General features: G+C 38.9%; 2 protein-coding genes across 3 annotated transcripts; both read left to right on the top strand.

Moving 5' to 3' along the window:
- Nucleotides 1–7,264: 7,264 nt before the first annotated feature.
- On the top strand, nt 7,265–21,423 carry LOC106089929 (uncharacterized). Of its 2 annotated transcripts, none has more exons than XM_059362036.1 (4): nt 7,265–7,362; nt 7,852–7,910; nt 20,600–20,997; nt 21,065–21,423. In XM_059362036.1, exons 1-4 carry the CDS (start codon nt 7,360–7,362, stop codon nt 21,304–21,306), a joined length of 702 nt encoding a protein of 233 aa, XP_059218019.1. In that variant the 5' UTR covers nt 7,265–7,359; the 3' UTR covers nt 21,307–21,423. The 2 variants fall into 2 exon arrangements, with proteins under 2 accessions (XP_059218019.1, XP_013111375.1); XM_013255921.2 differs by lacking the exon at nt 7,265–7,362 and adding an exon at nt 7,378–7,576.
- A 6,631-nt stretch (nt 21,424–28,054) lies between these two features.
- On the top strand, nt 28,055–48,777 carry LOC106089932 (endochitinase). The gene is made up of 6 exons (XM_013255928.2): nt 28,055–28,122; nt 37,741–38,371; nt 38,431–39,046; nt 39,288–39,434; nt 43,440–43,619; nt 48,377–48,777. Exons 1-6 carry the CDS (start codon nt 28,119–28,121, stop codon nt 48,527–48,529), a joined length of 1,731 nt encoding a protein of 576 aa, XP_013111382.2. The 5' UTR covers nt 28,055–28,118; the 3' UTR covers nt 48,530–48,777.
- The last annotated feature ends 12,427 nt before the right edge of the window (nt 48,778–61,204 follow it).

Here is a 61,204-nt window from a genome sequence, read left to right on the forward strand (position 1 = left end):
ATATTTCGGATCGTCGTAAAATTCTAAGACAATCTAACAATGTCCGTGTGTCTGTCCATCCGTCTGTTGTAATCACTCTGCAGCCTTCAAAAATTGAGATATTGAACTGAAATTTGGCACAGATACGTCCTCTTGATGCAAGCTGGTTAGGTTCTTGAATGGGCCAAATTGGATAGTGATTGAATATAGCTGCTATATAGACCGATCTGACGATAAAGGGTCTAATGCCCATAAATGCCTTATTTGTTATCCGATTTCGCGGAAATTTGAAATAGTGAGTAGCTTTAGGCCTCCCAACATAGTATTTGGGTCCTATGGTCCAGATCGGGCTATATTTAGATATAGCTGCCTATAGACCGATCTGCCGATAAAAGGTCTGAAGCCCATAAAAGCTTTATTTATTATCCGATTTCGCTGAAATTTGAAACCGTAAGTAGTTTAAGGCTACCCGCCATCTGACCCAAATATGGTTCAGATCGGACTATATTTAGATATAGCTGCCATTTAGCCCGTTCTGCCGATAAAGAGTATGAAGCCCCCAAAAACCTTATTTATTCCCCGATTTCGCTATAATTTGAAACGGTGAGAAGCTTTAGGCCTCCCAACATAGGACCCAAATATGGTCCAGATCGGACTATATTTAGATAAGCTGCCATATAGACCGATCTCCCGATAAGGGGTCCGAAGGCGATAAAAGCTTTATTTATTCCCCGATTTTGCTATAATTTGAAACAGTGAGTAGCTTTAGGCCACCCAACATTGGACCCAAATATGGTCTAGATCGAACTATATTTAGATATAGCTGCCTTTAGACCGATCTGCCGATAAAGGGTCTGAAGCCCATAAAAAATTTATTTATTACCCGATTTCGCTGAAATTTTATACAATGAGTAGCTTTAGGCTACCCGCCATCTAACCCAAATATGGTTCAGATCGGACTATATTTAGATATAGCTGCCATTTAGCCCGTTCTGCCGATAAAGAGTATGGAGCCCGTAAAAGCTTTATTTTTTATCCGATTTCGCTGAAATTTGAAACCGTAAGTAGGTTTAGGCTACCCAACATCGGACCCAAATATGGTCCAGATCGAACTATATTTAGATATAGCTGCCTTTAGACCGATCTGCCGATAAAGGGTCTGAAGCCCATAAAAGCTTATTTATTATCCGATTTCGCTGAAATTTTAAATAGAAAATTCAACAGTGACTTATATTTATTAGACCACTCAATCTCCGTTCCGAGTTTGGGTTCATAAGTTATCCAATTTTCACCGGATTGTGACGAAAGGGGTGGGTATCCAAAGTTCGGCCGGTCAAATGACGGTCAAATGTTCATGCAATATTGAATGTTTGCTGGTCCCACTAATGCCTAAGGTTGTCTCAATCTCACGATAGGTCACATGACGATCTTGCAATATCAGTTGGTGCACAGAATCAATGGTTTTTTAACCACAACTGATTTTGGACTACTTTCACGAAATTTTTCTTGGAGTGAACGACAACCTCAGTTGAATTCACCATTGAATTAAAATTTGTCAAAAATTGAATTAATTTCATTGATACACTGTTGTTGAGTTAATACACGTTGAAAGTTGTAAAAATTAATCGCACGAAAATGTTCACGATTTAATTCCAGTTTTTGGGCCAGGTGAAACTTTTAAGTTACTGTAAACAACACAAATAGCGCTCGTATGTCAAAACGTTCTGAGTACACATAACCTCAAAAATGACAAGCTTTACGATAGAGCTGAGGATGAGGACCACGCCCACTAGAGCACTGCAGATTATTCTAGATATCCGACCCATTGACATACAGATTAAGTGTGAGGCAGCCACTGTGTGTATGAGACTTAAGCCGATGGGAGAATGGATTGACGATGGGAGCAGCTCATGCCATCGCGGTATAATCGAGGTGATGATAGGAAACCTGGAAGGAAGGGATACGGTCGGTAGGATGGCGAAAATCCTATGGGGGGATCCATATCGTGAGAAGACGAGGCTATTACTGAAAAGAAGTATGATGTACAGACCTCCTTCATACTTCTTTTCAGTTATAGCCTCGTCTTCTCACTGGTCTGGATCCCCCCATAGGATTTTCGCCGACCTAACGACCGTATCGATGTTGTATATATCGCTTTTGGTATACTTAGGTGGGGACACAATACCAGACATGAACCAATTTAGGAGAGTGGTATGGAAAGCAATTAAGGAGTTTGTAAGTAGCACGGAATTCCTAGCATAAAATTTTCCTTTTGAGAGGTTACTTTATAGTTTTTAGAGCGCACAACAAGCCGATTACTGGCTTAGGTGTATGTCTATAGTGGCATGAAACGGATTAATACCTACACCCTCTTTTCAACCTAACCTAACCTACGATAGATCTGTCAGTTGGCAGATTACAACTCAAGAGTTGTCCAATCCCGAAATATAAAAGGCAACCCTCGTATATGCAATACCATATTATGCATAATAATTATTCATATTGTAACCAAGCCGCTAACAAGCTTGTGACAGTTTTATTTATTAAGTTATACATGTTTATATTTAGGATCATAAAATTTATAATCAAATATTGTTTATTAAACATCACTTTTGAAAGCCACAAACAGTGGAAGTCTGTGATGAAAACCACAAAACTTCTATTCTTTTGTTTAAGAAATTATTAATTATCACCTAGGTATGAGTTTTTTGGTTTGTTTGTAAATTTTGTCAAATGACCAAAATCCAAAAACAAAAAAAAATGGGAACAAGTATTAATAGGGTTAAACGACATAAGTACACCTTACGATGTATATCTTTATAAAGTCAACATTTTAAATAAAATATTATAATTTTTAAACGCAGGATTTAATTTTTTTTTAAGAAAATTGCACCAACATTTTGTTTTTTTTTACATCCACATAAATAAGTTTGTGGATACCTACATCGGAGGCCACCGTACGCAGAGGTTAGCATGTCCGCCTATGACGCTGAACGCCTGGGTTCGAATCCTGGCGAGACCATCAGAAAAAAATTTCAGAGGTGGTTTTCCCTCCTAATTCTGGCAACATTTGTGAGGTACTATGCCATGTAAAACTTCTCTCCAAAGAGGTTACGCACTGTGACACGCCGTTCGGACTCGGCTATAAAAAGAGACCCCTTATCATTGAGCATGAAAGTCAAGACGTTTTATGGGCTGGTGGCATCATTGGACCGTACTTCTTCAAAGATGATGCGAATCGTAACGTAACTGTGAATGGTGAGCACTACCGTGGGTTGATATCTAATTATTTTTTTTACCAAAAATGCAAGAGCTTGACTTGCATGACATGTTGTTTGAACAAGACGGTGTCACATGCCCACAGCACGCGTAACAATGGACTTATTGAGAGGCGAGTTCGGTGAACATTTTATTTCACTTTCCGGACGGGTCAATTGGCTACCTTGATCGTGCGATTTAACGCCTTTAGACTATTTTGGGGGTGGGGCTATGCTTTAGCTCATATACATATACAGACAAGCCCGCTTCAATTGACGAATTGGAAGACAACATACGAGCATTTATTCATGAGATACTGGACGATGTGTTGGAAAGAGTATGTTAAAATTGGACTAAACGGATTGACCATTTGAGGTGCAGTCACGCTCAACATTTGCATGAAATAATCTTTAAACATTAAATTATGTGGACCGTTCTATCGATTCAAATAAAGAGTTCATGCATTTTTCTGAATTTTATGTGTTTTTTGAAAAACTTTCCCATACCTCTTACAAAATCACTCTCTACATATATATTCTCGATCGTCTTGACATTTCAAGTCGATCTAGCCATGCCCGTCGGTCTGTGTAAATTACGAAAACCGTCGAACGAAGAAAGATATCAACTTAAAATTTTGGACACATACTCTTTATTGATATAGGTCGTTGGGGATCGCATATGCATATAGATGGGCGATGGGTATATACCCAAAAGGTATGTACCCAGTAAATTGGGCTAATACCCGGGTATTTACCCATTTATACCCAAAAGCTGAGTATTTATAATTTTGCAGATATAAAGCTCGCATATAAACCGATCTCCCGATTTGACTTGTTGAGCCCATAGAAGTTACAATTTTTGTCCGATTTGGCTGAAATTTTGCATATAGCGTTCTATTATGACTCTCAATTACTGCGCCAAGTACGGTCCAAGTCCGTCTATACCCAAATATAGCTCCCATATCTTAGCAGAATTCATGGTTGTAGGTTCCCAAGATTCGGCCCGGCCGAACTTAGCACGCTTTTACTTGTTTTTATTTTCATGTCCATGTAGACTCGAGTTAAATGAATTTCTTGAAATATTCGCTGTAAAGAATGATTTTGTGTTCAAGAACTGGTTATGGGGGAGGTCGCATTTCCCCAAACAACTTCAAAGAGTACATGTCTGCTTTGGGGTTGTTAGGGATAATGCGACGAAAGGAGCGATCTCGGCAATATGCTGAACAAATGAAAGGTGTAACGCATCTGCTATAGAAATATGGCGTTAGATGTCAAGTCCCAGTCTCTAAAACCCCGATAATGACAAGGCACCATTCAATTGATAAGGTTTAAGGTTTTAGGTTCATTTAAATGTGGATTCACGTTTTAGAGCGGCTAAGCCCCCAAAACGGATTTACGAACATGACGGTAATTATGACAATATGGGGTTTAAATACAAGATATTTGAGAGCAGTGCATGCATTTGATATCCAAATTTTGGGCTAAATAGCTCCAGGGCCGCCAAACCTCCAGAAAGGAATATACAGCCTGTTTATGCCAATCTGGGTCCCAAATAAACGGGGTTTATGAGTAAAGTGCAAATAAACATTGAAACATGAAACAAGATCATGAGAGCTCTCTTATCCCGCAAGTAGATATGTAGTACGAAAGAAACAATATGGGACTCAAATGAAGGGTATATGGCAGTAGAGTCTAAATCTCCCAAACAGGTGCTTACTTACCACGTGAATAGTACCATGCAGGTGTTTACTTTACACCCGAAATAGCCATATAAAGTAAGGCATCTGAGGGCCCACCTCTCCTTAAATAACTACATAACGGATCTATAACTTAATCATAATAATATTGGGTTTAAATTGAAGTCATTTTGAAGTGAGGATATAGACTGTTTAGGGCAAATTAAGTAAGTACGAACCTGGTATTGAAGAAATAAAGCTTTTATAGGCTTCAGACCCTTTATCGAGAGATCAGTCCATATGGCAGCTATATCTAAATATAGTCCAATGTGAACCTTATTTAAGTCAGATGTTGGGATGGTTAAAATAACCCACTGTTTCAAATTTCAGTGAAATCGGAAAAGAAATAAAGCTTTAATGGTCTTCAGACCCTTTATCGGCAGATCGGTCTATATGACAGCTATATCTAAATATAGTCCGATCTGAACCATATTTGGGTTAGATGTCGGGAAGCCTTAAGCTACTCACTGTTTCAAATTTCAGCGAAATGGGATGAAAAATAAAGCATTTATGGGCATTAGACCCTTTATCGGCAGATCGGTTTATATATCAGCTATATCCAAATATGGTCCTTTTTGGCCCATTCAAAAACTTAACCAGCGTGCATCAAAAAGACGTATCTGTGCCAAATTTCAGCTCAATATCTCAATTTTTAAAGCCTGTAGAGTGATTACAACAGACGGAAGGACAGGCGGATAGACGGACAGACACACGGACATCGTTAAATCGTTTTAGAATTTTACGACGATCCGAAATTAGATACTCTGTAAGGTCGGAAATTGATACTTTGATGTGTTGCAAACGGAGTGACTAAATAAATATACCCCCTATCCAACGGAGGTGGGTATAACAAGTAAAAATATTCTATATGTGAGTTATAACTCACATATAACACGAACTCACGTCATACATCGATTTGGGATTTATGCACCACGTGGAAATCATAAGAAAACAATGCGTGCAAAATTTAATTTTGGATAACAACTGTGACTTCGAGGGGTTCATGGTGTCAAATCGGGAAATCGATTTTTATGAGAGATATATCAGGTTATAGACCGATTGGATGGTATTTGGCACGGTTGTTGAATGTCGTAACAGAACACCAAGTGCCAAAATTCAGCCAAAGCGGAGAATAGTTACGGCTTCCAGTGGCTTAAGATCTCAGATCGGAAGATCACATATCAATGAGTGCTGTCCGATTCCGGGACCTCTTTTTTATAGACGAGTTCGAGAAGCGTATTGCAGACACGTCTTTGGGGATATGTTTTTACATGACTACCATATGATTTTTTCAAATGGCATAGTTCCTCACACCACTAAAAATTTTTTTTCGATGTCCTCGTCAGGATTCGAACTCAGGCGTTCGGCGTCATATGCGGACACGTTAATCTCTGCGCCACGGTGACCTCCAAGGGATTAGTTGTTGTTGTAGCCACATTTTCATATGGAGGTGGCGATCCTCGTCAAGCTCCTGTAGGTGTGCAAGTTCGTTCCGATCCAAGTTCGTTCCGATCCCTGGAACAGGGTGGCCATTGGTTATTTAAAGGCGCCAATAATCCGCCTTGTCATATCGAGCATCATAGGCATTCAGTATTTGTGCAAAAGCCGGTGCCGCCCGGCCTCTCACTGAGACTCTCCGCTCGATACGGCTGATTGTCCGCGACTGCCGTTGCAGCTATTCCGTATGGAGCATTCCACTATCCGCAATCTTCAGACGCTTCGGTAGCTCGCAGTTAAGCTACTCGTGACAGCAATGAACACCACACAGATCGGACCCCAAGAGATAAGTAAGAAGTATCTGTGCAAAATTTCAATCTTCGTTCGTTCGACAGCAATTGTGATTTCGACAAACGGACGGAAAGACGAATATGTCTAGATCGACTTGGAATGCCAATACGATCAAGAACATATATACTTTATAGGATAGCAGATCAATATTCCGAGGTGTTACGAACGGGATGACTAGATTAGTATACCCCCCATTCATCCAATGGTAGTGGGTATCAACATTCGTATGACATTAACCACAAAACACATAAAGTTGTCCATGTAATTCCACCATTGTGAATCATCTATAGGGTGTTCTCTAGAGAATATGTACAAATAAATTAATATTTAATAAAGTAGCAATGTGCATATGAAATCTTGTAGCTGCGACTCATCTTTATTTCAATTCAAGTTCATTCATTTCGTTCATATACAGACACACGCCGGGTGGGTAAACGTTTTAACAAAGAAAAACAAGCTACAAAAAAGGCAGAAAAAAAAACGGCAGCAGTAACAACAACAAAACATAAAAAAACAAAGGCATAAAAACCCGTCACTTACAGGTTGAGATGAAATACATGAAATGAGATTTTTAGTTAAAACCTAAAAATAATGAAAAAATGGTTAGTCGACAAAATGCAATAAACGGGAGCGAACGCAAAGAAATATTAACTTCAGTTTCAAAAAGAGAAATAAAACAAGCCGAAAAACATATAGAAATTATTTTCGTGGTTTTATGGGCTACATTAAAAAAGAAAAACGCATTCCAAAAAGAAAAAAATAAATGAAATTCTTACATACGAAAACAAAATAACAATGTTTAAAAAATCCATAACGGTAATAAGATGCACGACAAGTTTAATGGAAAAAATCCTTGAGCAAAACAAAAGACTTAAGACACAAACATGCTAAAAATAGTTTTCCTAAAAACAAGCAACAACAACATAAACAAAGATCACATGCATAAAATTGCGAATAAACTTGTTTCAAGATCTTGGGCACTACCAACACTACCAACTTTTTTATTTGGCATACTCAGTGACGCCTATTGCTGCCTTACATTTGTTTTAATTATTTATAATAAGATTGTGTTTTATTTGCTTTCGTTTTAGTTTTTGTGTATATTAGCCATTCCATTGTTGGTTTCTGGGAAATCTTTATTTGAATACAAGTAAGTTAATGATATGCCACTGAGGTTGTTATTTTTGATCAGTGAGGTTAAAATGTATTGTTATTATGAATCATTACCATTCGTAAAAAAAAAACTATATGTGAAAGGAATTGGAAAATCTGATTAAAAGAGTGAAAATCAAATTGCGGAAATAAAAGCCCAAATGAAAACTGTCTTAAATATAAAAGCAAAAATATAAGTGTTTTTTTTTTTTGTTCCATAAAGACTTATAAAGGGCCCATCTCTAAACTCGGTGATGCAAATGTGAATTTGCCCATGAACATTCCAGGGGCAAACTTCTCACATATCAATGAGTGCTGTCCGATTCAAGTTTTTCAAGCTTACTAGCTGGCCCGGGCCCGCTGTGCTGTGCCTTCTTTTACTTTATATGGAACAAAAGTTCCCTTGGATTATTTATTTCCGACAATTAAAGATCTTTTAGTGAAATACCATGCTACGAAAATAGTATATCGCTTGACTAACAGTTTAACAATATAAGTGCCTTTATCTGAATCCCACATGATCTTTATTGGTCTACGAATTTAAGTTTTGATGTAAGGTGTTCTCCATTCTTAAAATACTTAATTTCAGCCCGATATTCTCATGATGTCTGATTTAGTGGTGTTTTCGGGGGAGAGGTGGTCCCCCAGATACTTGGCCCTGAAAAAAAAATCAGCATCGTGCTCTTCTCTCAAATACCATTTTTTTTTAACCCCATATTGCCATTGGCTTAAGATGAGTTTACAGGATGAGGCGTCCCCCAAACACATGGCCCCAAAATAGGTTATCAAATTCGTCGCCCCATAGACACTTTTCCCGAATATTGATATCAAATTCGTGCTTTACTCCCAAAGACCTTTCATTTGAGCCCCATATTGCTATGGTCGTAAATTTGTCCCCTTTGGGGGGTGTTTTCGGTGAGAGGCGGCCCCCCAAACACTTGGTCCCATATTTGGATATCAGATTCGTATTCTACATTCAAATACCTTTTATTTAAGCCCCATATTCCCATGGTCAGTAAATAAATCCTGTTTGGGGGGTGTTTTGGGAAAGGAGTGGTCCCACATTTGGATATCAGATTCGTATTATACTGGCAAATACCTTTTCATTTGAGTCCCATATTGCCATGGTCGGCAAATATGTCCGATTTAGGGGTGTTTTGGGGCGTGGGTTGGTCCATCTAGCACTTGGTCCGCCAATTGGATATCAGATACGTTTTCTTAACCTAAATACCTTTCATTTGAGTCCCATATTGTCGTGATTGTTCTAAATATATGTTTGGTTGGTTTTAGGGTGGTGCAGCCCTCCTAGGTACCCCATCCGAAATTTGGATACCAAATTTTTATTTTTAGGGTACTGTATGAGAGCACACAAAATTTCGCTTAAATCGCACCACCCATCTCGGAGATCTGGCGTTTCTGAAAATTAGGGTAAGGGGGAGGGTCCGCCCCCCCTTCAGATATCAAAAAATGTAGTACCCTATTTTCACCATGGGGTCATAATGCACCATCTGTGAAAATTTCAAGAAAATCGGTTCAACCGTTTTTGAGTCTATAAGGAACACACAAACATACACAAACAAACAAACACAAATTCATTTTTATATATTGGGTTGCCCAAAAAGTAATTGCGGATTTTTTAAAAGAAAGTAAATGCATTTTTAATAAAACTTAGAATGAACTTTAATCAAATATACTTTTTTACAAATCCGCAATTTCTTTTTGGGCAACCCAATATATAGATAAGTAGAGTCCGAACGAAGTACGACAACTCATTGTGGAGAGGGTTTTATATGACTTCTATGCAAGGCATAGTACCTGACAAATGTCGCTAGCATTAGAAGGGGATAACCACCGCAGAAAGTTTTGTTTGATGTTTTCGCCAGGAATCGAATTCAGGTGTTCGTCGTCATAGGCGGACAAGCTGACCTCTGCGCTACTGTGTCGCACTGCGACTTGCTGATTACACTCGACTATAAAAAGGACGTCAATTATCATTGAGCTTAGACTTGAATTGGGCAGAACTCATTAATTTATGAGAAATTTGCTCTTGTTCTTTGGTGGAATGTTTATTGCGATATCAACCATACTTGGATGGTTCTTGGATATCATAACAAATGAATACTAATCATATATTTTGGAAGTTATAATGAAATACTACGTGCAAAATTTCTCCCAAATCGGAGACCAATTGCGGTTTTGGGGTTCAAGATGTCAAATCGGGAGATAGGTTTATATGGCAGCTAACATAGGTTAAACACCGATTTAGGGCATACTTACCACGGCCTAAAGTTGGGTGAATTTTCCATTTAAGATTTTCGGGCTCAACATTTCACCGAAAGATGGGGGTAATTTAATTTTGTCATTCCGTTTGCAATCAATATATCCATTTCCGACTCTTTAAAGTATATATATTCTTGATCGTCGTAAAAATCTAAAACCATCTAGCCATGTCCGTCGGTTTATTGAAATCACGCTACAGTATTTAAAAATAAACATATTCAGCTGAAACTTTCCAAGATTCTTTTTATGTCCATGTGTAGGCAGGCATGCAGGTTAAGTTCGAAGATGGACTATATTGGGCTATATCTTGATATAGCCCCCATATAGACCGATCTGCCGATTTAAGGTCTTAGGCCCACAAAAGCAACATTTATTGTCCGATTATGCTGAAATTTGTAGCAGTGAGTTGTGTCAGACCACTCGACATCCTTCTTCAATTTGGCTCAGATCGGTCCAGATTTGGATATAGCTCCCATATACACCGATCTTTCGATTTAAAGTCTTAGGCCCATGAAATTTAGGACAGTAAGTTGTGTTAGGCCTTTCCACTATCTTCTTCAGTTTGGCCCAGATCGGCCAAGATTTGGATATAACTCCCATATACACCGATTTCTCGATTTAAAGTCTTAGGCCCATAAAAGGCGCATTTATTGTCCGATTTCGCCGAAATTTAGGACAGTGAGTTGTATTAGGGCCTTCGACATCTTTTTTCAATTTGGTCCTGATCGGTCCCGATTTAATAATAGCTGCGATATATACCGATCTGCCGATTTAAGGTCTTGGCTCATTTATTGTCCGATCTCGTTAAAATTTGGGACAGTGACACCACTTGAAAGAAAAGTTTTAACATGGCAGTATACCTCACAAATGTAGCCATTAGTAAGAGGATAGCCATTGCTGAACAATTTTCTAATGATCGTCCCGAGATTTGAATAGGGGGATATGCTAACCTTTGCGCCACTGTGGCCTCCATTTCTGACACCACTGTTCGACGAATTCTCCATCAAGACCTTAAATTGTATCCCTAAAAATTGGCTGTTGTGGAAGAATTAACTGAACGCGATTTTGTTGTCCGTCAAAATTCATGTGAAATGCTGATTCATAACTTCCCTGAGGACGCGGTAGTTTTTTCCAGTGACTAGGCTTACTTTCACATTGCCGGCTGCGTTATTTGAAATCCCTGGTTTATGTCGATCGACCGCGGACCATAGCACACCTCAAGAACAAAATTCGTGATGCCACTGTCAACATACCGATTGATATGCTGCAAAGAGTGGACACGAATTTCCGGGGTTGGATAGCTGCGAGCACCACACAAGCTGGAACATTGAGTTCGAATCTATGTGGTGTTCATTGCTGTTACGAGAAGCTTAGCTGCGAGCTACCGGGTGCGTTCACAGGTTGCGGATAGTGGAATGCTCCATACGGAGTAGTTGCAACGGCAGTCGTGCACAATGAGCGGTATCGAGTGGAGAGTCTCAGTAAGAGGTCGGGTGTTACCGGCTCTTTCCCACAAATACTGAATGCCTATAATGCTCGATATGACAAGGCGAGTTATTGGCGCCATTAAATAACCAATGGCCACCATGTTCCCATTGCGATCGGTCCTTTGGACCGGAACGAGCTTGCTCACCTATAGAAGCTTGACAAGGATCGCCACCTCCACGTGAAAATGTGGTTACAATAACAACAACAATGAATTTCAAAAATCTAGTTAATCAGTGTATATCAGAGACCCCCATTGCGGGTCGCCATTTATCCGAATCATTTTCAAGACTACATGAAAAATAAAATTGGGATACTGTAAAAAGGCGTTAAGTTCGGCCGGGCCGAACTTTAGGTATATATGTAAACCACCTTTCATCAAAATTCGGTGAAAATTTCATACCTTATACTCATATACCTCATACCGATCTGAACTATATACGACACGGATGTCGAAAAGCCGATCATAAGTCACTGTGTCAAATTTCAGTGAAATCGGATTATAAATGCGCCTTTTATGGGGCCAAGACTTTAAATCGAGATATCGGTCTACATGGCAGCTATATCCAAATCTGGACCGATTTGGGCCAAGTTGCATAAACATGTCGAAGAGCCTAACACTAAGCACTGTCCCAAATTTCGGCTCTTTTATGGGCCCTAAACCTTAAATACAGAGATCGGTCTATATGGCACCTATATCCAAATATGGACCCATCTGGGCAAAATTGAAGAAGGACGTCGAAGAGCCTAACAAAACTCACTGTCAAATTTCAGCGACATCGGACAATAAATGCGTCTTTTATGGCCCCAAAACCTAAAACCTAGATATCGGTCTATATGGCAGTTATATCCAAATCTGGACCGATCTGTGCGATATTGCAGAAGTATGTCAAGGGGCTTAACTTAACTCACTGTTCCAAATTTCGGGGACATCGGGCAATAAATGAGCATTTTATGGGCCCAAAACCATAAATCAAGAAATCGGTCTATATGGCAGCTATATCCAAACTTGAACCGATCTGGACCAAATTGAAGAAATATATCAAAGGGCCTAACACATCTCACTGTCCCAAATTTCAGCAAAATCGGATAATGAATGTGGCTATTATGGGCCTTACACCATAAATCGGAGGATCGATCTATATGGCAGCTATATCCAAATCTGGACCGATCTGAGCCAAATTAACGAAGGATGTCGATGGGCCTTACACAATTCACTGCCCCGAATTTCATCAAAATCGGATAATAAATGTGGCTTTTGTGGGCCTAAGACCCTAAACCGGAGGATCGGTCTATATAGCAGCTATATCCAAATGTGAACCGATCTGGACCAAATTAAAGAAACATATCAAAAGGCCTAAGACAACTCACTGTCCCAAATTTCAGCGAAATCGGACCATAAATGTGGCTTTTATGGGCCTTAGACCCTAAATCGGAGGATCGGTCTATATGGCAGCTATATCCAAATCTGGACCGATCTGAGCCAAATTGACAAAGGATGTCGAAGGGCCTAACACAACTTACTGTGTTATTTCAACAAAATCGGATAATAAATGTGGCTTTTATAGGCCTAAGACCCTAAATCGGCGGATCGGTCTATATGGGGGCTATATCAAGATATAGTCCGATATAGCCCATCTTCGAACTTAACCTGCTTATGGACAAAAAAAGAATCTGTGCAAAATTTCAGCTCAATATCTCAATTTTTAAAGACTGTAGCGTGATTTCAACAGACAGACGCAGAGACGGACGGACATGGCTAGATCGTCTTAGATTTTTACGCTGATCAAGAATATATATACTTTATAGGGTCGGAAATGGATATTTCGATGTGTTGCAAACGGAATGACAAAATGAATATACCCCCATCCTTCGGTGGTGGGTATAACAATAACTGAAGTATATTTGTTTTTTTTTTAACTTTCAAATAAATAAGTTTCTCTGGTGCACCCCGAGGGTATGAGTTTCAAAAAAAAACTTTTGGTTTTTCGAACACTCCATAGAATATGCATGCTGAATATGGATCACGTAGGTATTGGTTTTAAAATCGCCATCATAAAAAAACTCCCTATTCTAATATCGACAAAAAATATTTCCGAAAATCATCATCTACGTAATGACGGTTTTACTTGTTGTATTCAAATTTGTGATATATAGACAACAATTTTTTTCTGGTCTTCTTAAAAGTGCGTCCATGGACATGTCAAAGTACATTCCGAAGTAGTACAAAAGTGAAACATTGTTTAGTGATTGACGGTTCAAATGTTCGAATAATCTATTTTTGAAATCATTGAACGACAGAACACTGCCATACACAATAAGCATTGACAAACAAACAAAAACTATACGCACAACCAACTTTGTCAGGTGGGCCATTTCAGGACAACCCCGAAGCGTTTTAATGTCAAATTGGCATTAGCACTAACACAAAGAATTTATCCAAAAAAATAAAAAATTATAGTTAAGTTGTTTTTTAAGTGTCACAAGCGCCACCACATTAGGAAAATAATATATGTTTATTGTAAAGGAAATATGACCAAAGCATCTTGCACGAGGCACGAGGTCAGTTTAAAAAATCTCGCAAAATTTATAAAAATGAACAGGACCACACTCACAGACATTTTTTAGTAAAAACCGCAAAAAAAGTTTGCTGAAACAACAACAAGTTTGCTGAAAATGGGACACTGGTACTCAATTTCTGCTGTTTTCAGATGATACACTTTCGATTGTAGCCTTAAGATTTAAAAAAAAAATTAAAAACTTTCTTATATCTTATGCTTTATTTTTAAGTTTTTTATACAATTTTAAGAAATATTGTACAATTGTAATAATTTTTTTTAGCCTTAAGTTTTAAAAAAAAAAAGTTAAAAACTTTCTTATATCTTATGCTTTATTTTTAAAAGTTTTTTTTATACAATTTTAAGAAATATTGTACAATTGTAATAATTTTTTTGATGATTTCAAATAACAGCAGACAAATTTATGCTTTTAACCAAAATCTTTTACCCCTTAAATTGCCAAAAATGTATGTTGACGTATAGGAAATGCGTTTACTACGAGGGTTGCCTTTTATATTTCGGGATTAAAGAACAAAAAAAATATTAATCACCAAAAATCGTTTTATTGTTTTTCAAAATATTCATGCGCGAGAAACTTTTGTTGCATTTGGCTCATCTTCAAACACCCATGGATGGAGTCGACTCCTGTCTACTTTCAGGCTCATACGAGTAAATCCACGATCACCTGTCACGATGTCATAAATGTATTTCGAAGCACTGCGATCGTATTTTTGGAGCATTTCTTTCGACCAATCAACACGAGCCTTGATCCAACGCAAACAAATTTTTTGACGGTCAAATGTTCATGCAATAATGAACGTATGCTGGTCCCACTAATGCCTAAGGTTGTGTCAATCTCCCGATAGGTCACATAACGATCTTGCAATAACAATTGGCGCACTGCATCAATGGTTTTTGGAACAACAACTGATTTTGGACGACCTTAACGAAATTCGTCTTGGAGTGAACTACCACTATGATTGAATTCACCATACCTGCGATAAACACTGGTCCTTGATGGAGCTTCATCGCCAAAAATTGAATTAAGTTCATAGATGCACTGCTGTTGAGTTAATCCACTTCTAATGGTGTGAAAAATTATAACACGAAAATGTTCACGATTTAGTTCCATTGGGTAAACAACACAAATAGCGCTCGTATGTCAAAACGTTCTGAGTTCGTATAACCTCAAAAATGTTAAGCTTTATGATATAGCCTTTAGTTGGTAGATTGCAAAACAAGGGTTGTCCAATCCCGAAATATAAAAGGCAACCCTCGCATCGTCAGGGCGATCATGTTTGATTTAAAATCAACAGAAAGCGTTTGCAAACTTATTTTTCTGGATGCATATTCGGCACAAAGGTCAAAAATATAGAGTAATCGGATAAAAAATACTGGACGATCCGTCTTTATTGTTGATATATCTCAATATGGTCGAGTGTAGCTTTAAAAAGCTAAAGAAGCATTTTAAGAGCTAAAGAATTCCATCGAGAGATCGGCCTATGTGGCAGCTAATATGAAGATATAGACCGATATAGCCCATCTTAGAACTGAACCTGCATATGGGGAAAAAAATCTGTACAACATTGGTATACATTGATATACAACATATGCAAGCGTTGGTATAAACCAGGAATCCAGAGCGGGTACCTTTTTTTCGCTCAGCTCCGTCAAAAAGTTTTCCGCTCCGCTCAGGGAGTTTGTTTTCGTCACGCTGCACGTTCCGCTGCACATCCGCTTCACTACCCCCGATTTTGATACCCTCTTTTTACTGTAGGACTTCTAAAAATGTAGATAGTCGCTCATTTTCTAAGATTGTGAAGTAAAATTTCAGAAATCTGTGCCCTTTTGTAAAGAAATGTACGAATTAAAAACAAGTATTCTAACCGCTCAATATTTTCTGCAAATTTTTAACCGTATCCTAATTTGGAGTACTTCAGCTAAATTCGTAAAGAATGAACCATTTTGAACGTTTGAGTACTAAACATACGAATAAAAAATATCGTATAGTTGCCCAATATATTGTTTCATGGTTCAACCTATCTACACCTTTTAAGGGTTATCAGTGAGTCCGCCAAAGCTGTCTACTGAGCCCAATATTGGAGGAGGTCGAGATTAGGGTGCTTATATATGCAGACGATATTGTCCTGCTTTCGGACTCACCGACGAAACTTCAGTCGATGATTGATGCTATACACTCTTTGCTAAGCTTAAACCTTACCAAATCTATGATTGCTGTTTTCAGAATGGTACCCAGGATCATAAGCAGTCTGTCTTGGTATTACGGCACTGAGCCCATAAAGGTCGTAAATGAGTACAAATATCTCGATATGAATCTTACATATAACCTTTCCTTTATTAAGCATCTTTCTAATAAGCTACAATCTGCAAAAATGGCTTTTTATTCTACATAGCTACGCTACATCCACAACGGAAGAATTTGCATATCGAATAAGATGAAGATATTTAATACCGCTGCCAAGTCTATATTGTTTTATGGCGCTCAGGTGTGGGGCTAACAAGTATGTTTTTGGAGACCCTCAGGCTGCACTTTAATTATATTAGCAAGGTACTTGCAATGCCTCGTGATAGATTACCCCGACTGCAGGCTGAGGAGCCTATAGATACCGGGGTTTACTGGACAAAGAGCTGGTTAGGTGCTGAACTAAGCATTGACTTTGATTTTAGTCTTAGAGGTCGGGATCAAGTGTTAATGCACGATAGTATTTTATGCGACCTTATGGGACGTGAAAAGGTCTTGAATGAGAACAGGTCTCTGGCTTTACAATACAAACAGTAATTGCTCTATTTCTATCATTTTATAGGGGTATGCCCTACATATGCTTATGAGAGACCAGTCTGACACATAACATAGATGTTATGTCAAATTAGATTTCCATAAAAAACTGTACCGATTTATATTTGCAAATGAATTGTAAATAAAATCTTTTCTAACTTAAAAATATATTCTTTCAAGGTACCAATTACGTTACGTTTATGTACGTTTTCTTCCACATGTGGTATCTTTGTCAAGACTTCGATAATGTTTGTCACATTGCTTAATTTTAGCAGTTCTCGGTTTGCTGTAGGAGAATATAAGCTATTTCGTTCTATGTTGCACTTTTTGGTTTCAAAATGTACGAATTGTGAATGAATCATTTAGTCACCTGTTATACATTTCCTTCTTGTACCTACATGCCAAATTTCAGACCTCTAGCTGCATCGGTAAAGAAAGTACCGAATGGTACATTTTGTATGAGTTGTGAATAGATTATTTAGTCACCCATCATAGTACATGTATTTTAGACCTTTAGCTCCATCTGAACAGAAAGTACCAAATGGTACCAAAATGTACGCATTTTTAATAGAACCTTAAGTCACCCATCATATATTTCTTAGTTGTACATACATGCCAAATTTCAGACCTTAAGCTCTATCTGTAAAGAAAGTACCGAATGGTACCTATTACGGTATTAAACGTACGTTTTATCCCACCACCAGTACTATTTTTCCATTCTTTTCAACAGATGTCTTTAAATTCAAATTTCAAAATTCTACCTCTACCATCCGCCCTATATATATATATATATGAGAGCTATATCTAAATCTAGACCGATTTTTATGAAATTCACCAGAAATGTCGAGAGTTGTGGGAAAATCCTTCCTACCAAATTTCAAGAAAATCGGTTTACAAAAGACCATTTTATTGCATTATTATTGCAAATTGGAAGAACATATATAGGGGAGCTATATCCAAGTCTGAACCGATTTCTATGAAATTCACCAGTAATGTTTAGAGTCGCGGGAAAATCCTTTATACCAAATTTCAAGAGAATCGGTTAACAAATGACCATTTTATTGCAGTATTATTGCAAATCGGACGAACATATATATGGGAGCTATATCCAAATCTGAAAAGATTTTTTCCAATTTCAATAGGCTTCGTCTCTACGCCCATAAAAAAATGCATGTGCCAAATTTGAAGACGATGAAAATTTCCCACCTATAGTTTGTACACAAATTTGACATGGACAGACGGACATAGCTAAATCGAATGAGAAAGTGATTCTGAGTCGAACGGTATACTTATCATTGGGTCTATCTCTCTTCCCTTTGGGTGTTACAAACAAATGCATTAAGTTAAAATACCCTGTACCACAGTAGTGTTGTAGGGTAAAAAAACATGTAATTACACATTAAGTTCAACCGTGTCGAACTTTGGATACCCGACATCATGGGTACATTTATTATCATATTTTATTATTAACCTACTATATCTATATTAATGTCCATGGGCCGATTTGGATCATATTCGGTTCAGGTACCGAGAAGTTTATATAAATCACAGTTTAAAAGATCAAGGAAATCAGGTAAAAAATGAGGATTTTATGGCTTAAGATTCCAGATCCGCAGATCGGTCCATATGACAGCTATATCCAAATATGGCCTGATATAGACCATATGCGCTTCGGTTATCGGGTGACCTAGTGCAACTCCATGTTTCAAATTTATACCAAACTTGGTTCGGATAAAGATAAATCTAGTCCAACTCACTGCTCTAAATTTCAGACAAATAGGAAAATACGGCCTTTTATGGGCTTAATACCCTTAATCGGTAGGTCGGTCAATATGGCAGCTATATTTAATTATGACCCGATATGGACCATTTTCAGTTCGAAATTCGGGGGCCTTAGCACTAAAAGCGGTTTAAAATTTCATCGAAATCGGATAATAAATGCGGCTTTTATGGGCTTAAAACCCTAAACCGGGAGATTGGTATATATGGCAGCTCTATCTTAATATGATCCGATTTTGCTCGTTCAAGAACTTAAACTGCGTATGGACAAAATACGAATCTGTGCCAAAATTTAGCTCAATATCTCATTTTTTGAGGGTTGTAGCATGATCACAACAGACGGACAGACACATAAACATCGTTAAATTATCTTAGAATTTATCGGCATCACTTAAATAATATACCTTCTTTCCTATGGTGGTGGGCATAAAAATACATGGAATTTGTTGCTTGATCCGTTTTAGTTTCTGCCTATAAAAAGAACTAGACAATTGCAATCAATGGTGGATGGTATATACAATTCGGTCCTACCGCACTCAGCTTGTTTTTTTATACCCACCACCGAAGGATGGGGGTATATTTATTTTGTCATTCCGTTTGCAACATTTTCGATTTTGTTGAAATTCGGGAAAGTGAGTTGTGTTAGGCCCTTCGACATCCTTTGTCAATTTGGCCCAGATCGGTCCAGATTTGGATATAGCTGCCATACAGACCGATCCTCCGATTTAGGGTCTTAGGCCCATAAAAGTCACATTTATTATCCGATTTTGCTGAAATTTGGGACATTGAGTTGTCTTAGGCCCTTCGACTTTTTTATTTAATTTGGCTCAGATCGGTTTAGATTTGGATATATCGGCCATATAGACCGATTTTGGGCCCATAAAAGGCGCATTTATTGTCCGATGTCGCCAAAATTTGGGAAATTGAGTTAAGTTAAGCCCCTGGACATACTTCTGCAATTTGGTACAGATCGGTCCAGATTTGGATATAGCTGCCATATACACCGATCTCTCGGTTTTAGGTTTTGGGCCCATAAAAGGCGCATTTATTGTTCGATGTCGCTAAAATTTAAGACAGTGAGTTAAGTTAGACTCTTCGACATTTTTCTGCAGCCAGATTTGGATATAGCTGCCATGTAGATCGATATCTCGATTTAAAGTCTTGGCCCCATAAAAGGCTCATTTATAATCCGATTTCACTGAAATTTGACACAGTGACTTATGTTAGGCTTTTCGACATCCGTGTCGTATATGGTTCAGATCGGTCTATTTTTAGACATAGCTACTGTACTTATTAGTATTTGGTCGAAATCGGAACATATTTCGATATAACTGCTATGGGACATAAGGTATGCAATTTTCACCGGATTTTGATGAAAGGTGGTTTACATATAGACTCGAGGTGGTGGGTATCCAAAGTTCGGCCCGGCTGAACTTAACGCCTTTTTGTGTGTTTTGACTTTAGAACGACACTTTTTAAAATTGGTACAAATCTGTTCATTAATATTCTCATGTATATGTGATAATTTCAGATGTTTGTTTTAAATCGCCAAAATAACAAGTTCGTAAACCAAAATATAATTTTTTGTAAGATTTTGATTTTGTCGGAGCGAAGTGGATTTTGAGATAAGAAACCGCACCACTACGCTCAGAATCCCTGGTATTAACCATATAAAGGAAAGCCATGATTAAAAACATGGCTTTTCTTATTCTAAAAGTAGAGGAATTTAAAAAAAAATATTTAATTATTATATAAATGTAACTTGTATTTTCCTCCTTTGTTTTCCAGTGTCAACCCGGCATATGATTTAGAAGCTGAGGAATCCAAAAGTTATTCCAATTTTTGGCCATATTTTGAATATGATTCATATCCAGCACATAAACGTCAAAAACATTATGGCCATCATCATTATTATGATGATGATTCTTCAGATTCCGATAGTCATGAATATGATGACTATGATGATCATTGGCATGGTCATGGTCATGGACCACCGCCACATGCAAGACAAAAAAAAGGACCACCTGGTCATGCGAAAAATAAGGGACATGGAGGGGGACCTCCGGGCCATGGGGGCTTGCCACCAGGCCATGGAGGAGTGCCACCAGGCCATGGAGGTGTACCACCAGGCCATGGAGGTGTACCGCCAGGACATGGAGGAGTGCCACCAGGCCATAATAAACCAAGTAAGATTTTTTTCTTCTTTTTTTCAAAAACTACATAACTACAATAAAATCTATATTTACATTTTAGTCATGCCACCACGATTTCCTCCACCTCCTGTTACAGATGAAGATTTTATAAATCCCTGGGGAGGCACAAACAATCCAGATGTTGTTGTTAGTTCTACCACAAAGCAGCCAGCTTTGCCATTTACAACATTGTCAACCACTACCACTGCAGCTCCAACATCAGCAGCCCCACCCACTATTCCACCATCAACGACTAATGCTGATGGCTTACTTTATGACATTGATGTTCGATTTGGTCAATAGATTTTCTTTTTTTAATATTTTTTTGTAATATTTTGAAATTAAAGCAAAGCCGATTCTTTTTAAATGATTTTAAAAAGCTTGGAAAATATCAAATATACTCAAATATTATTAAACTAACGCTTGCATTTTGTAAATTTTCTTAAACAAATATAAAGAACTAGTTGAAGTCAAAAATGTTTAAGGATTCCTGATTCCATTGCTTTTTAAACATCTGTAATATTTTCTTCAGAACCTTTCGCTTAGGCTGAATATAGTAAAGTTCGGCCGAGCCGAATCTTGAGAACCCACCATCAAGGATTCTGCAAAAGTTTTCACAAATGATCTCAACTAAAGACACATGTGTATTTTACATACCAAATATCTGAAAATCGGGTACAAATTGAAGTTTTTAGAAGCTGTAGAAGGCTAATCGGGAGATCGGTTTATACGGGAGCAATATCTGGTTATATATGGCAGGAAGTCATAACAGAACCTTCGTGCTTCGAGCTTCAACCTAATCGGATAACAATTGCGGCTTCCAAGGGCTGAAGAAGTCAAATCAGGAGTTCGGTTTATGTGGGAGCTATACCCTAATCTGAACCGATATGGCCCATTTGCAATCCCCAACGACCTACATCAATAGGAAGTCTCTGTCCAAAATTTCAAGTGGATATCTTTTTTTGTTCGACAGCTATAGTAATTTTGACAGACTCACAACTGCTCGGACGGAGGAAACAGATGGCAAAAACCAAAATATTAATAAGCGCTTACGGAATTTTTAAAGACTCTATTTTATGCAAAACTTTCGATTTCAAAAATTCGACCCATAGAAATGTTGGATTTTTAGTTCAGAAGATATGACAGTTCAAAGTTGATCTATTTTCGTAAAAAAAAAATTAGGTATTTGGTCCGATTTCAAATTTAACATCTCGAAAACTAGATAAGGAATTGTCATGTTTTATTTTTTCTATTGGTGGATATACTGGCGTAGCGTAATTTTACCCATAACTTTTTTGCTCAAATCATTTTCGCCCAAAAACGACAAATGTCATATCGCCCAAACAAGGCCGATGTTAGTTGTTTTTGGACACTTTTGGACGATATTACTTATGACATATTACCCAAATGAAAATACTTATGACATATTACCCAACCAAACAAAAAACAAGCAAAAGCTTGCTAAGTTCGGCCGGGCCCAATCTTGGGAACCAACCACCATGGATTCTGCTAAAATATGGGAGCTATATCTGCATAAATACCGATTTGGACCATACTTGGCACATTGTTTGAGAGTCATAACAGAACACTATGTGCAAAATTTCAGCCAAATCGAACAAGAATTGCAGCTTGTAAGGGCTCAAGAAGTCAAATTGGGAAATTGGTTTATATGGGAGCTATATCAGTTTATACCATAAATGTACTTAACACAGTTGTTGGAAGTCATAATAGAACATTATGTGCAAAATTTCAGCCAAATCGGATAAAAATTGTGGCTTCCAGGGGCTCAAGAAGTCAAATCATGAAATCGATTTATATGGGAGTTATATCTAAATCTGAAATCTGATATAGATTGTCTTTTCTTACTAAAAGTTATACGCTTCAGAACTTAAAATTTCAACGTTTACTCCACTTGGTAAAAATTTCCCCACAATTTTTGACTTTGATGAGCCATAAGTTAGCACCAACACCTACGTATGCCGTTTAAATCATTCATTTATCTTATTCGTTTCCAAAGTTATGCTCTTTGCAATGAGAAAACCCAAACCAAGCCACTGTGAGACGGAGGGATGGACGGACAAGTGGACGGTAACTTTATGTGACAAAACTTCGAAATAAATCCTATCGAGAACATCAGAAAAAAATTTTCAGTGGTGGTTATCCCCTCCTAATGTTGGCTACATTTTGAGAAACTATGCCATTTGAAAGCGTGCGAATCTTATATACCCTCCACCATGGATATATTTGTCTAGATCTTTGTCCGGTATATCTTTTTCGGCAAACAAAGGATAATTGATAAGAATTGCTAAGCTATTGGAGACATATCAAGTTATGGTTCGATTCGGACCATTAATGAATTAAATGTTGAAGTTCATGGGAGAAGCCGTTCTACAAAAGTTCAGCCAAATCCGATAGAGAGCGCTATCTAGAGGCTTAGAAAGTATAATCGGATGATCGTTTTATGTGGCAGCTATATCAGGTTATGAACCGATTTGAACCATACTTAGCACAGTTATTGAAATAACTAAATACATCATGAAAATTTTCAGCCAAATCGAATAAGAATTGCGTCTTCTAGAAGCTCTAGAAGTCAAGGTCCAAGATCGGTTTATATGGTAGTTATATCAAAACATGGACCGGTGTGATCTTTTACAATTCCAACTGAACTACACTAATAAGAAGTATTTTTGCAAAATTTCAAGCGCCTAGCTTTACTCATTCGAAAGTTAGTGTGCTTTCGACAGGCAGACGGACGGACACGGCTGGATCGACTTAAAATTTTATGAAGATCAAGAACAAATATATATACTTTATGGTCCTAGACGGATGTTTCGGGGTGTTACAAACGGAATGTCAAAATTAATATATCCCCAATTTATATTGGAGAGTTTGAAAATGGTATGGCAGCCATGTAAAATCTTCTGCCTAAAGAGTTTTCGCACTGCGGCATGCCGTTCTGTATTGGCTAAAAAAAGGAGGCCCTTATCATTGATATGTGAGAATTTTACCCCTGTTCCTTAATGGACAAATTTGCATTTACTTCCTATTAGTGTGGGTCGGTTGAGATCGTAAATGTTTTTATATAGCTCCCATATTAACCTATCTTCCGATTATGCTTCCTGGGCCTATTGTTCTAATTGGCAGTTTGGGAGGTTTTGGGGTGGGCCGTCACATATTTCTTTTAAAAGATGTTCAAATAAATTGTCACTAAAACAGGTGCATCCATCTGGCGGTTTCGAGAATTGCGGTCAGTGGGATCTTTCAAAACTTTCACCCGATTTCAATGAGCGGTGGATTACATCAATTCCTCCACAATACCTGAATAATGAATACTGTTGCCGCGGTTCAGTGTTTACTGCAGCAATAAACCAAACCACAATTTTCGTTGAAAATCCATGGTTGTGGATATACAAAAGTTTCGTCCGGCCAAATAAAATAACATTTCAACTTTTTTTCTAAATTGAAAACTTCGGTCCTTGAGTTATACCATACTTGAAAGTATGGCATAACACATCAAATGCCATGCAATCATCGATAAAAACTAATGTCAATTATTTAATTAAAATGTTACAGTTCTCTTGATTTTTTGCATTACAATAAATTATCGCTCCCTTTCAACTTCACAAAAGAACCAAAGTGTGTGTAGCACATTTTTTTATCTTTAATTCCGTGGCAATACAACCCGATCCGGAAGCCATAGGTGTAAGGTAGCATTCCCTTTAATTGAATTTTCTATTTGGAGCGGCAAAAGTAAATGCAAAACGATGAAGCTGTACCACAACAACAAACATTGTAATTTTAAATCTGGATTTATTTGGCCAAGCCGTTAAGATGACACAGAATTAAATGAGAATGAGTAAAAATCCAGTTTTTTAATATCTCGCAGGTATTAAAATAAGGCAACAAAATGGGCACATTGTAGAATATTTTGTATGCTGTTGTATACTAAGGTGGATGGAAACTAAAGCGACAAAAATGCAATTCTATTGCGATGGAATGATTAAATAAACCCTGGAGTTATTGAACAATCATTTTCAAGTTTTTTGCCTGTTAGTGCGAAGATCAATAAATTTTACAATTTTTTTGTTTGTTTCTCTTTCGAGACGACCAAGCCGAACTTTTTAAACTTCGCTTGCTTATAATTTTCTTAGGCCGTCGTTCTTCTCCGGCAAACCAACACGTTCTTAAAGAGGTTGGAATAATAAAAGGTGCATCACTCTCAATTTTATTGAAAGGATTGGCTCTTACTGATAAAGAGAGATGCTCACTGAATTGTGCTCGGAGATTCGCTGCACAGACTACCTCAAATGCTACACGTCCAAATTCGGAAGCCACACTGCAGTCAGTCAAAAGGCTGCGGTCACCTGGAGGGCATAATATGTCAACAAAGGAGAAGAACAGGGGTTAATACACGCATGGAAAAATGTTTATCCTAATTTTAAAGATTCGAGTGAAAGGTTAGCAAACTTACTTTCAAGATGATAAATTTTCCAACTTTTAAACAAGACATTCCCTTTTGCGAAAAATATTTTCTTCACACACAAAAAAATCGAAAAAAAAAACTCAATTAAAAATTTAATTGAAAATAAATTGTTTTGTTTTAAAAAATTAATTCATTAAATAAGTTTAGCGATAGAAATTTTTATGCCTACCACCATGGGGAGGGTATACTAATCTAGTCATTCCGTTTGTAACATCTCGAAATATTGATCTAGGACCCCCCGACCGTCCGTCCGTCTGTCGAAATGACGATGGCGGTCGAACGCGTCAAGCTAGCCGCTTGAAATTTCACACAGATACTTAGTATCGATAGGTCTTTGGGGATTGCAAATGGCCCATATCGGTTCAGTTTGGGATATAGCTCCCATATAAACCGATCTCCCTTTACAATTTGGCTCAGATCGGTCCAGATTTGGATATAGCTGCCATACAGACCGATCCGGCGATTTAGGGTCTTAGACCCATAAAAGCCACATTTTTTATCCGGGAGAGTGAATTGTGATAGGCCCTTCGACATCCTTCTTCAATTTGGCCCAGATCGGTCCCGATTTGCATATAGCTGCCATATAGATCGTTCTCTCGATTTAAGGTTATAGGCCATAAAAGTCGCATTTATTGCCCGATGTCGCCGAAATTCGGGACAGTGAGTTAAATTAAGCCCTTCGATATACATCTGCAATATGGCACAGATCGGTCCAGATTTGGATATAGCTGCCATATAGACCGATCTCTCCATTTAAGGTTTTCGGCGCATAAAAGGCGCATTTATTGTCCGATATCGCCGAAACTTGGGACAGTGAGTTAAATTAAGCCCTTCGACATACTTCTGCAATATGGCACAGATCGGTCCAGATTTGGATATAGCTGCCTATAGACCGATCTCTCGATTTAAGGTTTTGGGCCCATAAAAGGCGCATTTATTGTCTGATATCGCCGAAATTTGGGACAGTGAGTTGTGTTAAGCTCGTCGACGTTTTTCCGAAACTTGGCCTAAATCGGTCCACATTTGGATATAGCTGCCATATGGACCGATATCTCGATTTAAAGTCTTGGCCCCATAAAAGGCGCATTTATTGTCCGCCGAAATTTGGGACAGTGAGTTGTGTTAAGCTCTACGACTTATGTTAGACTTTTCGACATCCGTCTCGTGTATGGTTCAGATCGATTTATTTTTAGATATGGCTACTTAAAAGACCAATATTCTGTTATACACAATTGAGCAATGACTTGTACTTAAAAGTATTTGTTCCAAATCGGAACATATTTCGATATACGGGACATAAGGTATGCATTTTTCACCGGATTTCGAGGAAAGGTGGTTTACATATATACCCGAGGAGTCCAAAGTTCGAAACCGGCATAACTTAACACCTTTTTACCTGTTCGACGGTTATTTGGTATTACAAGAGCGAATAATAAAGCGATTACTGTTTTATTGTGTCATATACCTCTTGCCCGCAAGGCATGGGACAGATTATATTCCCCGCTGACTTCTTCCACCTAACCCAATTTGACCTAGAAGATAAAGCTATGATTTTAACCATAAATGTTAAGCCTTGTTTAGCTTAATATTTTTATACCCTCCACCATAGGATGGGGGTATACTATTAATTTCGTCATTCCGTTTGTAACACCTCGAAATGACATTTTAAGTCGATCTAGCCGTCCTTTTGCCTGTCCGTCCGTCTGTCTGTCGAAAGCATGCTAACTTTCGAAGCAGTAAAGCTAGGCGCTTGAAATTTTGCACAAATACTTTTTATTAGTGTAGGTCGGTTGGCATTGTAAATGGGCCAAATCGATCCAAGTTTTGCTGCCATATAAACCGATCTTGGGTCTTGACTTCGTGAGCTTCTAGAGGGCGCAAATCTTATCCGATTTGGTTGAAATTTTGCACATCGGTGAGGTTTGACAATTGAGAGGGTACAATATATAAGATTCGGCCAGGCCAAACTTAGCACACTTTTACTTGTTTTGATTTATTGTTCCCATCCATCCAATTCTTGGTGCAGTCTGTTTCAACCGTGAATCACAACATTGTTCCCAAGTCAGGATAAAATATGAAATCTTTAATAACAACATAAGGCACTTGAAAAAATTCTGTAGAATTTCCAACAAAGGAGTGGAAACCCCAACCACAGAAGGAACCGGAAGCCAAAGCAGCACACAAAGTTTGTTTTGATCCCCATTTATTGTTGTTACGCATAATACATTTTAAAGCCGTCGACGCTTAACGTAACAAAGAATATTTAAAATAATGCGATAAGCCTGAACGTGTTGATATTTATCATTTAAGTAGCATTTATTGTGCCAGACGGACGGACGATTCAAAGTAACAAACAATCCGTCCTTATGCTTTGGCTTTAGTTAAAGCCTTTTACAAAGTAGCTAAATCCAACAAAATATCGTAAATGTTATTTGTTCGTAAGCTGTGTGCGTTATCTCGTAAACACGCACCCATCTATCACCCAACTTTCCTGAGACACAGTATAGTGAGCAGCAGCACATTTCCATAACGTTTGTATAAAAGACCGCACTTTATAACACTTTCAAGTTATTTCAAAACCGACTTTCGTGCAAAGAAGATCGTTAAATAGTGATCGTTGTTGTTTGTCATAATGGGTAAGAAAGTCAGAAAAGAAATTTGTGAAAGACGCAGTGAGATTGTGTGTGTGAATGTGAGAGTTAAAGAAAGAACAAATGTGTGCAAAGATCTAAGAAGCCTTTGAAAACAGAGAAAACTGTCAACAGCCCACAACGAAAGCACTTGAATTTGCCAGAAGAATCGTGAAATAAGAAACTTGAATGAAAAAAAAGAAACCGCATACATTTTTTTTAATGAAACTATAAAAATGTTTTTATGCTGAAACAACCCACTGGCCACCTCTTCGAGTGACTGAGTGCCCAGTGTTAATGAACTTTACGACCAAGCCAAGTGGTGCATCATGCATCCATGCACCTTGTTTAGTGTTGTTTATCGAACAAAACAAAAAACCAAACAGAAACGGATAAATGCAACATTATACCACTAACTGTCAATCGTACCATGTCTTTTGGAATATTTTTTTTCAAGCCATCAAGTGTTTTACCTCAAAGAAACGTTTTCAAATTTTTAATTAAAACTGATCATTTTGTAGAATCGCCAATTCAATTGATCCATAGTGTGAGTGCATTAAATATTCTGGACGCGTTTTTCAAAAATTTTACATTTTTGGGAGTTTTCATTTTGTTTTGGCCCAACGTCCGATTGGGCGCATCAAACCTTCCCACTTTTGGCAACGTCAAAGTCACTTCATTGGTTTATTTGATTTTGTTCATGCTTAAGTGGGTGTATTGCCCATTGCTGGGTGGGAGGTGCAGGTGAATGAACTCTTATTTGGAAGTGTATATTAGTGAAAAATACAAGTTTAATTCATTTTCAATTTGATTATGTGCCAAATTATGTTGTTTTAGACTATTCTGAAGCATAATCAGAAATGAGGGTAAAAGGATAATCAGAAAGGGATGCTAACGCCTGTGCAATTTAAAATAATGAAGTAAATGTTCGGCCGAGCCGAATCTTGGGAATTCTGGATTCTGCTTCAAATTTACTCAAATGGACTTAGTAGAAGGGCATACACAGACTTAGTGAACCAAAATTCTACGTACTACTATTACTACTAAATTTTCAATGAACATTCCATTAAGGAACAGTGGGTACTTCTCTCATATCAATGAAGGCAGTCCCATTAAAGTTTAAGCTGAATGATAAGGGGAATCCATTTTTTATGCCAAGTCCGAACGGAGTGCCGCATAGTGACACCACTTGGTAGAGAAGTTTTAACATGGCAGGATATCTCACAAATGTAGCCAGCATTAGTAAGGGAATAACAACCGCTGAAAATTTTTCTGATGTTCACGCCAGGATTTGAACCCAGGCGTTCGGTGTTATAGGCGGACATGTTAACCTATATGCCACGAAGGCCTCCTTCAGCAAAACTCTGCGTAATATGACAAGAATCGAAGCTACTGGGGGCCGTAGAAAACTAATAGGGAGATCAGGAGATCGGTTTGTATGGGAGTTATAACAGGTTATAGACCGATTTGAACCGTACTTGGCGCCGTTTTTAGAAATCATGAAAACTAACTCCGTGTGAAGTTTCTATGTAATCGGATAACAATTTCGGGCTCCAGGGCCTCAAGCCACTAGAGGAGATCGATTTATATGAGAGCTATATCAGGTTATAGAGGGATTTGAACCGCACTTAGCATGGTTATTGTTAATCATTACAAAATACTCCATGCAAAATTTCAGCCAAGTCGTACAAAAATTATGAGTTTCAGAAGCTCAAGATGTCATATGGAGAGATCGGTTCATATGGGAGCTATATCAGGTTATAAGCCGATTTGAACCGTATTTGGTACAGTTGTTGGAAATCATAGCAGAACACTACATGCAAAATTTCTGTCAAATCGCACAAAAATTGCGGCTTCCAAGGGCTCAAGAAGTCAAATCGGGAGATCGGTTTATATATGAGCTATATCTGGTTAGAGATCGATTTGGACTGTATTTAACACAGTTGTTGAAAGTCTCAACAGAACACTACATGCTAAATTTCAGCCAAATCGGACAAAAATTGCATCTTCCAGGGGCTCAAGATGTTAAATCGGGAGATCGGTTTATATATGAGCTATATCTGATTATATACCGATTTGGACCGTATTTAACACAGTTGTTGAAAGTCTCAACAGAACACTACATGTAAAATTTTTGTCAAATCGGACAAAAATTGCGGCATCCAGGGACTCAAGAAGTCAAATCGCGAGATCGGTTTATATGGGAGCTATATTTCCCGGCTTGTAACGGCATGTAACAGATTCCAATACTTATGTGTGGTGACTTGAATCAACTCCACGGCATAGAATGGAAAACGAATAGGGAATATGTGAGTAACACAATAAGCATATGCCCACAGTTGCTAAAGCTAATCTTATGTAAATTAAATCACATATTTCGTATATTGCAGTCCATATTCACAAAACTTAATGCAGCTTTAAATTAGGTTCATTTGGCAGATTTCCTTTAAAGAACTGTCAAATATACCTAAATTTAAGGTGCATTAAATTTTTTTTCAGCATTAAAACAAAGAATTTTTTATACTTTTCGAAAAGGCTTGCCTTTTTGTGAAGTACTCTTATGCAACACAATCAACAATATATTTTTTATACCCTCCACCATAGGATGGGGGGTATACTAATTTCGTCATTTTGATTGTAACACCTCGAAATATTCGTCTGAGACCCCATAAATATAAATACTTTATGGGGTCTTGATCGTCGCGACATTTTATGTCGATCTAGCCATGTCCGTCCGCCTGTCCGTCCGTCCGAAAGCACGCTAACTTCCGAAGGAGTAAAGCTAGCCGCTTGAAATTTTGCACAAATACTTCTTATTAGCGTAGGTCGGTTGGTATTGTAAATGGGCCACATCGGTCCGTGTTTTGATATACTGCCATATAAAGCGATCTAGGGTCTTGACTTCTTGATCCTCTAGTGCGAAATTCTTATCCGATTGGAATGAAACGGATAACGTATTTTATTCTTACTATCAACAACTGTGTCAAATAATTTCAAATCGGTTCATAACCTGATAAAGCTGCCATATAAACCGATCTGGGATCTTGACTTCTTGAGTCTCTAGAGGTCGCAATTATTATCCGATTTGCCTGAAATTTTATACGACGGATTCTCTCATGACCATCAACATACATGTTTATTATGACCTGAATCGGTCTATAGCGTGATACAGCTCCCATATAAATCGATCTCTCTATTTTACTTCTTGAGCCCCCAAAGGGTGCAATTCTTATTCGAATTGGCTGACATTTTACACAGGTCTCTAACATATAATTTAATTGTGGTCCAAACCGGACCATATCTTGATATCACTCTAAGAGCAGAGCAAATCTTTTCTTATATCCTAAGAAGAGATGCCGGGAAAAGAACTCGACAAATGCGATCCATAGTGGAGGGTTTATAAGATTCGGCCCGGCCGAACTTAGCACGCTTTTACTTGTTATTAGTTAAAAACAAGAACAACTAAAATTTTTGAACAAAATAATAACAGTTCTTGCTCTTTTATTTATTTCTTAAACTCAAAAACAAAGTGTGTAATTGTTGGCATCATAGTGAGCTACAACAATACCTTTCACATACGCCAAAAACAGCTTGTTTAAAAAATTGCCAATATATAAATTATTTAATCAAACATCAAAATGTCGTATGTCCATGTAGTGTCAAAAATAATGAACCATTATTTCCACTCCCAAAAAAATGTATGGATATGGATTGTCACTTCAAAGAGAAACTAAGAATGTGCTACGTTATGTTTCCTATCAACCTTTAGGGTAAATTTTATGAGAAAATATATGTATATAAAAAAAATAAATTTTATTTTGTGAGAATTTTATACAAATATACATTAGTATAAATATATTTATTTATTTTACTTTTTGAACAAATGCCAAAATTAAAAAAAAATATATTATTATACAGAGAGTGTTCACTCAAATCTAAATGTTGGAAAGGAATAATCGATTTCTACAAACGTGAAGGCATTGGGGATCTACAACGTTATGTGTGATCTCATAAATCCACCCACAAACATTGATTCACTAAAACGGTTTCACATAATTTCCATTGATTGTTTTTATAGTGTTTTATATAATGGAATAATTGTTAAATTGATAAAAACATCGACCTCCAAAGTTGCTTCCACGTTTTATTGGAACTATTCCAACATTTTTTTTATATGGATTTAAATATGATGGATGAAAGATATTTTATAATATTATTATAGGTATGTTGTTTCTTAGTAGACAACAGTACCTTTATAATTAATTTTCATTGCGATTTAAAATATCTTATTTCTAGAATACACTAACGGCCTTATTCACAAAACTTAATGTAGATTTGAGGCATATTTCCTTTATAGAACTGTCAAATAAACCTACCTTAAGGCTTCATAAAGAGTTCTGAATAAGGCTCTAATAGCACGTTTACACTGAAATTTTTATGTTCCGGATTTAAAAAAATTCAACATGTAAAAGCATGTTAAGTTCGTCCGGGCCGAGTCTTGGGAGTCCACCACCATGGATTCTGCCAAAAATTTTTACAAAATAAATCAAGGCAATCATTTTATTCTACATTCCAAACTTCTGTCGAACCAGCAAAAATGAAAGCTTCTAGGAACCGAACAAGGACGATCGAGAGACCGGTTTACATAGCAGCTATATCAGGTTATAAAGGGTGATTTTTTGAGGTTAGGATTTTCATGCATTAGTATTTGACAGATCACGTGGGATTTCAGACATGGTGTCAAAGAGAAAGATGCTCAGTATGCTTTGACATTTCATCATGAATAGACTTACTAACGAGCAACGCTTGCAAATCATTGAATTTTATTACCAAAATCAGTGTTCGGTTCGAAATCTAACATAACTTAGGTAATCCTAGAAAGCTACCATATCAGCCTAACCTGAATGGGTAAGTTATTTAATCCGAGCACGCTACCAACTCAGCCATCGGGGCGGCAACCTATCCTAAATGCGTAGATATTGGTATTTACACGGTCTGCGTACTAAGGTTCTTGCTTCTACACGAGGAAGTAAGAGCTTTTGGTCGTTCTTGAAAAGGGTAAAGTGTAGTTCTTCATCTTTTCCAACTCTTGTTAAGGATGATCAAACATTTACTGACCCGGTTGATAAGGCTAACTTGTTGGCTGATATATTTGCAGGGAACTCTTCCTTGCCGGATAGCAATCAACCACTTCCCTCAATCGAAAATGTATCTGGCGTCATGTCCCAAATATTTTTTCGAATTCGTGGAGTTAAAAGAGTTCTTGAGAATCTAAACGTAAATAAATCCCCGGGCCCTGATGGCATATCAACACTTGTCTTACGAAGGTGTTCTTCGACGCTCGCTCGTCCATTCCGCAACTTTTTTAACCTTGCCTACCGTGCGGGAGTCTTCCCGGCGCGTTGGAAGGTTGAGAACGTTCAGCCAATACCTTCCCGGCGCGTTGGAAGGTTGCGAATGTTCAGCTAATACCCAAGAAGGGTGAGGCAAACAATCCTGCGAATAATCGGCCAATTGCGATATGCTCCGTTCTCTCCAAGGTCATGGAGAGCATGGTTAATCACCATGCTCTCCAATTGCAACGAATCTGATACATGGGGGTCCACCTCACCCCCAAACCGGACAAATTTACCGACCATAGCAATATAAGGCTCAATTGAAAGAAATTTGGCAGCAGAGCACCAATATGATATCCACATTGGGGCGAAATATCTGAGGTATTTAGAGTCTAATGGCCTTCTTAGCGACCAACAGTATGGGTTCCGCACAGTATGGGTTCCGCAATTGGCAGAAATCGCTCTATGGGCGACCTCATGGCATTTCTGCCGGAAAGTTGGAGTCGCTCAATCCACCAGTTTGGTGAGAGTAAGGTTATGGCTCTGGATATCTCCACGGCATTTGATAGGGTCTGGCACGATGCACTACTATCAAAGCTTTTCGCATTTGGTGTCGGTAATGGCTTCGTTCGATTTATTTCGAGCTTGCTCAGAGATCGCACTATTCGAGTCGTTATAGATGGGTTCTCATCCAATGAGCATATATTGACCGTCGATGTACCCCAGCGCTCTGTTCTTTCTCTTTCTCCTTCTCTTCTTCTTATTTTCATCACCGATCTCTTGGCTCAGACATCGAATCCGATCTACTCATTTGCGGATGAGAGTAATCTATGTCATTCGTACTCATTCGACCATAGGCCAAAACTTCGAGAGATTGAGGACAAGAGGCGGATTATGGATGATATCGGTACTTTCATGGTGTGTGTTCGTCTGATACGGCTAATGTTTTTTCCACCCACTTTGACATCCTTTTCCCCCCTCCAATTTCTAATTTCCTCTCGCCAACGCAATGCACTGCATTCATAGGGGACATCCCCTGCGTGTTGGCTGATAGAAAAAAATACCCTGGTATATACCCATATATACCCAAATGTTGGGTAATTGTAATTTTGCAGATATCTTGGGTATAAAAACATTTTCCAAAAAAAGTAGACCCCCACCCATTTTTGTGAAGTTTGGTCCAGATAGAACCATATTTGGATAGAGCTGCCTATAGACCGGCCGCCCGATCTCCCTATATAGGCTATTCAGGCTATAAGAGATCCTTTTATTAGCCGATTTCGACGAAATTTGGCACAGAAAGTTCTGGTAGACCCCTAACCATTTCTGTGAAGTGTGGTCCAGATAGGTCCATATTTGGATATAGTGGCCCTATAGACAGGCCGCCCGATCTCTCGATATCGGGTATTAAGGCCATAAAAGATCCATTTATTACCCGATTTCGATGAAAATTGGCACAGTGAGCTCTGGTAAACCACTACCCTTTCCCGTCAAATGTGGTCTACATCGGTCCATATTTGGATATAGTTGTCATATAGATCGGAAAGTCATTGCTATTACACCATCTATCATTAATCCATTTTAAATTGTTTTTTTTTCCTATTAGTGCGAATATCATTAAATTTCACAATTTTTGTTTGTCTCTTTCGAGAAGAGCTCAATGATTGGAGATTTTCTTTGCAAACGGAAAAGGAGAGCCAAAAATTCGACGGAGCCCTGCCGGGATTCTAACCTGGGGACACGGAGCAACAGCGAGAACCGTTGTCATTATCTAGCGTTCGAAGCCATCAATACAACTTCCAACAGATGCACAGAATCAGGTGCACCATGGACGTAGTGTAATTGTCGCAGACAAAAAATCTGTCATTACACGAAAACACATGTATTGGGAAAAGTACAGCTAATAGACATGGTTGTAGAGCGTGGTAATGTGGTATTTGTATCATAGAGGCATTTTCGCAATAATAACGATTTAAATACAAAATGCCCAACGTACAGCCCTTGAAGCCATTACACCTAATATGGTTGAAAAGTCTTTTAACCAAAGACGAAATGCGTTCCATAGTGGTTGCTGTGGGTAGCGATCTCAGGCTTTCTTTTTCCATTTGCAAAGAAATTTTCCCATTATTGAACTCGTCTTGAAAGATAAACAATCAGATATTATTGGGTTGCCCAAAAAGTAATTGGGGATTTTTCATATAGTCGGCAATGACAAATTTTTTCACAGCTTGTGACTCTGTAATTGCATTCTTTCTTCTGTCAGTTATCAAATACAAACAAATTTGCCAGCAACAGGGGCAAACTGTCAGTTATCAGCTGTTACTTTTAGCTTGCTTTAGAAAAAAAAGTGTAAAAAATGTATATTTGATTAAAGTTCATTCTAAGTTTTATTAAAAATGCATTTACTTTCTTTTAAAAAATCCGCAATAACTTTTTGGGCAACCCAATATTATCTCAGATAATTATGTGTTTTTAATATGTATTTAACTTGCTGTGTCCTGTAATAAGTCTTATAATGCCGCTCAGATGCATGTTCTCCAAAGACAATAGTTCGCAAACATTGCGTTTCGATCGTTCGTCCCAACGTCTTTTCGTCTGCTCACAGACTACCACGTCATTCCAGCTTTTTACATCACATCTCCTTGAATTTCGCTAGTATATCTGCGTTTTTTTAATCCTACCATATACAATATCTATGCCCTGGTACCCAGCACAGAAGCAAGCAATGATACCCTTGTAGCCACAGTAGACTATCTCTGCCTTGGTCCAAAACTGTGGATCTTGAACCGCTACCAGTGATAGTCTTCAGAGCCGCCAGACTATCGTTGAATATACAGATATTCCTTCGGCCGATACACATAGCCAAAACAATCTCGGCTGCCCTTGCCATAACAAAGGCTTCTGCTAGGAAAATGATGCACTCATTGCGCTTGCGAAGAGAAACGTCAATAACGAGCTCGAGGGAGTGGAGACCACACCTGGTGCCGTTCTCCATATACGTTTCATCTGTAAATAAATTGTCTGCAAACCTTATCCTTCCTCTCTGCCACTTTTCTGTTGTATACCCCTGAACCGCCAATCTTCTATTAACTATAACCTTCTCCATTTTCTTTGTATGAACAAAACCAACTCCGTCTTTCTGGCGTCCATACTCAATCCGCACTCTACAGCCATGGGATCCGTACATCCTGGAGCTCTATTCAGCACCTCTGACACCGCAGACACAAATTTGCTCTTTTCAAGAATAACTAGGTTATCGACGTAAGCGCACACCTTGTTCCAAGGTCCACAAGAATCTGGTATAACACCACGATCCATAAGAGCGGCGAATTGACACTACATTGAGGCATCTGCCTTGTGGCAGCCATGACCACCGACGTGTTCCTCAATGTGGCAGGAAGCCGCCAAGGGAAACTCTTTGTACTCGAGAAACCACTCAAGATGATGAATAACGTTACGTAAAGTGGAGTCGACCGATTTTCCCCTGATGTTAGCATGCTGACTTCCGGAGAATTTTACGCACCCAGCTTGTTTCTAATACGCAAATCTAGAATCTTCTCCAGTGTCATAACGAAAAATAAAGAAAGACTTATCAGCCTAAAATTGTTGGTCGCACTATATTGCCTTTGGAGGCTACTGTAGCGAAGAGGTTAGCATGTCCGCCTAAGACGCTGAACGCCGGCGAGAACAAAAAAAATTTTTTTTTCAGCGGTGGTTAACCCCTCCTTTTGATGGCGATATTTGTGATGTACTACGCCATTTAAAAGATTCCTCGCAAAGAGGTGTCACAATGCTGCACGCCGTTCTATCCCTTACCATTGAGCTTGAACTTGAATCGGACAGCGCTATATTCTTTAGTGGAATGTTCGTGGACAAATTTGCATATGCTTCGGTTAGTGCTTTGTGGCGGCTCAAACTCTCGTACGTGCGTGGATTTTGTTGAATTCGATACATAAACATTTTGTTCACTTTGAGGTGTTTGAGTTCGCCAACAATTGTGATGTCAGTTGTGATTTTCCAGCTGGCTGTGATTTTCCAGGGTTTATAAGATTAGGCCCTGCCGAACTCAAAAAATGTTTACATGTTAGAACCTAATGTACGAAGTTTAAAAAAATTCCCCAGACCAATCTATGATTACTCTATTGGTTTCAAATTGAAGATTAATGAAAATTTAAGGCGCATAGCAAATCTCACTTCTTCTTGTATCCATCATGAATTAAAAAAAAAATTGGTTTACTCTTAATTTTTTCATGATTTAATCCTAAACCCTCTTTCTTTCCCATTGCAGCCAAAAGCCTTTTTATATCAACCCTACTGTTGGTGGGAGTTGCCCTGTCCTCGTATGGGTCAGTGCAAGCCTCTGAACAATCGGCCCGTATTGTCTGCTACTTCAGCAATTGGGCCGTCTATCGACCAGGCCTGGGACGTTATGGCATTGAAGATATTCCAGCTGATATGTGTACCCATTTGGTGTATTCCTTTATTGGAGTCGATGATAAATCATGGCAAGTGCTGATCAGTGATCCTGAAATTGATGTGGAACAAAATGGTTTCCGTAATTTTACACAATTGCGTCATAGCCATCCGAATTTGAAGTTACAAATTGCCGTTGGTGGTTGGGCCGAAGGTGGTTCGAAATATTCGCGTATGGTGGCAGTAAGGGAAAATCGCTTGCGTTTTATAAGCAGCGTGGTGGATTTCATGAAGAAATACGATTTTGATGGGTTTGATTTGGATTGGGAATACCCCGGAGCCACAGATCGTGGTGGCACCTTTGCCGATAAGGATAGATTTTTGTATTTTGTACAAGAGCTGCGTAGAGCATTCGATAGAGAAGGTCGTGGCTGGGAGATAACCATGGCAGTGCCAGTGGCCAAGTTCCGTTTGCAGGAGGGTTATCATGTGCCCGAGTTGTGCGAGTAAGTGGACCCCAACAATTTATATATGCTTTCCTACATTTAAAAACGCCATCTTTCAGAGCTCTGGATGCCATACATGCCATGACCTACGATTTGCGTGGCAATTGGGCTGGATTCGCTGATGTCCACAGCCCCTTATACAAACGCAAACACGACCAATATGCCTATGAACGTTTGAATGTCAATGATGGTCTGGCTTTGTGGGAAGAAATGGGTTGTCCTGCCAATAAGTTGGTGGTGGGCATACCCTTCTATGGGCGCACCTTCACCTTAAGCAGCTCCAACAAGAACTATAACATGGGCACCTACATTAACAAGGAGGCGGGAGGAGGTGCTCCTGGCCCCTTCACCAATGCCAGTGGTTTCCTTGCCTATTACGAAATTTGTCCTGAGGTCAAGGATAAATCAAGTGGCTGGACTGTGGAATGGGATGATGAGGGTATGGTACCCTACACCTATCGTGACACACAATGGTTGGGCTATGAGAATGAGGCTTCGGTACAAATAAAAATGGATTGGATCAAGAAGAAAGGCTATGCTGGGGCCATGACTTGGGCCATTGACATGGATGATTTCCATGGGCTGTGTGGTCGTCCCAATGCCTTGATGCATATCTTGTACAGCAACATGAGAAACTATCGGGTGCCGGAACCAACGCGTGAAACAACGCCTAGGGTAAGTAGACATTTGTTACGATCATGGTGATGGTGATGATGATGATGATGGCGATGATGCTGTTAATGGGGATGATGTGTCTCAAGGCAAAGACCCCCAAGGGGAAACAGGTGCCAAATATTTGCTTTCTTTTTTCATTTCATTGTTGGTAGCTGGCGTTGATTTTGTGGCTAAAATGTTGGCACTATATTTATGTGATTTTATTTTTCGATTTATTTTTTGTTGTTTTTATTATTTATAGCCCGAATGGGCCAAACCCCCAGCAACATCACCTAATCCCGACGAGGGCAGTCTGCTGCCACCAGTAGTAACCACAACCACGCGCAGACCCCAACATGTGACAACGAAACCGAAACCAATACCTTCGGTAACCACCACAACCACCAAGGTAAGAAATAAATATTGACAAAATTTACAAATTGGGGAAACATGGGACTTTAAGTAATAAAAAGTCACGAGTTTTGACAGACACTTTGTGGTCATTGGATATTAGATAATAAATCAATTAGTCACAATTGAATTGGTTATTGATTGTTCGATGGATGTGCCCTACAATAGGTCATGGTCGGGATTTAAGGCGGCTATATCAATAGGGGGCTTATGGGACCAATATTTGCATAAAGGTTTATGAGAAATATGGCTCAAGAATATAGGCTAAATCGGAGCTTGTATGGCTTTTGAATTTATTCAGAGTCAAATGCTGAAGACATTTTATATCAAGAGTTGTTTAATGAAATTCGATTTTCATCTAAGTTTTTTTTACCCCCATAGGATGGGGGTATACTAACATCGTTATTCCGTTTGTAACTCATCGAAATAATGATATACACCTGCAAGTTGGGGGTTTAGACCGCGTGTCATGCATTGGGTATATACTGCAGTTGTCAAAACTAAGCTATATGGTGTTGTGGTCTGGTGGACGGCGCCACCTACTGCTCAATACTGGATCCAAAGGATGGCTTGTTTGTGCATCACAGTCGCACTGAGAACGACACCATCTGATGCACTGAATTTAAAGTTACATCTTATGCCTCTGGACATTGTGGCTACCCAAATTGCAGCGACTATAGGTCATGTGGCGGCTACGGACACTGTGTTATCCTTCATTGCAGGCAGTGTGGATTACACCCTACCTGTCCCACTTTTGATAAAAATTACTGTACCAGTATTCCTGATAGAACCGATTGGAACTACGATATCCCTGGTAACAGAAGTTACACAGACGGATGGTTTCAAGCTAAACGACCAGGTGTGCTTTGGAGTTTACTATAAAGATCTAGAACTGGTCATATCGAAAAGGTTACCTGACCACTGCAGTCTGCATCAAGCAGAGATCCTTGCAATTAAAGAAATGGTGGAATGGCTAAGATATAATGACATTACGAAGATTGGCATAAATATCTTCTCAGACAGCCAGGCGGCCATTAAATCCCTGGAGAACGTATTTCTGAACACAAAAACCGACCTCGACTTTCGCAGATCTCTCAAAGAGATGGCTGAACAGTTCAAAATTCACCTGTTCTGGGTGCCGGGCCACAGAGATATCCAAGGGAATTGTAAAGCGGACGAGCTTGCTAGATTAGGAACTACCCTACACATTCCAGGTATACTGGAATCTGTGGGTATGCCTCTAGCGACATGTAAGTTAAGTTTTTAGGACCAGGCCTGAAGGAAAGCGAATGATAGATGGTCACAAAGAGGGGGCTGGGATCATTCCAAAACTATGTGGCCTTATTTAAACTTAAAGAGGTCTACTGCGTTGCTGTCATTGGCTAGAACAGAGGTCTTAGTCAATGTGTCCATCATGACAGGTCACTGTTGACATGCTGACATACTAAAGGTTGCCAGCAACGACTTTTGCAGAAGCTGTGAGGACATCGAAGAAGAAGAGACAATAGAACACCTTCTGTGTGTGTGTCCCGCACTAGCAGTCAGAAGGATTTCCACTTTAGGTTCTCATTTCTTTGAGAACTTTCCTGATTTATCGGATGTGAACATTCGCATGTTACTTGGGCTTTTTAAAGCGATCTGGATGGTTCAACGGTAGAAACTAGAAGGCATCTTCTAGTCTGCCATCTGAAGGCAGACTGCCACTTAAATCTAACCTAACCTACGGCCCATATAATTTAATGTTTGAAGATTATTTCTTGCAAATGTTGACCGTGACTGCGCCTTAAAGGGTCCATCCACTTTGTCCAAATTTGGCATATTCTTTCCAACATTTCGGCCGGTATCTCACGAATAAATGCTTCAATCTTGTCTTCCAATGCAGGGGGCTTGTCTGTATAGACATGAGCTTTAACATAGCACGCATGCTGTGTGGCATGTGGCACCTTCTTGTTGAAACCATTTGTCATGCAAGTCAAGCTCTTGTATTTAGGGCAAAAAAAGTAGGATATCATCTCACGATAGCGCTCACCATTTATAGTTACGTTACGATTCGCATCTTCTTGAAGAAGTACGGTCCAATGATGCCATCAACCCATAAACCGCACCAAACTGTGAATTTTTCTGGATGCATTGGTAGATCTTGCAATGCTGCTGGCTGATGTTAACTCCAAAATCAACAATTCTGCTTATTTACGTACACATTGAGCCAACAATGAGCTTCGTAGCGCAATGGAAGAAGTGCGCGATTAACTTTCTTAACAGAGTACGCATTTTGATAATAATATTCAATAATTTGCAAGCGTTCCTCGTTTGTAAGACAATTCATGGTTAAATTATAGACCTAACTGAAGATGGTTGACAGTGAAAGAAAACACGTAAGGTGCGTAAGCTGTTGAAACTAGTGCTGACAAAAAGATAATAGCTAAAAAGTCACCCTTTAGAACGTTTCGGACCATTGGAATACATTAATGAATACTACGTGCATAATTTCAATTCAACAACAATTGCGACTTCTAGTTGCTCAGCAAGTCCAATCGCGAGGTCGGTTCATATGGGAGCTATATCCCAACCAGAGTCGATATGGTCGATTTGCAATCCCAAACGACCTACATCAAAATTTCAAGGGGCTAGATTTACGCATTCGACCGCTATCGTGATTTCCATAAACGGAAGGACATGGTTTGATCGACTTTGAATGTCGAGACGATCAAGAATGTACGAGTATATACTTTATGAGGTCGCAGATCAATATTTAGATGTGTTACAAACAGAATGACTAGATTACCCATACCTCCCATCCTATGATGGTGGGAATAGAAATTGCAATGCTCTCCTTAAAATTTCAGTGTGTGGAGCGTATGCAAATTGGTCGTTAATTTTCAATAAAGCCACACCTCCAAGAATCATGCAAAAAATTTTTTGCGCTGTTTTGTTGACCTAAAAACTAAAACTTGATATCAAAATTTGGGATGAGGCACCGGGGCGACCTCAACACCAAAAAACTGCAAAAAAATTGCAAATTTTGCCCATTAATATTCCACTAAGGAACAGGGGCAAGCTTCTCACATATCAATGAGTGCAGTCCGATTCAAGTTTTAAGCTCAATGATAAGGGGCTTCCTTTTTATAGCCTAGTCCGAACGGCGTGCCGCAGTGCGACACCTCTTTGGAGAGAAGTTTTATATGGCATAGTATCTCACAAATGTTGCCAGCATTAGGAGGGGAAAACCACCGCTAAAATTTTTCTGATGGTTTCGCCAGGATTCAAACCCAGGCGTTCAGCGTCATAGGCGGACTTGCTAACCTCTGCGCTACGGTGGCCTCCCGTCAAAGGGATACATAAACTAATATATGGTACTCAAGTGAAAGGAATTTCATAGTTGAAAACGAATCTGGTATCTTATTCTGGGACCAAGTGTTTGGAGGAACGCCCCATCCCCAAAACTCCTCCCGAACAGGACCAACTCCCGACCATGGCAATATGGAGCTCAAATGAAAGGTATTTGGAAGTGAAACACAGAATTGCTATCCATTTTCAGGGGCAAGTGTCTGGGAACCTGTTTTACTAACGACATCTGGCATCCAAAAGGCGCAATTAAAATACACTACCTTTACGTATGGTATGTCTTTGTGACATATTTAGGAGCAATATGTCTAAGGGGGCCGTCCCAACCCCAAAAAAATCAGCAAACAAGAAAAGTTTACCGGTTACGGGAATATGTGCTCAAATAAAATGTATTGAGAGTGAAAGAAGGCGCAGAGGAGCGGCCCCGTTCCAGCTACAAATACAAATTTTCCCTTGAGGAACAGGGGTAAATAGTTCACATATCAATGGATGCTGTCGAACAAAATTTTTAAGCTCAGTGATAAGGGGCCTCTATTTGAAAGCCGAGTTCGAACGGCGTGCAATGGTGGAATATCTCCTTGGGGAGAAGTTTATACATGGCTTTAGTACCTCAGAAATGTCTAGCTAATTTTCCATTAATACATTTTCTATCTTCCAGAAACCTATGAAGGCCACTAAGAGGCCGACGACTACTGCTGCACCCATACCAGATCCTGTGGAGCCTGAAATTGTACAAAAAGATCCAGAAGTAGTGGTAGCAACAGTAACAGAGGCACCAGACCTAAGTCATATCGATTGTACGCACAAAGATTATGTGCCACATCAGGATTGCAGAAAGGTAAGAAAGAATAACAGTAAAATATTTAACAATAACAAATTGTCAATAAAAAGAGAAAATTAATTTCTTTTTGTTCAAACTATTAGTGCTGATTTTAAGATTTTGTAAAGGCTTGCGGATTTTAACCTATCTTATGCTACTATGGACATATATCTAAGCCATTCATCGGCTTCATAAAAAGTCTATCTATACAAGGAATTCCCTAATGGTATTCCTATTTATGGCCTAAGAGGTTTCCACAATACGTCGTCCTCGATACTTAACTTGGGCTGCCTTAAGAGGCTTCACATTCACCAATTTTATTGATAGCAGTCCTTTAGTTCTAACAGTCAAGCAGTCTGCCCTTTCATTCCCCATTATTCCACTGTGGCCCAGCACCAAATCAATACAAATTTTGTCATACTTAGTAAAGACAACAACTCCAAGATAGTACGGACTTCTCCGTCTTGTTTGTTTTTTCCCCTATTAGACTACTAACTGTCAATAAAACCGTTCGCCCTCGACCTTCTTGAGTTGACACTGCACCATCTCAGGTTATTGGTGGAGGTCTGTAAGATTTTTTTAAATATAATCATAATGTCATGTTCAAAGAAGGCGTCAAGGCACTCTTGGACTGTACTTGGCGCCACCTTCTTGGTTGTTATTCATATTCGCACTCGACAAAATCGCATTAAAACCTTACCACCTGACGCATTTCTGCTATGGTCTGCAAGAGGACAAAGAACTTGGTCAATGGGTTCTCAATACAGGCGCCTAGATGAGTTATCTATTCTAGCTTTAATCCGCCCGCGTAGCATGAATTATAGAAGATTTCAGTCAATAGAAGATTGTGAAGCTGTATCGCAATTTTAATCGTTTTAGCCTTATCCGTAAAGAAAGAACATTTTGAAAGTTTTAGTACCTAAATGTACGAATTAAAACAAAATCTCTAGTCGGCCGATAAATACATTCAGGGTGTTTATGTGTCACAATTTTGAGATCTTTAGCTCAATCCGTAAATAAAGTATCACGTTTTAGTACCTAAATGTAAAAATTTTAAAACAACCTTTTAGTCATCCGTTCCATAGTACCAAGATGTAAATGTATCCCTAATATCACAGATGGAGCTCAGTCTGTAAATAAAATACCACTTTGTACGTTTTAGTACCAATATGATCGAATATCAAAAACAAATTTGTAGTCGCTTGGTACATAGTGCCTAGATGTAACTGTATTCCAAATGTCAAAGCTGTAGCTCAATCCTTAAAGAAGTGTTTCACACTTGACCTCAATTGTTGTTGTAATTGTCGTAACATTTGATTGTGGTCCTGGTCAAGCTCCATAGGTGAGCAAGCTTATTGCGGTTCATACCAACGTAACGGGTACATTATAGGCATTGTTTATATTGGTGCCAATTACTCGCCCTGTCATATCGTGCTTCACAGGCAGTCAGTATTTAGGCAAAAGTCGTTGCCGGTCGGTCTCTGACTAAATCACACAAATCGGGGCGCAATCCAACCCATGTGGTGCTCCTGGGAGAAACTCAACCGTTGATTTTATAAATTTTTAAATTAATGGTCCGGGGCTCGAAAAAGGGCTCACTCTCAGTTAACAGCTTGAAATTGGCCGAAATTTGAAACTCAGAGTACACTAATGCTCTGAGACAACCAGATCAAATACCGTACAGATATTGGTTGAAATGGCTCCTAAATAGATTTAACAAGTAAAAGCGTGCTGAGTTCGGTCGGGCCGAATCTTGGGAACCCACCACCATGGATTCTTCCAAAAACTTTTACAACATAAATTATGTTGTAGGGCATACTTTTATTCTATCTCTCCACCCAAGGAGACAGGTTCCACTGCAGGCTACCTGTATATTCTGCAGAAAAGAACTACTTCTGTCTTGCACGGATTTATACCTAGACTGCTTTCGGTAGCCCACTTTGCGGTCGCACGAAGAGCTTCCTGAAGTATATCTCTTAGAGTGCTGGGAAACTTTCCCCTAACCGCAACTGCCACGTCATGGGCATACGCGGCCACATTTACACATTTTCCTTCCAGAGACAAAAATATTGTATATTGTTAATGGCTATATTCCAAAGTAAAGGAGACAGTACACCTCCCTGAGGTGTTCCCCTGCTTACCCATTTTTTTAGATCCGCAGATCGCAAGCCAGCCGTAATGCATCTTTTAGTAAGTAAGTTATTAATAAACTTTCTTACGGTAGAGTTGATGCCTAGAAACTCCAACGACATTGCGTGAATGGTTGTTTCAGTGGATGCTGCTTCCGCGACAGCCGATCTCCAGGGATCTTTGCCCTAAGATATCTTTCTATCAACCACTCAAGAGTCTTCAGCATAAAGGATCACAGACTAATAGAACGAAAACCTTTCGCCTTCGTGTGGTAGGGTTTGAAATGAAAATGACCTTTGTGTCCCTCCATCCCACGGGTATATATGACATTCTGATACAAGCAGAGTATATCTCCCTAAGGCAAGGAACCAGTCTATCAGACACAGCTTGTAGTTCAACCGGTGATACATCATCAGGGCCTGGCGAATTAAAGGAGTCGAAACTTCTTATCGCCCAAAGGATTTTCGGCTCAGACACAATTTCCCTAATAGCCTCCGATGAATGCATACCAGTGACATTCTCTTCTGGCGCCTCGTTGTCCGTTGGAGAATTTCCCGGAAAATGTGTATCAATGAGTATTTCTAGTGTTTCCTCACTAGACATTGTCCATACATTCTCTGACTTCCGAATATACCCCACCGTAATAGGTCTCGAGGACAAAATCTTCCTTTTCCTAGAAGATTTTGTCCTCTGCAGCTCCTCCACGGAGCTGCAGAATTCTACACAGTATTTGTTCTAAGCCTTTCTCAGCTCGCCTACTACTAAATCTGCAGTGCTTAGCGACGGAAGAAGAAAAACATTTAGAGTATTCCCCGTACCCTTGAGAAGTTTAAATCCCGGAATTCTTAGTCCACGAACCATTCCTCCACACACCCATGGTTCCTGGATAAGAACCACGTCAAATCCCCCTGCCATCAGTAGGAGCGTTAGTGCAGACGAAGCTGCCTTACAATGGTGGAGATTTATCTGTAGAAACCGGACCATAGTCAGGATTCAGAACAACCCCCACTGTTGTGTTAGCCTCGTCTTCTGATTCCACCAGGAGTTCATCTTCACAAATTTCGTTAGAACTTGCCATGACGAGCTTCCGTACGCATCCAGGGGCAGGTGGAACCACTCTTCTTCAGGACACTGGACATTTGCGGTATGGACGATTTCTCCTTAGATGCTTCACTAACTGCTGCTGTAGAAGTACTTTTTGAGTTCCGTGCTTCCCCGCTGGCGCACACCTTGAGACCAGTCCAACTTTGTGACCCCCCCACACAGGTCTTGTCGGATCCTGTTTCGATGCCATTCCCTCCTGTCTCGATTGTGCCAGGGGGATTTACAGTCTGCTGCAATCCGCCAGACTTTAGCGATGTGGTCGATAGTTCCTCAGGCAAGTGTTGAACAACAACTGCTGAGTCGTCTCCTAACCCCACCGCTTCTATAGACCTTCAATTTCAACTTTTTGAATCCGAAGGATACAACCCCTTCAGACTTGTTGACACTACATGCAAAATTTCAGCCAAATCGGACAAAAATTGCGGCTTCCAGGGCCTCGAGAAGTCAAATCGGGAGATCGGTTTATATGGGAGCTATATCAGGTTATAGACCGATTTGGACCGTACTTAACACCATTATTGGAAGTCATAACAGAACACTACATGCAAAATTTCAGCCAGATCGAATACATATTCCGGCTTCTCGGAGCTCAAGAATTCAAATCGGGAGATCGGTTTATATGGGAGCTATATCTAAATCTGAAGCGATATGGCCCATTTGCAATCCCCAACGATCTGCATCGATATTAAGTTTGATCTATCGCCATTTCGACAGGCGGACATGGCTATATCGATCGAGAGAGCGATATAGCGAGATCGTCGAGACGATCAAGAATATATGTACTTTATGGGGCCTTAGAGGAATATTTCGAGGTGTTACAAGCGGAATGACTAGATTAGTATACCCTCTTCCTATGATGGTGGATATAAAAAAGTTAATTTTACCCTTTTTCGATTTATAGATCTCTTTTAAATGTTTGTGCATATGGCTGTAAAATTCAAAAAAATAGGAAAATGTTCGAAAGGAATGAAAAATTACAGCTCCATGTTTACTGTTTTAATAAAAACCAGTAAGGAAAGGCAAAAGTCGGGCGGTAAAGATCGGAAGAAAATTGTGGCTTCTACAGCCTTAAAAAGCCATACCGGATGAAAGATATATATGAGAGCTATATCTAAATCTGAACCGATGTTTTTAAAAATTAATAGCGTTTGTCCTTGGACCAAAAAAGTGACATGTGCAAAATTTCGTGACAATCTGACAACAAATACGACCTGCACTTTTATTAAAAGAATACATGCACTCACAGACGGACATGGCTAAATCGAATCAGAAAGTGATTCTGAGTTGATCGGTATACTTATCAATGGGTCTAGCTCTTCTCCTTCTTAGCGTTGCAAACAAATGCACAAATCTATAATACCCTGTACCACAGTGGTGGTGAAGGGTATAAAAATATTGCTTTTGGGGGTTTTTAGGATAAATTTCAATTCAGCGTAGGAAAAAATTGTTTAAATTTATTTTCTTTCTCCTTTTATTTTTTCTCTGTGTACGAGTAAACTTTCCTGAAATAATTAATTTCCTATATCCGTTTACAATTTCAGTACTATCGTTGCGTGCATGGTAAGCCTGTGGAATTTGAATGCAAAGAGGGCACTGCCTTCCACACTGTGTCAAATGTCTGCGATTGGATTGAGAATAGTGATCGCTACTATTGTACCCGGTTGAAGGACAAACATATGGGCAATGAAGCCTAAAAAATTTCGTCGTAAATTGTCATCCCATAGATTCACTCAAACATTTGACACCTACACACATAATAGACACTCACACACACATACACAAAAATTCATTAATTCACACATAGACACACCCACTTGCATTTCATTTGTATTTCTGGTTCTAATAGAACCAAAATCCCAACTAACTGAGAACTAAACTAAACAAAAACTATTACTATTAAATGAATTACATTTTAAGAATATTTTTAAATGGCATTTCGAAATTTAAGACAATAAATCAAATTTATACTATGATAAAAGTGTGCGCTATTTTCTATGCAAATACAATGGGGCTTATGGGACAATTTTGCAAAATCTCTATTGTTTTGCAATTACCGAGGCCAAGGTAGGTAGTAGACAAACAGCAAACTAGAGATCAGAACAGGCATGTTCTAGGCATAAAGGGTAGTGACGACATTTCTAGTTGCTGGTAAGAAATTGGTATGGTAAACATTTCAAATAATAATTACTTAGTATAATTTAAAATTTTTTATAACGGTTGTATTCACAAAATTTAATGAAGCCCTAAAGCCTAAATTAGGTTTTTATATAAAATCTGTCAAATAAACCTATTTCAAATCTACATTAAGTTTTGTGAATAGGACTGTAGAAAATTGTATATAATACCCATGTTTAATAATAAGGTATTATGTTTTTGAATTTTTTGTATTCTATTACCTTGATTATATTTTCTTCAGCTAATCCATTTTAGGCCTTTGAATATTTAAATAAAGAATTGTCAGTTAACATCAAATGTAGATACATATGTATTATCCATCTGTCTTAGATCTTAATATTGTGAAAATCTCTGCTAAATCTTCGACAGTAAATCACTTTTTTCGCTTTTTAGAACTGTACCACATGATTCACATTGACTGTTAATCCCTTTCACGAAACGGAATTTATTTCTATCCCGCAAATCAAAGAGAACCATACGAAAAGATTCTTAAAATTCATCGAAGCATTGACTATATGTCAGACATAATATCAAGGTTTTATGCATTTCAATCTTTCAAATCACAATTATTCATTGTTTTGGGCATATAATCATGTAGGCATTGGCCGCCAGCGTGTAGTAAATAAAATTTTATTCTACCCAGTACTTACGAGGGTTGGGAGAAAAATTCAAGTGTAACAGTAAAATGTTAGTTGTATGCTGTAGTATGTCACCTCTTTCAAAAACTCGCCTCTTTCAAAAACAGTTCATTGTTTGCTAGGTATGTTAAAGTGGATAACAGTCAAATTGAAAATTTTATTAAAGAACCGAGGCAAACTTCTCACATATCAATGAGTACCGTCCGATTCAAGTTAAAGCTTAATATATATAAAATTTAGTCGGACTATATGGGGACCATAGCAGATAATGGACTTCTTAGGTCCATACCCCTCTCAAGTATGACTCAGAAAATAGTCAAAGAAAATTTGCCGACTTTCTTTTTCGAAAACCAACTGAGTTACATTTCAAAAGGGTCCCCACACTCAGAAAAATGCTTTTCGTAAATATGAGTTGGTTACAGAAAACACATTAGTTCATCATCTTTATTCACGCTTAGTTAAAAATTCGTAAGAGGTTAGAAAATGAACTTTGTACAAAAAAAAAAACATAGATGAAATAATTAAAAACTCAGGCGGTGTTAGTAATTTTACTTTACTTATTGCTTAGGAATAAGCAAGCACTTTACCAAGCATGGGTAGAGGTATATTATCGTCGAAGATACCTTTTCTGAAACTTATTACTGAATGAACAACTTAAAGGAGTTTGGAATTTTAGTTCAATATATGCAACTAAAATGAAGAAGATACCTCTTCTGAAACTTATTTACTATTTAAAGAAATTTGGCATATTAGTTCAATATATGCAACTAAATGTTTACAATTTTCATTTCTTGAGTTCACAATGACATGCTCGAAAGTGAGCATAATTTAATAACTGTTAGTTAGTGTTGAACTTATATTCAATTTGCTAAATATGGCATTGTCAACTCCAACAATAGATTATTTTATTTCTTTTAGCTCCCCACAAATGCGGGGAATAATGTTGGACATTATTTTAAGTATGAAATAATTATAAATTATTTTGCTGGCTGCCACAAAAGCTTATACACTTTTTCTGGCCAAATGTTATTTTAAATTATGCTCACTTCCACTGCTGATAACATTGTGTCTAAAAGTAGAATATATCAAACCTACACAAAGAGGCATGGCCATCCATGATCGAAATGAGTTAGAAAATATTTTGTTTTTGTATTGTTAGCAAATATTGAAAGAAGAAAATAGTCAAAGACTCAAATAATAGTGATGTGGATGAATGCGCAGAACGTCTGCTTTGTAAACGCAAGGTTCTTGGTTCAATAGTCGGTTGCGATAAAAGTTAAAGTTTTTCTTCTTCAAAACAGCTGAGCAATTAATAGTGTGGCGGTGAGAGACAGGCTGAACTGGGTTATGTAATTAAGATGTGTCCGACTATCTCCAATTTTTTGCAATGATTTTTTGCAATAATTTTACCTTTCAGTTTAAATGCTCGCTAGTTTATATTTTACCAGTGGGAAGTAAAAAGTGAACAAATAGTATGTATGTAAAAACAATTTCGTAACTGTTATGAAATTATAGAACTAGTAGCGAGCCCATAATTCTTTAGCGCCATAGGAAGTTTCATATTTACCAAAATAAGTTCATTTTAACTAGTGCATATATTGCGATATATTCAAGATCTATAAAAGATAAGTTGACAGATTTAAGCAATTTTTTGTTGGTACCATAATAGTAACCCAAAAACACATATTAAATATTGATTGGGGTCAAAATCCTGGGGGGAACTTTTACTTTATTTTAATCATTATGGCAGAACATCTATTCCACTAGCCGAACTCAGAATAGATTTCCAAGCGTCTCGATCTTCTTTGCTGCTTCTCGAATTTCTGACACTTAGTTTTGACATGTCTTTCCACTGTCCACTTGATCTTCACCATTGGAGTTTTGATGTTCCCCTTTTGTGTGCACCACAATGTTTACCCTTAAGGGACTTCTTCGCCGGAGCTTCTTCATTCATTCTGGCAACATGACCTAGCGAACGCAATCGTTGTATCGTTAGAGGTTCATACGGCGCCGATATTCTCCATCAATGCAGACTGGTCCATAATATTTACGAAAAATATTTTGTCTCAAACACTATCAGCCTCGTATGCTTTCTTAAGGACCTATGCTTCGGAACCATAGGCATGGTTAGGTTAGGTTGAAAAAAGCGTGGGGAAATTGATTCGCCCCATGCCATTGTCAGCCGGGCAATGTTATCATCTTCCTTCCCCATGCCCTACAAATGCTATGAGGGTTGCTTTCTAAGTTTCTGGCCTAGGCAACATCAAGTGTTGTCAGGTGCAATCTGACCCTTCAATTGGAAGGTTTCACATTTTCAAGCATAATAGTACTCAGAACGTTTTGACGTACGACCATCACTTGTCTTGTCTACAGTTACTTGAAAAAATTTATTTGACAAAAAATTTTTAACTAGTGAACATTTTCGTACGATAATTTTTAACACCTTTCGACGTGGATTATCACGACAAGAGTGCATTGATGAAGTTAAATCTTTGTATGGCGACGAAGCACCTTCCTATAGCACTGTGAAAATCTGCTACAATGAATTCAGTCGTAGCCGACGCTCGCTCAAAGTTGAATTCCATGAAGATCGTCAAATAACAGTTGACTCTTTTGGCCTTTGAAGTCGATTGGTCACAATTTAATAGCCTGAAGTCTATGGCTAAAGTTTGATAAGTTGAAGAGAAACGTTACACGGTTAAAATTAAAGCAAAACTTCGTGATAAAAGTGTTTTAATTGTAGCAAAAATTTCCCAAACATTTAATTTTTTTCGTGTAGGCATTAATAAAATATATCCTTGGTCTGTTCGTCCTTGTCTGTCTGTCGGGCCATGGGTTCAGAAAAAATTTATATAAAAGTATTTGGCAGTAGAAATAACGGAGGTCATGTTGAGGCTTTTGATGAAAACCCATTTTCCACAGGATACGATGGGACTCATGTAGACAGCGGAATCTTGGAATAATGAAATTGAACGTAGGTTTATAATTGCGGAATTTATGGTGAATGAATTCTTGAGGAGCTTCAAACCATTTAAATCACCCTGACCTTATGGAATATTTCCGGCGTTACTACAGAAAGAAGCAGACTATCTGCCACCTCATCTGCCCAATATTTTTACAGCGTGCCTAGGATTTGCATATACCCCGAAAGCTTGGCAGGAGGCAAGGGTGGTGTTTATACTCAAGCCCGGCAAGGCAAGTTATGCGACACCAAAGGCCTACAGACCCATGAGCCTTACGTCCTTTCTACTCAAAACCATGGAACGTATTATGATCACCATGATAAATAGTAGGACATCCAGCGAACTGCTCAAATACAAACAGCATGCCAATGTCAAGGGAAGGTCGGAGAAGACTGCCCTGCACGATGTTGTGCATAAAATAGAAGAATCGTTCGATGCCAAAACGTACACACTGGCGGTATGCATTGACATCGAGGGGACTTTTAACAATGTGCGGACCGACACACTGATCCAATCCTTAGACCAGTACCGCGTAGAAGAGATCCTTAGAGATTGGATAAACCATATGCTAAGAAACAGGTGGATAACTTGTGTGTCACATAGCATAAATATAAAGGAGAAAGAGGCGCAAGGCACGCCACAGGAGTGGACATTTTATCGCAACTCCTATGGGTGACCACCATAAATGACCTATTACGGATGCTGACTGAAGAGGTATTTGAACCGGTCTGCTATGCAGACGATGTTATAATACTTCTAAGGGCTAAGGATCCGAACGAGCTATGCAGAAGGGCCGAAAGGGTCTTGCATATGGCATATGACTGGGCTATACCCAGAGGTATCAATGTTAACCCAGAGAAGACTGATATATGCCTGTTCACGAGGAAGACGAAGGTTGGCCAATTTAACGCACCACATTTCCTCAATAAGATGATTTCGATATCTGACAAGGTCAAATACTTAAGTGTGATCTTGGACAGGAAACTGAACTGGTAGTGTCACATTCAGGAGCGTACTGAGAAGGCTCGCAGATGTTGGCCACTAACATAGGCTCGAAATGGGGCCTGCATCCGAGAATAGTCCACTGGCTCTTCATAAGCTTTATTGGATCAATACTTCCTTACGCCTCAGTAGGACTGCTATGGAGAAAAAGTGCAACATAAGGACCATATAACCGGTTTCTTTGTGTGAACATCTTCACCGACAGTAAAATTGCCATAAGGGCAATAACAACCAGTACGGTAAGGTCACGAACAGTCTTGCAGTGTAAGAAGGAGTTAATGCCTTCTCTGAGGATGGCAAAATCCGCATCGTGTGGGTGCCGGCCCATAACAGAGTTAGGAGAAATGAAAGGGCAGAGGATTTGGCGGTGAAGGCCAGAGGACTGCCGTCAATAAACTTGGTTAACCCGAAGACTTTCGGGTCGACGAAGTCCGAGTTAAGGAAGTGGGCGAGGAATGCGCATGTAACATTCTGGAACAGCGAAACGGTCGGTAGGATGGCGAAACTCCTATGGGGGGAACCAGATCATGAGAAAGGAAGTAAGAAAGAGGTCAGTATAGCTATTGGTTTCATAACGGGACACATAGGACTATGAGCTCATTTATGTAAAATCGGTGCGGCAAGTGATAGCATGTGTAGGGCATGCGGGGAAGATTATGAGACGTTGGAGTATTTCCTTTGTCATGGCCCGGCTTTCGCGTCTAACAGATACCGGCACTTAGGTGGGTACACAACTTAGAAGAGTGGTATTGAAAACAATTAAGGATTTTGTAAGTAGCACGGATTTCCTAACTTAAAATTTTCTTTTGCGAGGTTAATGTTTAGTTTTTAGAGCGTACAATAAGCTGATTATCGGCTTAGATGTATGTCCATAGTGGCATGGGCGGATTAATATCTGCACCCTCTTTCCAACCTAACCTAATCTAACCATTTGGCCGTAATGGGGATTGCAAATCTTTCTTCCACAAAAGTATATCTGGGGACAAGTTTTTCAGTCGCCGACTTACTTCAAATCCATAGTCAAATTAATGTCTTCTATCATGGCAGCTATAGTACAGCTTATCACCCTTGGGTGTTGTTGTGACGTCTCTGCCAATCATATACACCCAGTTAAGATGAGTATTCTGTTCAGCTTTTCAAGCGGAATGTTGTCAAACTACATATAAAACCAGTAAGGAAAGGCAAAAGTCGGGCGGAGCCAACTATATAATACCCTACACCACATGGTGTACCTATCGAAATATCAAATAGAACCTTGTAAGATTTTCCAACGATAGGACAACAAATTTGGATTTCCACATCCTTAAAAGGCCATATCGGATAAAAGACTATATGGGAGTTATATCGAAACCTGTACCAATTTTGATGACACATACTGGGACGTCAAATAGAACATCTCACGCCATATAATGTAGAGACTGCCTTAAAAGTCCATATCGGATAAAATATAAACATTGGAGCTATATCTAAATCAGGACTTGATTTAAATGAAATTTTGCGCACGTATTGGAATGTCGAATAAAACGTCTCATGCAAAATCGGACGAAAACTGTGGTTTCTACAGGCTAAAGTCTATTTCGGATGAAAGGTATATCGGGGTCCTATGTCTAAATTTAAACCGAATTTTATGAAATTTTGCACATGTATTAAGAAAACACCTCGTACTACATCTTGATAAGATCGGATTAAAATAATGGCTTCTACAGCCTTAAAAGACTATATCGGACAAAAGATATATATGGTAGCTATGTCTTAATCTAGACTTTATATGAAATTTTACATTCCCATTGGGACTTTAAATAAAACAACTCACGCTAAATTTTGTAGAAATCGGGTCAAAGTTTTGCCTACTACAGCCTTTAAAGTTCAAATCGGATGAAAGATATATATGGGAGGCATATCTAAATCCGAACTGAATTTTAATTAAATTTTGCACACACATGAAGACGTCAAATAAAGCACCCCTTGCCAAATTTGGCAAAGATCGAACCAATATTGTGGCTGCTACAGTCTTAAAACTCCATATAGGATAAAAAATATATAAGGGTGCTATATCTTAATTTGAACCGATTTTTATGAAATTCGGCAGTCGTATTGAAACTTTAAAGAAAACACTTCGTGCAAAATTTTGTAAAGACTCGACCACAATTGCGGTTGCTATAGCCATAAAATTTCATATCGGATGAAAATTATATATGGGAGCTATATCAAAATCTGAACCGATTTGTACATATAAGGACGTTAAATAAAACACCCCATGCCAATTTTTGTAAAGATAGCCATAAAATTCCATGTCGGATGAAAATTAAATATGGGAGCTATATCAAAATCTGAACCAAATCTGAAAATATTATGAGGACTTTGAATAAAACACACCATGCCAAATTTTGTAAAGATCGGACCAAAATTGTGGCTTCAACAGCCTCAAAAGGCCATATCGGATCTAAAATCAAAATCTAAATCTGAACCGATTTTGTTCAAAATAAATAGCCTTCGCCCTTGGACCAAAAAAGAGACTTGTGCGAAATTTCATGACAATCGGACAACAAATGCGACCTGTAACTTGATCACAAGAATACATGGACAGACAGACAGACTGACATAGCTAAATCGATTCAGGAAGTGATTCTAATTGAAGTGATTCGATCGGTATACCTATCAGTGGGTCTAGCTCTTCTCCTTCTAAGCGTTGCAAACAAATGCACAAAGTAAAATGCCCTGTATCAGAGTGATGGTGTAAGGTCTAAAAAGTCGGCGAAACGTTGGCTGAAAATGGGCGGAAAAGTAGTACTCTGTTTATAGTGAGGCAAAAAAAAAAACTACTATAGTGGCAACACTTGAAACTATTGCCTGCATCATTTTTATACCCTCCACCGTAGGATGGGGGTATACTAAATTCGTCATTCTGTTTGTAACACCGCGAAATATGCGTCTAAGACCCCATAAAGTATATATATTCCTGATCGTCGTGACATTTTAAGTCGAACTAGCCATGTCCGTCCGTCTGTCTGTCGAAAGCTCGCTAACTTCTGAAGGAGTAGAGCTAGCCGCTTGAAATTTTGCACAAATACTTCTTATTGGTTTAGGTCGGTTGGGATTGTAAATGGGCCAAATCGGTCCATGTGTTGATATAGCTGACATACAATCCGATCTTGGGTCTTGACTTCTTGAGCCTCTATAGGACGCAATTCTCGTCCGATTTGACTGAACCAACAACTATGCGAAGTATGGTCCTAATCGGTCCATAACCTGATATAGCTGTTATACAAACCGATCTTGGGTCTTGCCTTCTTGTGCCTCTATAGGGCGCAATTCTTGTCCGATTTGACTGAAATTTCGCACATAGTGTTTTGATATTACTTCCAACAATTGCGCTAAGTATGGTTCAAATCGGTCTATAACCTGATATAGCTGCCATATAAACCGATCTTGGGTCTTGACTTCTTGAGCCTCTAGAGGGCGCAATTCTAGTCCGATTTGACTGAAATTTTGTACATAGTGTTTTGATATCACTTCCAAAAACTATGCGAAGTATGGTCCTAATCGGTCCATAACCTGATATAGCTGCCATATAAACCGATCTTGGGTCTTGCCTTTTTGTGCCTCTAGAGAGCGCAATTCTCATCCGATTTGGCACAAATTTTGTACAACGGCTACTCCCATGGCCTTCAACATACGTGTACAATATGTTCAGAATCGATCCGATTTCGCCGATTTCGCTTCTTGTGCCCCGAATCGGACCATAACTTGATATAGTTGCTCCTCCGTTATACGTTATGCGTTATACTTTGTTTGCCTTAAAACAGATACTGCGCAAAGAAGTCGACAGATGCGACCATGGTGGAGGGTATATAAGATTCGGTCCGGCCGAACTTAGCACGCTTTTACTTGTTGTTTGTTTTATTGGTTTCAATGACTCGATTTTCTTTATTTATTTGAGAAGAAATATATAAACTAGAGAAAACAATAAACGCAGATAAAGAAACGTGTTTTGGTATGAAAGTAAACATTTCTGCGGCTATTCCGCAAGCAGAATGGAATACCAATCCTTAGAGGAGTATATATTAAGCATATGAAAATTTTCCAATACATCCTCGTAACATTTCGCCATGTAAAAGTTCTTTCAACACGATTTCATGTTTTATCTATTATTCGATCACAAATAGATATTTAACCTTTAGCGAGAGGGAAAAAAAGGTATCAAAACTTGTGAAATGGCACATTATGTGACAAGAAACATTAATATTGGCCATTGTAAACAAGCTGCATTATTTGTACAGAATTAAATATTGTCAAATTCGTTTATTTCCCACCAATTCATTGTACACTTTTTGGCTAATCTTCCGGTGGTGAATTACAAAAAAAGAGGAGGTTTGATGGTCCGATTTTCATAAAAACTAACGAAAACCGGCAGGCAAGCAGGCAGCAGCTGTTGTCATAGATTTTAAATGAATTTCATCGTTAATAAGAAAACAAGAGAAGAAAATTTTTAGGAAAAAAAAAGAATAATTAAACAAAAAGATTAATAAAAATGCTTTGGTTTTAGCTCTGCTGATGATTTTCGTGGTGATGATGAAGATGATGGTGGCGGCGGCCGCTGCCCATAGGTATGCAGATAGGTAGTTTAGATAGGCTAGCGCGTATTGGCCATGGTGTTTGGCAATTTTCGTATTTACGATTTAATGTGACGTTCGCTTAGATGAAATTAAATCATTTGTGGCGTACAACAAATCATTTAGCTTTACAGCTTTGTCCATTCTCCTTACCTACCAACTATTTCGGATGGCAATTTTCCCTTCTTTTTGGGTGGTGCGGCTCCCCGCACATATCATAGAAATACGAAATAATGTTTTTTTTTTTTGTACGAAATCTGTCCTACGTAGAAGATTTTTTCGGTGAACATTTCATGGCGGGGATATGGTATTTTTTTTTCTCTTTTGAGTTTCTTTGCGATTAAGAAACATACACGTCAAACCGCCATCGCTAATGGGATGGTCATCGCAGAAGAGACCAAACAGAAGAAGAAAATTTTGAATAAAAACACCTCTTCATGTTTTCTTTCCCCCAATTCAAAATTTGTTTTGCCCCACATCTAGCGGTGGGGTGGTGAATAGATGGTTGGTGGCCTGCTACTGTGATGAGTCCATGCGAACGTAGTGCCGAGAAATAGAAATCGTTTTTCTAAATTTAAAATTCGAGCAACAAGTGTATGACGGCAGCGACTGCATGGACGACCGTCTAGTGCTAAAGATCTCTTGGGAAAGATCTACGAGAACGCCAATGAAAATGGTGAAAGGTGCTGCGTGTAGAGATTTTCTCGAGGGACATTTTCATTTGAGTAGGAAAGTAGATACGGATTTTTTTTTGGGTGAGGAATGTTAAGGGAAATATCTAGGTTAGGTTTAAGTGGCAGTCTGCCATCAGCCTCACTTAGACATTTTCGTCCATTGTGATACCAAAGGAACAGAAGAAGGAAGATGGCTTGTAGTTCCTACCGTTGAACCATCCAGATCGCTTTAAAAAGCCTAATAATTTGCGAATGTTCACATCCGCTAAATCAGGAAGGTGCTCAAAGAAATGAGAACCTAAAGTGGAACTCCTTCTGACTGCAAGTGCGGGACACGCACTAAGAAGGTGTTCCATAGTCTTTTCTTCTTCGATGTCCTCACAGGTTCTGCAAAAATTGTTGCTGGCAACCTTCAGTCTGTCAGCATGTTTTCCGATTAGACAGTGACCTGTCATGATGGGCACAATGACAGAGACGTCTGTTCTAGCTAATGACAGCAAAGCAGTAGACCTCTTCAAGCCTAGATTAGGCCACATAGTTTTGGAATGCTCACAGCCCCCTCTTTGTGCGCACGTATCATTTGTTGTCCTTCGGGCCTGGTCGTGAAAACTTAGTTTACAAGTCGGTAGAGGCATACCCACAGACTCCAGTATCCCTGGAATTTGTAGGGTAGTTCCTAGTCTAGCAAGCTCGTCCGCTTTACAATTCCCTTGGATATCTCTATGGCCCGGTACCCAGAACAGGTGAATTTTGAACTGTTCAGCCATCTCGTTGTGAGATCTGCGACAGTCGAAGGCGGTTTTTGTGTTCAGAAATACATTTTCCAGGGATTTAATGGCTGCCTGGCTGTCTGAGAAGATATTTATGCAAATTTTCGTAATAACATTATATCTTAGCCATTCCACCACTTCCTTAATTGCAAGGATCTCTGCTTGATACACCTCTTCGATATGACCAGTTCTAGATCTTTAGAGTACACCCCAAAGCCCACCTGGACCTCTAGTTTGGAACCATCCATATAGAAGTCTATGTAACTTCTGTTACCGGGGATATCGTAGTTCCAATCGATTCTATCAGGAATACTGGTACAGTACCTTTTATCAAAAAGCGGCTCAGGTAGGGTGTAATTCACACTGCCTGGAACATCGGATATTGCATCAAGGATAGCACAGTGTCCGTAGCCGCCACATGACCGATGGGAAACCTCCTTACCTTACGGCAGTGGTCGCTGCAATTTGGGTAGCCATAATGTCCAGTGGGATAAGATGTAGCATTGAATTTAGTGCACCAGATGGTGTCTTCCTCAGTGCGGCTGTGATGCACAAACAAGCCATCCTTTGGATCCCGGTAAGTATTGAGCAGTAGGTGGATTTTTGAAGCGTCGTCCACCAGACCACAACACCATCTAGCATCATAGGTCTGACAACTACCATGACACGCGGTCAAAACCCCAAACTTTAGCCAATGGCTCTCTTGCTGGCGTTGCCTTTACTGTCCTTTCCAAAATGTCGGATTTTAAGTTCATTTTCCTGTCCAGCAAAACACCCTGGTTTTTTACGATTTCTGTAAATGGAACATTCTCTCCTCCCAAGGAGACAGATGCGATTGTAGGCCACTTGTATCTCCTGCCGAAAAGAACTACTTCTGTCTTGCAAGAATTTATACCTAGACCACTTTCGGTAGCCCACTTTGCTGTTGCACGTGGAGCTACTTGAAGCATACCTCTTTGAGTGGTAGGAAACTTTCCCCTAACCGCAATAGCCACGTCATCAGCATAACCGACCACTCTTACACCTCTTTCTTCCACAGACAATAATATATTGTTAATGGCTATATTCCAAAGTAGAGGAGACAGTACACCTCCTTGAGGTGTTCCTTTGCTGACCCATCTTTTTAGATTCACACATCCCAAGCTTGCCGTAATGCATATTTTGGTAAGTTAGTTATTAATAAACTTTCTTATGTTGATGCCTAGAAACTCCAACTCCTTCATGAATGACGTCAGTTTTACATTATTGAAAGCACCTTCAATGTCAAGAAATGCTACCATTGTATATTCCTTCACAGCGAGAGAACCCTCTATGTAGCCGACTAGGTCGTGAAGGGCTGTTGCAGTCGATTTGCCTTTACTATATGTATGCTGCTGTCGCGACAGACGATCTCCAGGGATCTTTGCCTTTAGATATGTTCCTATCAACATCTCAAGAGCCTTCAGCCTTCGCCTTCGTGTGGTAAGGTTTTGCTGCTTTCGGAATGAAAATGACCTTTGTGTCCCCCCATCCCACAGGTATGTATGACATGCTG

Source organism: Stomoxys calcitrans, chromosome 2 (genome assembly GCF_963082655.1).
Source record: "Stomoxys calcitrans chromosome 2, idStoCalc2.1, whole genome shotgun sequence".
Lineage (NCBI taxonomy): Eukaryota > Metazoa > Arthropoda > Insecta > Diptera > Muscidae > Stomoxys > Stomoxys calcitrans.

Bases quoted from the DNA above. Each gene is read 5' to 3' on its own strand.
- LOC106089929 (XM_013255921.2), top strand. From the start codon at position 7,556: ATGTTTAAAAAATCCATAACG. The intron at 7,577-7,851 runs GTAATAAGATGC...CTTTCGTTTTAG, and splicing joins TGTTTAAAAAATCCATAACG to TTTTTGTGTATATTAGCCAT. The intron at 7,911-20,599 runs GTAAGTTAATGA...TTTGTTTTCCAG, and splicing joins AAATCTTTATTTGAATACAA to TGTCAACCCGGCATATGATT.
- LOC106089932 (XM_013255928.2), top strand. The intron at 39,047-39,287 runs GTAAGTAGACAT...TATTATTTATAG, and splicing joins CGCGTGAAACAACGCCTAGG to CCCGAATGGGCCAAACCCCC. The intron at 39,435-43,439 runs GTAAGAAATAAA...TCTATCTTCCAG, and splicing joins TAACCACCACAACCACCAAG to AAACCTATGAAGGCCACTAA.